Source organism: Vigna umbellata, chromosome 10 (genome assembly GCF_029865625.1).
Source record: "Vigna umbellata cultivar VRB3 chromosome 10, Vumbellata_1.0, whole genome shotgun sequence".
Lineage (NCBI taxonomy): Eukaryota > Viridiplantae > Streptophyta > Magnoliopsida > Fabales > Fabaceae > Vigna > Vigna umbellata.
Window position 1 is genome coordinate 23686541 of NC_142174.1, and position 72089 is coordinate 23758629.

Consider the following 72089-nt stretch of genomic DNA (forward strand, 5'->3'; position numbering starts at 1 on the left):
TAAAAAGTGATTAAAGCACCTAACTTTCAGTTCTAACTTGGCGATTGCAGTAATTAGGTGGTTAGTTTCTGCATTGAATTACCTCCAGTCTGAATATAGTTCACTGTCCATTGGATTCTGTTGCTGGATTTTGTTGGATTTATGTGTGCAGAGCTGATGTGAATGAAACCTTACGTGAGCAGAATATTACTGAAGAAACCAGAGGCAGAAACACTTCTTGTGGGAGTGTTGAACTGAAGGGAGTTATTTACTTTAATTGCTTCTGATTGTTTACATTACTTTGGTTTAAAATTGTTCATTATGGACTGCATGAACTGCTGATTTAGTGTGAATTTTCTGTGTAGTTTGGGAAAAGCAATATTGATGGTACTGTAGCATATTGTAAATTGTGAGCTGTTTCAGTGAAGACAGTAGCAACCATCTGAACTAAAGGGAGTTTCTTTTATCTCAAACTATTTTTGATATGCTTAAATTGTTTAGTATGGCCTGCAATTGTTAGGATTAAAATTGTTTAATTGTTGATTTGGTTGGAATTCAGTTTGTGCAGGAGTTTAATTGAATAGCAGTATAATTCTGAGCGGAAAGCTTGGGAAGCTTGTGCAGCCAAGAGAAAGGGAAGTTATTACTACCCTATATACTCTTTTGCAATCTGTTTTAACCCGTTGAATACTCATAGCAGTCTTGTGCATGTGTGATTGCAGGAGTGGACAAGCTAGTTTCTTGATTTAGGCCGAGAATTGAAAGGAATATTTGGCCTCTGGAAGATTTCGTGCAAGATGAAGAAGTGGCAATAGGAACCTTTCTCTGCATCAAGTGTACAAACCCAAGAAAGGGAAGGCTCATTTAAGTGTAACTCCCCTCTTCCAATATGTTCGTTAATTGTCTCTGATCCAGCTTTGTACATTTGTGATTGTAGAGTTGAACCCAAGAGATAGGAGACTCCAACGTTGTCAAGAAGCAAACTGTTTTGCAGGAGTGGTGAATCAGATTCAAGAGAGAAGATTCCAGAAGCACAAAGTGGAACAACAAAGCTGAATGAAGTGGACAGGACCGTGGCAGGGGACATGTTTTGTATTTCTTTTGTTCCATTTGATGTGTAATAGGTTGATAGGCTAGCTTTCTTTTAGTTTCATTTTTGTTGTAAAAGGGCCTTTTATAAAGTCCAAGTGTTTAGGAAGAGTCCTTGGTGCTCTTTCGAAATCTTGGCAACTTTACTTGCTTTAAATTTAGCATAGGTAGATAGATGAATGTGTGATTTGATTTGTGTTTCTCGTAGGGGTCATTAGAGTCCGCTGGATTCTTTAGTGTTTTTGTTTCTTTGATTTTTATGTTCACGTTTAGGGATGATTAGGCTAAAAGGGATTAAACTCTAAGCCTTTTCACATTAGAGTCCGAGAGTCTAGTCTTTTATTTGTGCTTAATTGTTGAGTTGTGTACTTTGTTTCTAAAGGTGATTTTAATTTAAGGGGTAATTAGTTAGTAGCCTAAGACATTTCTGGCAAGGCAAGACTTGGTACTTAAGCAGCTCTTTAGCTCACCTCTCTTACCTGGGAATTGTCTAAGTGAAAGTTTTGAACCCTTTAGATTAAGAAAACTTTTAAAAACAAAGATGTCTTCTTATGGTTCATATAGGTCTTCTAGGTTAGATAAAGTTGATGAAATGTTTAAACAAGCTAGGAATCTTCCATCATTTGGTAAAGACATAGGAGCATTAACATACCTAGCTTGGGAGAAAGAAATTGATAAAATAAATCCTTGGTTTTATGAAGAGAGTGAATATTATGTCCTTAGCATATATCTCTCTAAGTTAGAAGAAAATGCAAGAGAGTGGTGGAATGAAAGACAATATCATGTTAGGAAAGGTAGAAAGTCCTCCATACGTGATTGGCATGATTTAAAAGCTTGCATGAGAAGAAAGTTTGTGCCTTCAAGCATTAAAAGAAACCTAGAACTAATTAGGGATTGCATTAATGATGGAAAATTATTACTTGAGAGTTTAAACGATCATGGGTTTCTTCATAGAGAATTAGAATTTGGGGCAAGACTTAAGGAGATCAAGGATAAGAAAAGAGAACGAGAGATTGAGAGAAAAGAAAAGGAAGAAAAGAAAGAAGAAGAGAAGAGAGAGAGAGAACAAATAGAGAAAAGAGAAGAGAGAAGAAGAGAGGAATTAAGAAGAGAAGAAGAGAGAAAAGAAGAAAAGAGAGAAAGGCAAGAAAGATAGAAGAAAGAAAAGGAGAAATTGTTACTGGTGACAAATCCTATTCTTTCAAAGACTGTGGGACCTAAAAGGGAAGGTTTCCAAATCTTTACTTCTTTTCCAATAATTGATTACTTTTCAATTTTTGACCTCTCTTTCAAACCAATTGTCATGAAAACATTTTCAAAATATGACAATTCAAATCTTGAGTTATTGTTATCTTTAAGAAAACAATTAACTCAAGATAAAATTGAATTTGGACTTCTAAAATTTTCAAAGATTACAAATCAAAGTATTAGAAGTTCTTATTCTCTTGTTTTTAAAGAAAAATTCTTTCTTGGATTAATATTAATCGAAGATATATTTGATGTGTATTGCAGAGAGGAAGAAAACTAGATCTAAAAGAATAAGGCCACTCCAAGATGGCCATGCTCCCAAAGATTGTGTGGGGTTTCTTCATAAGGCGATTGCCAGATTTGAGGACAAATCTTTTCTTAAGAGGGAGGGCATGATGGAATCCTACTTGACTTAGTTTTCCTTTTGTATTTTTACTTTTCCTAGCTTAGCTCTTAAGGAGTATGGGTTACTATAAATACCCAACTCCTCTCTTGTATTAGCACTTTTGAGATTAATGAGAATTAAATTTTCTGAAATCAGAAATAATTCTCTCTTGAAAGTCAGGGTAGAGAGTCCAAAGACTCCCTCTAGCCACCTTCCAAGCACACTCTCATTCTTTCATTTCTCCAAAATTCTACGGTGCTTTCTCTCTCCTCCTCCACGCTATCTCTCCTTCACTGCCACTTCCCTTGCACGCGTCAGCGTCTCATTACGCCTCTCACGTCTTCAGACCGCGCCTTTCATTTCTCATTTTCCCTCTCGCGCATCCTCATTATTCACATTTCCACTTCGCAGAAACCTCCTCTGCTAGGGTTTCTCCCTCTTAAACGCATCATCATCATGGTAAGCCTCTACTCCATTTCTTTCTTCACAGATTCCATATCCTTTTCATCATTTCTTCAGTTTCTTTGAGTTTTGGCCGATTAAACACCTCTCCAACCTTTGTTCTTTCCTTTTCACCGTTTAAAACACCATTTCCACCGATTAATCGGTCAGTTTAGTGATTCCTCACCGTTCTAGGGTTTCCTTCGTGTTTATAAGGTTTTCCACCGATTAAACCTTAGATCTTAGGGTTTTCTTGAATCTGATCATAGTTTAGTAGTTTTCCTTCGAATCATTCTTCGATTTAGAGCTCCCTCTCCATTCCGCTGCGTCTTCACTCGTCGGAGAAGCTTCGAGGAGCCCGCGTCGTGCCTTTGGTCACTTCTCGGAACCACTCGTCCATCACATCGATTCTAACAATTGGCATCAGAGCTTGCTTTGATAGTCATTCAAATGGCAGGATCACATCAAACCTTTGCAGAGGGTGCATCAATCAATAGACCCCCACTATTCACAGGTGAGAACTATGCATTCTGGAAGGTAAGAATGCAAATATTTATTGAATCTATTGATTGTGAAATTTGGGATGTTATTGCGTCTGGCTCTTCTGTTCCTACTAACAATACACAGGAACCAAAGCCCCGTGGTCAATGGACCACTGAAGAAAAGAAAAGATTTCAGAATGACGTAAAAGCCCGGAATATCATTGCATCAACATTGACTGTTGATGAGTTCTACAGGGTCTCTGTCTGCAAAACTGCTCAAGAAATGTGGGACGTACTCAGAGTGACGCATGAAGGAACAGATGATGTAAAGAGGGCAAGGAAGAACTCCTTAATCCAAGAGTATGAAATGTTCCGGATGAAGCAAGGAGAAACAATTTCAGACGTTCAAAAATGCTTCACCAACATTGTCAATCATCTCATTGGACTGGGTAAGTCATTTGATACCAATGAAATTAACATTAAAATCTTGAAGTCTTTAGACAGGTCGTGGCAACCAAAGGTGACTGCAATCTCGGAGTCACAAAACCTCAACACCATGACTATGGAACATGAACTAGATCTTGGAAGACTTGATGAAGAAGAAGTAAAAGCCAAAAACAACAAGAAAAGTTTGGCATTAAAGTCGGAGGTTGAAAGAAGCAAAGGTAAATCGGAAGATGAAGACTCAAACGAAGAGGAAAATTTAAGTCTTGTGATCAAAAGATTAAAGAGGTTCATGAAGTCTAAAGGTAAAGGAAGATTTAGATACGAAAAGAAAGATAATCAAGTATTTTCCTCAAATTACAGATGCTACGGCTGTGGAGAAAAGGGGCATCTAAAAGCAGACTACCCAAATCAAAAGAAGAGTGAAGACAAAAAGGAGAAAAGATTCTTCAAGAAAAAGAAGGCCTACATTGCATGGGAAGACGACAATGAGACCATCTCAGATTCAAGCGACTCAGATGAAGAAGCAAACATCTGTTTGATGGCAGATGATGATAATGTCAGCCAAGTATTACAGAAATCAAGAAAAGTCATGTGGTGTCTCGATAGTGGTTGCTCAAAACACATGACAGGAGACAAGACGAAGTTCACAAATTTTAAAGAAAAGGAACAAGGCTTTGTTACCTATGGTGACAACAACAAAGGAAGAATTCTTGGAAAAGGGGATATAGGAAGCAAAGACACCTTGATGATCAAAGACGTGCTATATGTCGAAGGACTGAGGCATAACTTAATTAGCATAAGTCAACTGTGCGACAAAGGATTCAAGGTAACCTTTGAGAAGAATTCTTGCACTATTTTTAAGAATGATTCTTCTGAAATTGCATTAAAAGGAGTTAGACATAATAATATTTATTTAATTGATTTAGAAAATGCATCAAATAAAAATATTTCATGTTTAGTTGTAAAAGAGGAAAACCCATGGTTATGGCATAGGCGTGCTGCTCATATACATATGCAACAATTAAAAAAACTTATATCTAGAGATCTAGTAATTGGTTTACCTAAATTAAAGTTCGTAAAAGATAAATTGTGTGATGCATGTCAAAAGGGTAAACAAGTTAAAAATTCCTTTTATTCAAAAAATATTGTTTCTACTTTAAAACCTTTAGAACTTTTACATATGGATTTATTTGGTCCTTCAAGGATAAAAATTTTTGGTGGAAACTATTATGCTTTGGTTATTGTTGATGATTTTTCAAGATATACTTGGACTTTGTTTCTCACTCTTAAAAGTGAAGCTTTTAAAGAATTTAAAAAGTTTGCTGTTTTAATTCAAAATGAAAAGGATCTAAGAATAAAAGCTATTAGAAGTGACGATGGTGGTGAATTTCAAAATGAATTATTTGAAAATTTTTAGAACATGGTATTTCTCATAACTTTTCTTCACCTAGAACTCCCCAACAAAATGGAGTTGTGGAAAGAAATAATAGATCCTTAGAGGAACTTGCTCGTACTATGTTAAATGAAATAATGTTCCTAAACAATTTTGGGCTGATGTTGTGAGTACTGCTTGCTATGTTTTAAATAGAATGATAATTCGACCTATTTTAAAACGTACTCCTTACGAGCTTTTCAAAAATAGAAAACCAAATGTTTCCCATTTAAAAATTTTTGGATGCAAATGCTATGTTTTAAACAATGGAAAACAAAATTTGGGAAAATTTGATTCAAAAGCTGATGAAGGAATTTTTCTTGGATATTCTTTAACAAGCAAAGCATATAGAATTTTTAATAGGAAAACATTTGAAATAGAAGAATGTGTGCATGTTGTCTTTGATGAAATTGCAGACCTTGAGGCAAAACCTCTTGAGTCTGTTGAATTAGATGCAGGCAATGATGAAGATTTGTAGAAGACAACAAATGAAGCGAAGAATGATGACAATCCTCAAGATGAAGATCTAAACAAAATGTGGAAACAACCTAGAGGATCATCATTACGAAGTTGGAAGCATATCTAAAGGGCTCATATGCATACATGCTTTTATTAAGGGGGAGTATTATCTTAGGGGGAGAACATCAAACACACCTTTTTAATTATGATCAAAAAGGGGGAGAAAGTGTTTAAAGCTTATTTAAGCTTATTTGCTTATTTGTGTTTATTCTCTAATGCACTTTTTCTTCCATAAGTTGTGTTTTATCCAGATTATTACTAAAAGCTTTAAATCAGAAGAATTTTTGATCATCATCAAAAAGGGGGAGAATGTTAGCAAAAATCAAAGATGAAGTTTTGATGATGAACAGATTTGCACAAGTCAAGATCCATAAAGACAACTTGAAGATCTCTGTATTTTATAAAGCTTTTATAATAATCAAAGTTGATGTAATAGTGCTCAAATATGTATTAGGGTTGATTCTTGTAATTTATATTTGATTTATTTACTGTTGAGAATCATCCACAAGCTGTTTTAATCGATTAAACCCAGTTTTAATCGATTAAAACGAGGCTGGCACTGAAAACCCAATTGCCCATGTAATAATCGATTAAAGCTAATAATAATCGATTAGTTAATCGATTATTCCTGAGAATAATCCATTAACACTAGCCGTTGGGGGCTTCAGTTTTGAAAAACTAGCCGTTGGAGGTTTCAGATTTGAAAAACTAGCCGTTGTACTCATTATTAATCGATTAATATTTATGTTAATCGATTAAATGCGTTAAATGGCCCGTTTTCGAAGAATGGAAGGGTATTAGACTGAGTCTATAAAATGGCTCACTCTTTATCTCAAAAAGAACTCTTCCCTTGTGCAAAAGATCTCTGAACTCTTTGAGAACTCTGTGAGATTGTTGAAGCTAAGGAAACTCTTGTCTGCAAAGTCCTTAAGTGCTACTGCGGTGACAGAGGAATAGCTTGTTCATCCTTGGTGTATCCGAGGAAGTGCCTGGAAGAGAATCATCCTTCGTGAAGCATTCGAAGGAGGTGGTCATCCTTTGTGAAGATTCAAAGGAAGTGCAAGTTCGTGTCTTGTGGTTTCAAGAGAGGTGGTATTTCTAAACTCTTACAAATTGTTTTTCTTTGTGATTAATATTTGTAACTGTTTTGTGTTAGTGAAAAAGGTTTATCTTGTTTGAGATAAGCGACTGGACGTAGGATCCTAGTGATCTGAACCAGGATAAAATCACCTGTGTAATTTTTCTTGTTCCCTTACTCTGTCATTTATATTTAATCATTCGCCCAGTAAGAAAAATTAAAAGAAAAATAATAAAAGGCACAATAAAAATATATAACCAATTCACCCCCCCTCTTGGTTTGTTTCACGCTAATAATTCCGTTGCAGCGATTCTAACAAATCAAACCCCAAAAATCAAGACTTTGAAAATTTCCCAAAACTTGCCACCATGCACCACAAACTTAGCCTAGTTTCACCACCAAACTTGGCTAGCTTCAAAACCAACCATAATGAAAAATTTCTTGCACCAAGATTTTTACAGTGCCATTTTGGTGATAGAAAGAGGGCATGCCAACAATCAAAGCCCAAAAACCAAGACTTTGAAAAGTTCCCAAAACTTGCCACCATGCACCACAAACTTAGCTAAGTTTCACCACCAAACTTGGCTAGCTTCAAAACCAACCAAAATGAAAAATTTCTTGCACCAAGATTTTTACAGTAGCATTTTGGTGATATAAAGACAGCATTCCAAAAATCAAACTCCAAAAAACCAAGACTTTGAAAATTTTCCAAAACTTGCCACCAATCACCAACTTAGCCAACTTTAACCACCAAACTTGGCTAGGTGGAAAGCAAATCAAAATGAAATATTTCTTGCACCAAGATTTTTACAATAGCATTTTGGTAATATAGAGAGGGCATTCCAACTATTGTGTGATGTAACAAGCGCACGTTGTAGTGTCAAGCGTGAGGGACCGAAGGGAATTGCCTAAAGCTAGAACGTGCAACTTCAACAATGTACAAAGTTTCACCACCAAAACTTGGCTAGCTTCAAAACCAACCATAATGAAAAATTTCTTGCACCAAGATTTTTACAGTGCCATTTTGGTGATAGAAAGAGGGCATGCCAACAATCAAACCCCAAAAACCAAGAATTTGAAAATGTCCCAAAACATGCCACCATGCACCACAAACTTAGCCAAGTTTCGCCACAAAACTTGGTTAGCTTCAAAACAAACCAAAATGGAAAATTTCTTGCACCAAGATTTTTACAGTAGCATTTTGGTGATAGAAAGTGGGCATGCCAACAATCAAACCCCAGAAACCAAGACTTTGAAAATTTCCCAAAACTTGCCACCATTCACCACAAACTTACCCTAGTTTCACCACCAAACTTGGCTAGCTTCAAAACCAACCAAAATGAAAAATTTCTTGCACCAAGATTTTTACAGTGCCATTTTGGTGATAGAAAGAGGGCACGCCAACAATCAAAACCCCAAAAACCCAGAATTTGAAAATGTCCCAAAACATGCCACCATGCACCACAAAATAAGCCAAGTTTCGCCACAAAATTTGGTTAGCTTCAAAACAAACCAAAATGGAAAATTTCTTGCACCAAGATTTTTACAGTAGCATTTTGGTGATAGAAAGTGGGCATGCCAACAATCAAACCCCAAAAACCAAGACTTTGAAAATTTCACAAAACTTGCCACCATGCACCACAAACTTAGCCTAGTTTCACCACCAAACTTGGCTAGCTTCAAAACCAACCATAATGAAAAATTTCTTGCACCAAGATTTTTACAGTGCCATTTTGGTGATAGAAAGAGGGCATGCCAACAATCAAAGCCCAAAAACCAAGACTTTGAAAAGTTCCCAAAACTTGCCACCATGCACCACAAACTTAGCTAAGTTTCACCTCCAAACTTGGCTAGCTTCAAAACCAACCAAAATGAAAAATTTCTTGCACCAAGATTTTTACAGTAGCATTTTGGTGATATAAAGAAAGCATTCCAAAAATCAAACCCCAAAAAACCAAGACTTTGAAAATCTTCCAAAACTTGCCACCAATCACAAACTTAGCCAACTTTAACCACCAAACTTGGCTAGGTGGAAAGCAAATCAAAATGAAATATTTCTTGCACCAAGATTTTTACAATAGCATTTTGGTAATATAGAGAGGGCATTCCAACTATTGTGTGATGTAACAAGCAGACGTTGCAGTGTCAAGCGTGAGGGACCGAAGGGAATTGCCTAAAGCTAGCAACTTCAACAATGTACAAAGTTTCACCACCAAAACTTGGCTAGCTTCAAAACCAACCATAATGAAAATTTCTTGCACCAAGATTTTTACAGTGCCATTTTGTTGATAGAAAGAGGGCATGCCAAATATCAAACCCCAAAAACCAAGAATTTGAAAATGTCCCAAAACATGCCACCATGCACCACAAACTTAGCCAAGTTTCGCCACAAAACTTGGTTAGCTTCAAAACAAACCAAAATGAAAAATTTCTTGCACCAAGATTTTTACAGTAGCATTTTGGTGATAGAAAGTGAGCATGCCAACAATCAAACCCAAAAAATCAAGACTTTGAAAATTTCCCAAAACTTGCAACCATGCACCACAAACTTAGCCTAGTTTCACCACCAAACTTGGCTAGCTTCAAAACCAACCATAATGAAAAATTTCTTGCACCAAGATTTTTACAGTGCCATTTTGGTGATAGAAAGAGGGCATGCCAACAATCAAAGCCCAAAAACCAAGACTTTTAAAAGTTCCCAAAACTTGCCACCATGCACCACAAACTTAGCTAAGTTTCACCACCAAACTTGGCTAGCTTCAAAACCAACCAAAATGAAAAATTTCTTGCACCAAGATTTTTACAGTAGCATTTTGGTGATATAAAGACAGCATTCCAAAAATCAAACTCCAAAAAACCAAGACTTTGAAAATTTTCCAAAACTTGCCACCAATCACCAACTTAGCCAACTTTAACCACCAAACTTGGCTAGGTGGAAAGCAAATCAAAATGAAATATTTCTTGCACCAAGATTTTTACAATAGCATTTTGGTAATATAGAGAGGGCATTCCAACTATTGTGTGATGTAACAAGCGCACGTTGTAGTGTCAAGCGTGAGGGACCGAAGGGAATTGCCTAAAGCTAGAACGTGCAACTTCAACAATGTACAAAGTTTCACCACCAAAACTTGGCTAGCTTCAAAACCAACCATAATGAAAAATTTCTTGCACCAAGATTTTTACAGTGCCATTTTGGTGATAGAAAGAGGGCATGCCAACAATCAAACCCCAAAAACCAAGAATTTGAAAATGTCCCAAAACATGCCACCATGCACCACAAACTTAGCCAAGTTTCGCCACAAAACTTGGTTAGCTTCAAAACAAACCAAAATGGAAAATTTCTTGCACCAAGATTTTTACAGCAGCATTTTGGTGATAGAAAGTGGGCATGCCAACAATCAAACCCCAGAAACCAAGACTTTGAAAATTTCCCAAAACTTGCCACCATTCACCACAAACTTAGCCTAGTTTCACCACCAAACTTGGCTAGCTTCAAAACCAACCAAAATGAAAAATTTCTTGCACCAAGATTTTTACAGTGCCATTTTGGTGATAGAAAGAGGGCACGCCAACAATCAAAACCCCAAAAACCCAGAATTTGAAAATGTCCCAAAACATGCCACCATGCACCACAAAATAAGCCAAGTTTCGCCACAAAATTTGGTTAGCTTCAAAACAAACCAAAATGGAAAATTTCTTGCACCAAGATTTTTACAGTAGCATTTTGGTGATAGAAAGTGGGCATGCCAACAATCAAACCCCAAAAACCAAGACTTTGAAAATTTCACAAAACTTGCCACCATGCACCACAAACTTAGCCTAGTTTCACCACCAAACTTGGCTAGCTTCAAAACCAACCATAATGAAAAATTTCTTGCACCAAGATTTTTACAGTGCCATTTTGGTGATAGAAAGAGGGCATGCCAACAATCAAAGCCCAAAAACCAAGACTTTGAAAAGTTCCCAAAACTTGCCACCATGCACCACAAACTTAGCTAAGTTTCACCTCCAAACTTGGCTAGCTTCAAAACCAACCAAAATGAAAAATTTCTTGCACCAAGATTTTTACAGTATCATTTTGGTGATATAAAGAAAGCATTCCAAAAATCAAACCCCAAAAAACCAAGACTTTGAAAATCTTCCAAAACTTGCCACCAATCACAAACTTAGCCAACTTTAACCACCAAACTTGGCTAGGTGGAAAGCAAATCAAAATGAAATATTTCTTGCACCAAGATTTTTACAATAGCATTTTGGTAATATAGAGAGGGCATTCCAACTATTGTGTGATGTAACAAGCAGACGTTGCAGTGTCAAGCGTGAGGGACCGAAGGGAATTGCCTAAAGCTAGCAACTTCAACAATGTACAAAGTTTCACCACCAAAACTTGGCTAGCTTCAAAACCAACCATAATGAAAATTTCTTGCACCAAGATTTTTACAGTGCCATTTTGTTGATAGAAAGAGGGCATGCCAAATATCAAACCCCAAAAACTAAGAATTTGAAAATGTCCCAAAACATGCCACCATGCACCACAAACTTAGCCAAGTTTCGCCACAAAACTTGGTTAGCTTCAAAACAAACCAAAATGAAAAATTTCTTGCACCAAGATTTTTACAGTAGCATTTTGGTGATAGAAAGTGAGCATGCCAACAATCAAACCCCAAAAATCAAGACTTTGAAAATTTCCCAAAACTTGCAACCATGCACCACAAACTTAGCCTAGTTTCACCACCAAACTTGGCTAGCTTCAAAACCAACCATAATGAAAAATTTCTTGCACCAAGATTTTTACAGTGCCATTTTGGTGATAGAAAGAGGGCATGCCAACAATCAAAGCCCAAAAACCAAGACTTTGAAAAGTTCCCAAAACTTGCCACTATGCACCACAAACTTAGCTAAGTTTCACCACCAAACTTGGCTAGCTTCAAAACCAACCAAAATGAAAAATTTCTTGCACCAAGATTTTTACAGTAGCATTTTGGTGATATAAAGACAGCATTCCAAAAATCAAACTCCAAAAAACCAAGACTTTGAAAATTTTCCAAAACTTTCCACCAATCACCAACTTAGCCAACTTTAACCACCAAACTTGGCTAGGTGGAAAGCAAATCAAAATGAAATATTTCTTGCACCGAGATTTTTGCAATAGCATTTTGGTAATATAGAGAGGGCTTTCCAACTGTTGTGTGATGTAACAAGCACACGTTGCAGTGTCAAGCGTGAGGGACCGAAGGGAATTGCCTAAAGCTAGAACGTGCAACTTCAACAATGTACAAAGTTTCACCACCAAAACTTGGCTAGCTTCAAAACCAACCATAATGAAAAATTACTTGCACCAAGATTTTTACAGTGGCATTTTGGTGATATAAAGAGGGCATTCCAACCATCAAACCCCAAAAACCAAGACTTTGAAAATTTCCCAAAACTTGCCACCAAGCACGAATTTAGCCAACTTTCACCAGTAAGCTTGGCTAGCTTCAAAACCCAACAAAATGCAAAATTTCTTCCACCAACATTGTTACAGTAGCCTTTTTGTGATATAAAGAGGGCATTCTAATCATCAAACCCCAAAAACCAAGACTTCAAAATTTTTCCAAAACTTGCCACCAAGCACCAATTTAGCCAACTTTGACCACCAAACTTGCCTAGCTTCAAAACTAATCAAAATGAAAAATTTCTTGTACCAAGATTTTTATAGTAGCATTTTTGTGATATAAAGAGTGCATTCCAACCATCAAACCCCAAAAACCAAGACTTTTAAAATTTCCAAAACTTGGCACCATGCTCCACAAACTTAGCCAACTTTCACCACCAAACTTGGCCATTTTCAAAACCCACCAAAATGAAAAATTTCATGCACCAAGATTTTACAGTAGCCTTTTGGTGTTATAAAGAGTGCATTCGAACCATCAAACCTAAAAAACCAAGACTTTCAAAATTTTCCAAAACTTGCGACCAAGCACCAACTTAGCGAAGATTCTAAACCAAACTTGGCTAGCTTAAAAACAAACCAAAATGAAAAATTTCTTCACCAAGATTTTTACAGTAGCCTTTTGGTGATATAAAGAGGGCATTCCCACCATCAAACCCAAAATACCAAGACTTTGAAAATTTCCCTAATCTTGGCACCATGCACCACAAACTTGGCCAAGTTTCACCACCAAACTTGGCTAGCTTCAAAATCAACCAAAATGACAAATTTTTTGCACCAAGATTTTTACAGTAGCAATTTTGTGATATAAAGAGTGCATTCCAACAATCAAACCCCAAAAACCAAGACTATGAAAATTTCTCAAAACTTGCCACCAAGTACCAACTAAGCCAAGTTTCACCACCAAACCTGGCTAGCATCAAAATCAACCAAAATGAAAAATTTCAGGCACAAAGATTTTTACAATAGCCTTTTGGTGATATAAAGAGTGCATTCCAACCATCAAACCCCAAAAACCAAGACTTTGAAAATTTCCCAAAACTTGGCATCATGCACGAGAAACTTAGCCAAGTTTCATCATTCAAATAATCAAACCCAAAAAACCAAGACTTTGAAAATTTCCCAAAACTTGGCACCAAGCACCATCTAAGCGAACTTTCACCACCAACCTTGGCTAGCTTGAACACCAATCCAAATGAAAAATTTCTTGCACCAAGCATTTTTACAGTAGCAATTTTGTGATAAAAAGAGGTCATTCCAACCTTCAAACCCCAAAAACCAAGACTTTGAAAATTTCCCAAAACTTGGCACCATGCATCACAAACTTAGCCAAGTTTCACCACAAAACTTGGCCAGCTTCAAACCAACCATAACGAAAAATGTCTTAGCCATTTTTCACCACCAAACTTGGCTAGCTTTAAAACAAACCAAAATGAAAAAAATTCTTGCACCAAGATTTTTACAGTAGCGTTTTTTGTGATATAAAGAGGGCAGTCCCACCATCAAACCCCAAAAACAGGGACTTTGGAAATTTCCCAAAACATGGCACCATGTACGACAAACTTAGCCAACTTTCACCACCAAACTTCGCTAGCTTGAACACCAATGAAAATGAAAAATTTCCTGCACAAATCTTTTTACAGTAGCATTTTGGTGATATAAAGAGTGCATTCCAACCATCAAATCGCAAAAACCAAAACTTTGAAAATTTCCCAAAAATTGGCACCAGGTACCAACAAAGCCAACTTTCACCACCAAATTTGCTACCTTCAAAAACCCACCAAAATGAAAAATTTCAGGCACAAAAATTTTTACAATAGCCTTGTGGTGATATAAAGAGGGCAATCCAACCATCAAACCGATAAAACCAACACTTTGAAAATTTCCTAAAACTTGGCACCATGCACCACAAACTTAGTCAAGTTTCACCACCAAACTTGGCTAGCTTCAAAACCCACCAAAATTGAAAATTTATTGAACGAAGATTTTTACAGTAGCATTTTGGTGATATAAAGACGACATTCCAACTATCACAGCCGAAAAACAACACTTTGAAAATTTCCCAAAACTTCGCACCTTGCACCACAAACTTAGCCAAGTTTCACCACCAAACTTGGCTAGCTTCGCAACCCACCAAAATGAAAAATTTCTCGTACCGAGATTTTTACAGTAGAAATTTTGTGATATAAAGAGTGCATTCTGATGGGGAAGTGCATACCTAGAGAGAATATACTAAATGGCATTTAAGAGAATGGGAAAGAAATTAAAAATGGAAGAGATTAAAGAAAAGGAAACTTAGGAATTGAAGATGCGCCACTTGAACAAGCTTCCAAGATAAGCATCAAGAGGAGGACCGCCACTTGCTTGAACAAGATAAGGTCTGCCCAAATTTGGGACTTTAGAGACAAAATTCTATCTCAAAGAAGATTGCAAAAGTGCAAATCAACTCAAATTCATTAGTTAAGGAAGAGGTAGACTCATTAGTCATAATTATTCACCCTCAATGCATGTTGCCTTTTTGGTGGGGCAGGCAGAGGCTATATGACCATGTCCTAAACATTTAAAACATTTAATGTGACTTGGTCTAGAAGGAGATTTAGGTGGGGAAGAGGAATGGTTAGAAGAAGAATGAGGAAACGATTTGTTAGTGGGCTCCTTAGAAACATCCTTAGTTTTATCCTTTGATGATGAGGATTTGTAGAAAACATCTCTTGAAGATTTGGAAAATTTGTTGTGACAAGCTTCTTTTTTCAAGAGTTTCTTCTCTACTTTCATGGCTCTATGAACCACTACATCTAAAGTCTCATCATCATGGAATTCAATTATATCTTGAATGTTGCAATTAAGTCCACTAATAAATCTAACTACTTTTGCATGATCATTTTCTTTAAGGTTAGTATGATGTAGGAGTGATGGACAAATTTATGAACACCAAAATATGATGTCACAAACTTGTTTTTCAATCTGCAAGTATGACCGAATCGTTCAAGTAATAAACTTGGTAAGACCAAGTATCGTTCTTCCCAAAGGACTCACGGCCTAGTTTAGTTGTGTGGTTTCTTGATTAGCTAAGACTTAAAGACGAAATATTTGGATTTTATATGCAAAAGACGAAAATTAAATATGTATGCATGAAGTTTTGATCAATGGCAAAAAGCAAAAGATAAACACTTTCAATGAAATTTATGGATGAATATGTTGTTGGGGGTCAATTTCATCTTATCCACTCTCATATACTTTAGGAATTCAACATTCAAATCATCATTGTTAATGCCACTCTCTAAAGTACCTTTCAAGAAGGCTTCTCCCTAATCACGAGTTCATACAATTCCTAGCATTCCTAATGATCAGTTCATAAGTGCAGGAGCTTAACGACAACCAATATAATATTGGGAGAAATTCTCCGGATCTAGACTTCCCCGTACGCGCCCGTATCGACAAAACCAATAATCATGCATCGAATGAGTTAAACAATGCAAGCATTAAGCAAAGAGGAAAAACCCTAACTAATGATGAAAGAAAGCATAAGTCTTAATTAAAAGATGTAAAAACAGATTCCATATATGAGAGCTTCAAAAGATTACATTGATTCCCCAACAAACATACAGAGTTTAGTTCACCATATTCATGGTGAACCTAGATGAATTACAATGAAAGAAGGAAAGATAAAACCCTAAAAAGGTGAAGAGGAAGCCTCAGCATCCAAGATCCTCCTTCAAAGGGGTGGAAGAGAGAGTGTTTGCTTCGTTTCTGCCAAAGATACAAACCCTAGGAAACCCTAAAGCTTATATATTATTCGTAAATTACAGAAAATTAGGTCCAAGCCCATTAAAGTGCCGCTCAGCGGTAAGTGCGTGTCACGTTTCTTCCCCTCAGCGGCCATTTTGCCCCTCAGCGGTCCTCCCGTGAACTCCTGAGTGCCGCTCAGCGGTAAACTGCCGCTGAGCGGTGACTTCGGCTTCTCCTTTTGCACTTTTTGATGTCTTTTCTGATTCCATATCTCTTCTTCTTCACTTCTTTCACCAAATTCACCTTAAAACCTGCACAAAAACACTGAAATCAAGCATAAACCTGTCCAGCTCTCTTATTTCTGAAAATATGAAGAAAAACATGATTTCAAGCTAGTTTCTAAGTATAAAGGTTACTTTTAGTATCAATTTTAAGCATGAAAATAACAGTTTTTCAACTGTTATCAAGGAGCACTTCGAGCTCACGAGCATACTCCTCCACACTTCGTCTACCTTGAGTAAGCCGTTGGAGCTTAATCAAGAGGTCCCTATGGTAGTATGGAGGTACGAAACGTTGGTACAAAATGTCCCTGCAATGTTCCCATGTACTCCCGGGTGAGGCCATGGTTAAGTATCTCCTATTTAGCCATTGTTTGGCGTATCCCTCTAAAGCTAAACAAGCTAACTTTACACGCAAAGGTCCATTTACACTATATAAATAAAAAATTTGGTCTACTTTAGCTACCGAATCTAGAAAAATAGACGGCTCGACTTCCCCTTTGAAAGTAGGCAAGTTCAACTTTGGTAGTGTAAGGCCTTGGTCCATAGCTTTATCTTCTTGATGCTTCTTTGGCGAGGGAAGGTATACATTTACGGTTCTAGCTTCTTGCTTCTTCTTGTAGGAACCATGATCATGATCATGAGATTGCTTCTCTTTAACCTTTGTTTCCGAGTCTAACCGCTTGCTCATGGCATCAAGTTGATGTTGCATTTGTTGGAAGGCCTTCATCACATCAAACTTGCTAGAAGGACTTCCATGGGGGCTCTCTCCATGAAATGAAGCACAGCTGGAACCTGGAGACATGGTAAGGCAACAACCCAAAAAAAAAAAAAAAAAACTAACACCAAAAACAGGTTAGAACCACAGAAAATTCACGGCAATGCAGCAGCCCAAAACTGATCACGGTTTCACTCAAATAAAGCAATGAAATGGTTCAAAACTCACGGCAAGTGTCTCAAAAAAAAAACAAGGGAAGGGTAGCACCCTTCTTTTAAGATAGTAAAATGTCTCACAAGTCCACTTTGAGAGCACCAACTCAAGTCCAAAGCAAATGGAAAAATGTACAATCAACCATCAATGCAAAGAAGCCAAATCAAGACAGCACATGGTAGAAGCCAAAGAAAGAATGAAAAGTACAAGACAAATGATGAAAATGGAACCTAAAAAATCAAGAAACCTGGCACAAGAAAAGGAGGCAGCAATCTAATGATTTTATGAAGACAAAACAGCAAGAAAAATGGAGTCAAAACAGTGGTACAAAATGAACAACACAGCAAAGAAAATTAACACAACTAAGGAGCAAAATCACATCAACATGCTACGCATACATGAAGAGCAAGACCGAATTAATGCTGGAAATAATTTTGGCAAACCTCAAACCAAAATATTCTGTATTGGAAATGAAAAAGAGGCTCTAAATGAAGCAATCAAACACACCAATCAATGAGAAAACTCTCGGCCAAGCACACCAAACAGCAACCAATTTTTTTTTTTGTTGATTTTATTTTGATACAGCAAACAACACTTGGTAAAATGTCTCGGCCAAGCCACTTTAATGAAGAAAATGTGTTTGATTGGAAGCACAATTGTAATGGTTTATAGCCTCTATTTATACAGAACAAATAAGCAAGGTTCACACGCTTAAATCCAATGATGATCAAGCTCAATTCATCATACAAGCAAGGAGATGTAAAAATACTCTTAGCTATGCAATTTCAGAAAAATACTCTAGAAAACTCCTAAAGAGGAACAAACATATGACTCAATTCAAAGCTAATAAGCAAGAAAAGACACGTACAATCCAGCCAAGACAAGAAATTACAGCTGGAACAAAGAAACAAAAGGAAATAGGACACCTACTTGTTGAAGACCTCCAATAGCATTGTTGTTGTTTGATTAAAAGTCTACTTGCACAAGGCTCTGGACAGCCACGGTTTAGTCCCTCAAAGCATTGATTTGAAGTGTTGATTCCTTGCTTAAGAGTATTGAGAGGGTGTAGCAACGTCCAGGGAGCAATTCCAGCCACCAAAATGTCCAAACAGCCAACAACAAGCAAAACAGTGGAGTATTAATTCAACAGCAGAAAACTGGATGAACACAGTGGAGAAACAACTTTACTGGGAACAGTACAGAACGAATTTCAGAAAAGTAAAATATGTTCATGAAACTAGACATCCAGACGAAACTAGGAAAAAAAATTTCATGGAAAACGGACAAGAAATGAAGCTAAACTAAATCATACAAGTTCACTGTATTTTCACGCAGAGGCTGGGCGAGACAGAAAATGGCTCAGCGAAAATGAACATATCTAAGCTATTCTACTCTAGCATGCAATTCCTAAGAGATCAAAAACCTAAGGCTCATGATACCACATGATGGGGAAGTGCATACCTAGAGAGAATATACTAAATGACATTTAAGAGAATGGGAAAGAAATTAAAAATGGAAGAGATTAAAGAAAAGGAAACTTAGGAATTGAAGATGCGCCACTTGAACAAGCTTCCAAGATAAGCATCAAGAGGAGGACCGCCACTTGCTTGAACAAGATAAGGTCTGCCCAAATTTGGGACTTTAGAGACAGAATTCTATCTCAAAGAAGATTGCAAAAGTGCAAATCAACTCAAATTCATTGAATCAAGGTAAGGTGTGTACAAAAAGGGGACCCCTAAGCCTTCTTATATAACCTTTGGAGTGAGCTAAGATGCAAGATCTAGGAGATGTCGGACTTTTGAGGGTGTAGTCCGTCCAGCAGCTGCTGCAAGTCTTCTAGGGACTTTTGAGTCCCACATTGCTCAATTCTCTCCACTCCAAAGGGTTTATAAGGCAACTAGTTCTCCTATAGTTCAAAATATGAAAACTAGTTATGCTACTAACTCCTACACGCCTAGAATGCTCACTTTCTCTTCTCTTCTTTTTAAGATCAAGTCATGGATAGTCCCATATTGCTTGCTCTTAAAGAGAAAGAAGAGTTTATAAGCAATTATTCACAAGAACTAAGGGAAAGGAATCAAAAGGCAAATACACGCCCAAAGGAAATCTATTCTACTCTTTTTTATGCTTGTTGTCACTTTGAAAGCTCTTCATTGTTGCCCCATTTATGATCATATCACATTCCAACCATCAAACCCCAAAAACCAAGATTATGAAAATTTCCCAAAACTTGCCACCAAGCACCAACTTAATTAGCCAACTTTCACCACCAAACTTGGCTAGCTTGAACACCAATCAAAATGAAAAATTTCTTGCACCAAGATTTTTACAGTAGCATTATTGTGATATAAAGAGGGCATTCCAACCTTCACACCCCAAAAACCAAGACTTTGAAAATTTCCCAAAACTTGGCCCCATGCACCACAAACTTAGCCAAGATTCACCACCAAACTTGGCCAGGTTCAAAACCCTCCAAAATTGAAAATTTTTTGCACCAAGATTTTTAAAGTAGCATTTTGGTCATATAAAGAGGGCATTCAGACTACCACAGCCCAAAAACCAAGACTTTGAAAATTTCCCAAGACTTCTCATTTGCTTTGCGTTTGTTTGTTTTTTTTGGTTTGTTCTTGTTTGTGATTCATTTTTTTCTCTGATTCACGAAATGTTGATTCAAGTCTTCTGTTGAATCTGTGTCTGTGATATCTTGATTCTGAGTTTCTGTTTCGTGTTTCTGTTTCGCATCTCTGTTGCGTTTTTCTTCATTTACGTGGTGTTCATTCATCTTATTTTGTCTCGGTTTGCTTTTGATTCTGAGCAATTTGTGCTGTTCTTTTAATTTCTGATTTGTTCATCATTTTCTATTACTGTCTTGTGATCTGGTTTGTGTCTTCATTGAATCAATTCCAGGTGTTTTCTGGTTTGATGTTGAACTCATTTTCTGATTTTGTGTTTGTCTGTGCCTTGAGTCAATGTTTTTTTTTATCATTTTATTCGGTGAATCCAATTTGTTTGAGTCTTTTAATTTGAAAATCCATTTCTGTTTTGTCTATGTCATGTTGCTTTGTTTTAATTGTCAAATAAATCTGAGTTTAACTGCTTCAGTTGAGTTTTTGCTTTGAGTAAGATCTGTCCATCATCATAAGCAGTGACATTCAATTGAATGAGGTTGATGACAGACTTCAATAGCAGTTTTAATGTCATTTCATTTATCTGAAGCTGTCTTGAGTTTTTTTTTTTTGATGCTGATCATTATATGTAATTGTAATTGCACTTTTGAAATTCTGTGAGCTGAAAGTTGAACCTTCTTGTGGATAGCAAATGCACACCAATTAAGCTATGAAATGTTGCATTGAGCTTGGGTGCAAGATGCTTACAGCAGCATCAGCCTCTCTTTTGGCCAGCTACACCGAACTGGTTTTTCTTTGAAGTCTGTGTTAATGTTTTGAGTGTGTGTTTGTTCTGCTTGGTATTAGTTCATTACTAAGCTTCTAGTTCAATCATATTCAAGAGTCATTTGTGTTTGCTGTTTTGTTATTCAAGTTCAATTTCTACAGTTTTGGTTAAGAGTGAAATTTGATGCTAGAGTCAAAAGTTATCAATGAAACCAATTATGTGTTTTCTTTTTATTAAGTTGAACCATTAATCTGATGCAAGTAAAGTGCTGATTTGTAAACTGCATTGATATTAGTCTATTGTGGATTGTAGCAAGAGCTGTAAGTCAATAACATTTGAAGCAATTAAGGATTAATCCTACTGTTACAAGTTAAAAAAAAAAAAAAGAGTTGAAGGACTTAGTGCAATTCACAATAGCTGCCTCTAATTCAGAACATCAAATATGAAAAATAAAACAAGTTTCTCTGAGGCACAATGTCAAACAGTTTGGTATGCCAATTTATAAATCAAATCTGTTCAGTATTGGTTCAACTTAAGTCCCTTTTCTTGCTTTACTCATCTGTTCTAGTTCTATTCCTTAGGTTCTATTTGTTGTGCTTACTTTGATCAAAGCTTTGTTTCTTGTTTGTCTTAATTGAATTTCCTGGTTTTGTCTCAATGCATGTGAACTCTGATTTGCTGTTCTTAATTTGAAGCTTTTGTTGCTTTCATAATCTAATCTAGAGTCTGTCTACAGTGGTTATTGTATTGTGCTGTCAATTCCTTTGCTTTAGTGGCTGTCCTTTTCTGTTCTACCTGTCTGTCCATTACTTTGCCTTAGCATAGCCTTGTCTAAAATTGAGAAGTTTTTTACACTTTGGTTTATGGAGTTTGAAAGAGGTTTGTGTGCTTGGTAGCATCTTAGGTGGTGGTGGTCTGAAAGATTCTCCAGCTGTGTACTGCCAAGGGAGAATCTCCCTTCCAAACCTTTCCATTTTGAGTGCTTTAAGTTTTCAAAGTGAAGCCTGAGTGTAGTGAGTTTCGTGAGGCTAATTTGGCCTAATTCCTTGGCACTTTGAAATAGAGAATTCATTGTTAATCTAACTGTTGTAATTGTTCATTGTGCAGGGAAAAGGAGTTGAGTGAGTAAACTAGAGCAACTGTGATTTGTTGCAACTGGAACTGCAATCACTGTTGTTTTAATTGATTATTGATTTCCTGGAACTGTTATTTGTGCTTGTGAATCTTTAAACTGTCATTGCATTCATTTTAGTTAAAACATTGCTTGCTGAATTCATTGATTTGTTGAAAAGGCTGCTCTTGTCATAATCAATTGTGCATCAAACTTTTTTTTTTAATTGCCAATGCATCCTCCAGTTTTAAAAAGTGATTAAAGCACCTAACTTTCAGTTCTAACTTGGCGATTGCAGTAATTAGGTGGTTAGTTTCTGCATTGAATTACCTCCAGTCTGAATATAGTTCACTGTCCATTGGATTCTGTTGCTGGATTTTGTTGGATTTATGTGTGCAGAGCTGATGTGAATGAAACCTTACGTGAGCAGAATATTACTGAAGAAACCAGAGGCAGAAACACTTCTTGTGGGAGTGTTGAACTGAAGGGAGTTATTTACTTTAATTGCTTCTGATTGTTTACATTACTTTGGTTTAAAATTGTTCATTATGGACTGCATGAACTGCTGATTTAGTGTGAATTTTCTGTGTAGTTTGGGAAAAGCAATATTGATGGTACTGTAGCATATTGTAAATTGTGAGCTGTTTCAGTGAAGACAGTAGCAACCATCTGAACTAAAGGGAGTTTCTTTTATCTCAAACTATTTTTGATATGCTTAAATTGTTTAGTATGGCCTGCAATTGTTAGGATTAAAATTGTTTAATTGTTGATTTGGTTGGAATTCAGTTTGTGCAGGAGTTTAATTGAATAGCAGTATAATTCTGAGCGGAAAGCTTGGGAAGCTTGTGCAGCCAAGAGAAAGGGAAGTTAATACTACCCTATATACTCTTTTGCAATCTGTTTTAACCCGTTCAATACTCATAGCAGTCTTGTGCATGTGTGATTGCAGGAGTGGACAAGCTAGTTTCTTGATTTAGGCCGAGAATTGAAAGGAATATTTGGCCTCTGGAAGATTTCGTGCAAGATGAAGAAGTGGCAATAGGAACCTTTCTCTGCATCAAGTGTACAAACCCAAGAAAGGGAAGGCTCATTTAAGTGTAACTCCCCTCTTCCAATATGTTCGTTAATTGTCTCTGATCCAGCTTTGTACATTTGTGATTGTAGAGTTGAACCCAAGAGATAGGAGACTCCAACGTTGTCAAGAAGCAAACTGTTTTGCAGGAGTGGTGAATCAGATTCAAGAGAGAAGATTCCAGAAGCACAAAGTGGAACAACAAAGCTGAATGAAGTGGACAGGACCGTGGCAGGGGGCATGTTTTGTATTTCTTTTGTTCCATTTGATGTGTAATAGGTTGATAGGCTAGCTTTCTTTTAGTTTCATTTTTGTTGTAAAAGGGCCTTTTATAAAGTCCAAGTGTTTAGGAAGAGTCCTTGGTGCTCTTTCGAAATCTTGGCAACTTTACTTGCTTTAAATTTAGCATAGGTAGATAGATGAATGTGTGATTTGATTTGTGTTTCTCGTAGGGGTCATTAGAGTCCGCTGGATTCTTTAGTGTTTTTGTTTCTTTGATTTTTATGTTCACGTTTAGGGATGATTAGGCTAAAAGGGATTAAACTCTAAGCCTTTTCACATTAGAGTCCGAGAGTCTAGTCTTTTATTTGTGCTTAATTGTTGAGTTGTGTACTTTGTTTCTAAAGGTGATTTTAATTTAAGGGGTAATTAGTTAGTAGCCTAAGACATTTCTGGCAAGGCAAGACTTGGTACTTAAGCAGCTCTTTAGCTCACCTCTCTTACCTGGGAATTGTCTAAGTGAAAGTTTTGAACCCTTTAGATTAAGAAAACTTTTAAAAACAAAGATGTCTTCTTATGGTTCATATAGGTCTTCTAGGTTAGATAAAGTTGATGAAATGTTTAAACAAGCTAGGAATCTTCCATCATTTGGTAAAGACATAGGAGCATTAACATACCTAGCTTGGGAGAAAGAAATTGATAAAATAAATCCTTGGTTTTATGAAGAGAGTGAATATTATGTCCTTAGCATATATCTCTCTAAGTTAGAAGAAAATGCAAGAGAGTGGTGGAATGAAAGACAATTATCATGTTAGGAAAGGTAGAAAGTCCTCCATACGTGATTGGCATGATTTAAAAGCTTGCATGAGAAGAAAGTTTGTGCCTTCAAGCATTAAAAGAAACCTAGAACTAATTAGGGATTGCATTAATGATGGAAAATTATTACTTGAGAGTTTAAACGATCATGGGTTTCTTCATAGAGAATTAGAATTTGGGGCAAGACTTAAGGAGATCAAGGATAAGAAAAGAGAACGAGAGATTGAGAGAAAAGAAAAGGAAGAAAAGAAAGAAGAAGAGAAGAGAGAGAGAGAACAAATAGAGAAAAGAGAAGAGAGAAGAAGAGAGGAATTAAGAAGAGAAGAAGAGAGAAAAGAAGAAAAGAGAGAAAGGCAAGAAAGAGAGAAGAAAGAAAAGGAGAAATTGTTACTGGTGACAAATCCTATTCTTTCAAAGACTGTGGGACCTAAAAGGGAAGGTTTCCAAATCTTTACTTCTTTTCCAATAATTGATTACTTTTCAATTTTTGACCTCTCTTTCAAACCAATTGTCATGAAAACATTTTCAAAATATGACAATTCAAATCTTGAGTTATTGTTATCTTTAAGAAAACAATTAACTCAAGATAAAATTGAATTTGGACTTCTAAAATTTTCAAAGATTACAAATCAAAGTATTAGAAGTTCTTATTCTCTTGTTTTTAAAGAAAAATTCTTTCTTGGATTAATATTAATCGAAGATATATTTGATGTGTATTGCAGAGAGGAAGAAAACTAGATCTAAAAGAATAAGGCCACTCCAAGATGGCCATGCTCCCAAAGATTGTGTGGGGTTTCTTCATAAGGCGATTGCCAGATTTGAGGACAAATCTTTTCTTAAGAGGGAGGGCATGATGGAATCCTACTTGACTTAGTTTTCCTTTTGTATTTTTACTTTTCCTAGCTTAGCTCTTAAGGAGTATGGGTTACTATAAATACCCAACTCCTCTCTTGTATTAGCACTTTTGAGATTAATGAGAATTAAATTTTCTGAAATCAGAAATAATTCTCTCTTGAAAGTCAGGGTAGAGAGTCCAAAGACTCCCTCTAGCCACCTTCCAAGCACACTCTCATTCTTTCATTTCTCCAAAATTCTACGGTGCTTTCTCTCTCCTCCTCCACGCTATCTCTCCTTCACTGCCACTTCCCTTGCACGCGTCAGCGTCTCATTACGCCTCTCACGTCTTCAGACCGCGCCTTTCATTTCTCATTTTCCCTCTCGCGCATCCTCATTATTCACATTTCCACTTCGCAGAAACCTCCTCTGCTAGGGTTTCTCCCTCTTAAACGCATCATCATCATGGTAAGCCTCTACTCCATTTCTTTCTTCACAGATTCCATATCCTTTTCATCATTTCTTCAGTTTCTTTGAGTTTTGGCCGATTAAACACCTCTCCAACCTTTGTTCTTTCCTTTTCACCGTTTAAAACACCATTTCCACCGATTAATCGGTCAGTTTAGTGATTCCTCACCGTTCTAGGGTTTCCTTCGTGTTTATAAGGTTTTCCACCGATTAAACCTTAGATCTTAGGGTTTTCTTGAATCTGATCATAGTTTAGTAGTTTTCCTTCGAATCATTCTTCGATTTAGAGCTCCCTCTCCATTCCGCTGCGTCTTCACTCGTCGGAGAAGCTTCGAGGAGCCCGCGTCGTGCCTTTGGTCACTTCTCGGAACCACTCGTCCATCACATCGATTCTAACAATTGGCATCAGAGCTTGCTTTGATAGTCATTCAAATGGCAGGATCACATCAAACCTTTGCAGAGGGTGCATCAATCAATAGACCCCCACTATTCACAGGTGAGAACTATGCATTCTGGAAGGTAAGAATGCAAATATTTATTGAATCTATTGATTGTGAAATTTGGGATGTTATTGCGTCTGGCTCTTCTGTTCCTACTAACAATACACAGGAACCAAAGCCCCGTGGTCAATGGACCACTGAAGAAAAGAAAAGATTTCAGAATGACGTAAAAGCCCGGAATATCATTGCATCAACATTGACTGTTGATGAGTTCTACAGGGTCTCTGTCTGCAAAACTGCTCAAGAAATGTGGGACGTACTCAGAGTGACGCATGAAGGAACAGATGATGTAAAGAGGGCAAGGAAGAACTCCTTAATCCAAGAGTATGAAATGTTCCGGATGAAGCAAGGAGAAACAATTTCAGACGTTCAAAAACGCTTCACCAACATTGTCAATCATCTCATTGGACTGGGTAAGTCATTTGATACCGATGAACTTAACATTAAAATCTTGAAGTCTTTAGACAGGTCGTGGCAACCAAAGGTGACTGCAATCTCGGAGTCACAGAACCTCAACACCATGACTATGGCGGCACTCTTTGGAAAGTTGAGGGAACATGAACTAGATCTTGGAAGACTTGATGAAGAAGAAGTAAAAGCCAAAAACAACAAGAAAAGTTTGGCATTAAAGTCGGAGGTTGAAAGAAGCAAAGGTAAATCGGAAGATGAAGACTCAAACGAAGAGGAAAATTTAAGTCTTGTGATCAAAAGATTAAACAGGTTCATGAAGTCTAAAGGTAAAGGAAGATTTAGATACGAAAAGAAAGATAATCAAGTATTTTCCTCAAATTACAGATGCTACGGTTGTGGAGAAAAGGGGCATCTAAAAGCAGACTACCCAAATCAAAAGAAGAGTGAAGACTAAAAGGAGAAAAGATTCTTCAAGAAAAAGAAGGCCTACATTGCATGGGAAGACGACAATGAGACCATCTCAGATTCAAGCGACTCAGATGAAGAAGCAAACATCTGTTTGATGGCAGATGATGATAATGTCAGCCAAGTATTACAGAAATCAAGAAAAGTCATGTGGTGTCTCGATAGTGGTTGCTCAAAACACATGACAGGAGACAAGACGAAGTTCACAAATTTTAAAGAAAAGGAACAAGGCTTTGTTACCTATGGTGACAACAACAAAGGAAGAATTCTTGGAAAAGGGGATATAGGAAGCAAAGACACCTTGATGATCAAAGACGTGCTATATGTCGAAGGACTGAGGCATAACTTAATTAGCATAAGTCAACTGTGCGACAAAGGATTCAAGGTAACCTTTGAGAAGAATTCTTGCACTATTTTTAAGAATGATTCTTCTGAAATTGCATTAAAAGGAGTTAGACATAATAATATTTATTTAATTGATTTAGAAAATGCATCAAATAAAAATATTTCATGTTTAGTTGTAAAAGAGGAAAACCCATGGTTATGGCATAGGCGTGCAGCTCATATACATATGCAACAATTAAAAAAACTTATATCTAGAGATCTAGTAATTGGTTTACCTAAATTAAAGTTCGTAAAAGATAAATTGTGTGATGCATGTCAAAAGGGTAAACAAGTTAAAAATTCCTTTTATTCAAAAAATATTGTTTCTACTTTAAAACCTTTAGAACTTTTACATATGGATTTATTTGGTCCTTCAAGGATAAAAAGTTTTGGTGGAAACTATTATGCTTTGGTTATTGTTGATGATTTTTCAAGATATACTTGGACTTTGTTTCTCACTCTTAAAAGTGAAGCTTTTAAAGAATTTAAAAAGTTTGCTGTTTTAATTCAAAATGAAAAGGATCTAAGAATAAAAGCTATTAGAAGTGACGATGGTGGTGAATTTCAAAATGAATTATTTGAAAATTTTTAGAACATGGTATTTCTCATAACTTTTCTTCACCTAGAACTCCCCAACAAAATGGAGTTGTGGAAAGAAATAATAGATCCTTAGAGGAACTTGCTCGTACTATGTTAAATGAAATAATGTTCCTAAACAATTTTGGGCTGATGTTGTGAGTACTGCTTGCTATGTTTTAAATAGAATGATAATTCGACCTATTTTAAAACGTACTCCTTACGAGCTTTTCAAAAATAGAAAACCAAATGTTTCCCATTTAAAAATTTTTGGATGCAAATGCTATGTTTTAAACAATGGAAAACAAAATTTGGGAAAATTTGATTCAAAAGCTGATGAAGGAATTTTTCTTGGATATTCTTTAACAAGCAAAGCATATAGAATTTTTAATAGGAAAACATTTGAAATAGAAGAATGTGTGCATGTTGTCTTTGATGAAATTGCAGACCTTGAGGCAAAACCTCTTGAGTCTGTTGAATTAGATGCAGGCAATGATGAAGATTTGTAGAAGACAACAAATGAAGCGAAGAATGATGACAATCCTCAAGATGAAGATCTAAACAAAATGTGGAAACAACCTAGAGGATCATCATTACGAAGTTGGAAGCATATCTAAAGGGCTCATATGCATACATGCTTTTATTAAGGGGGAGTATTATCTTAGGGGGAGAACATCAAACACACCTTTTTAATTATGATCAAAAAGGGGGAGAAAGTGTTTAAAGCTTATTTAAGCTTATTTGCTTATTTGTGTTTATTCACTAATGCACTTTTTCTTCCATAAGTTGTGTTTTATCCAGATTATTACTAAAAGCTTTAAATCAGAAGAATTTTTGATCATCATCAAAAAGGGGGAGAATGTTAGCAAAAATCAAAGATGAAGTTTTGATGATGAACAGATTTGCACAAGTCAAGATCCATAAAGACAAATTGAAGATCTCTGTATTTTATAAAGCTTTTATAATAATCAAAGTTGATGTAATAGTGCTCAAATATGTATTAGGGTTGATTCTTGTAATTTATATTTGATTTATTTACTGTTGAGAATCATCCACAAGCTGTTTTAATCGATTAAACCCAGTTTTAATCGATTAAAACGAGGCTGGCACTGAAAACCCAATTGCCCATGTAATAATCGATTAAAGCTAATAATAATCGATTAGTTAATCGATTATTCCTGAGAATAATCAATTAACACTAGCCGTTGGGGGCTTCAGTTTTGAAAAACTAGCCGTTGGAGGTTTCAGATTTGAAAAACTAGCCGTTGTACTCATTATTAATCGATTAATATTTATGTTAATCGATTAAATGCGTTAAATGGCCCGTTTTCGAAGAATGGAAGGGTATTAGACTGAGTCTATAAAATGGCTCACTCTTTATCTCAAAAAGAACTCTTCCCTTGTGCAAAAGATCTCTGAACTCTTTGAGAACTCTGTGAGATTGTTGAAGCTAAGGAAACTCTTGTCTGCAAAGTCCTTAAGTGCTACTGCGGTGACAGAGGAATAGCTTGTTCATCCTTGGTGTATCCGAGGAAGTGCCTGGAAGAGAATCATCCTTCGTGAAGCATTCGAAGGAGGTGGTCATCCTTTGTGAAGATTCAAAGGAAGTGCAAGTTCGTCTCTTGTGGTTTCAAGAGAGGTGGTATTTCTAAACTCTTACAAATTGTTTTTCTTTGTGATTAATATTTGTAACTGTTTTGTGTTAGTGAAAAAGGTTTATCTTGTTTGAGATAAGCGACTGGACGTAGGATCCTAGTGATCTGAACCAGGATAAAATCACCTGTGTAATTTTTCTTGTTCCCTTACTCTGTCATTTATATTTAATCATTCGCCCAGTAAGAAAAATTAAAAGAAAAATAATAAAAGGCACAATAAAAGTATATAACCAATTCACCCCCCCTCTTGGTTTGTTCCACGCTAATAATTCCGTTGCAGCGATTCTAACAAATCAAACCCCAAAAATCAAGACTTTGAAAATTTCCCAAAACTTGCCACCATGCACCACAAACTTAGCCTAGTTTCACCACCAAACTTGGCTAGCTTCAAAACCAACCATAATGAAAAATTTCTTGCACCAAGATTTTTACAGTGCCATTTTGGTGATAGAAAGAGGGCATGCCAACAATCAAAGCCCAAAAACCAAGACTTTGAAAAGTTCCCAAAACTTGCCACCATGCACCACAAACTTAGCTAAGTTTCACCACCAAACTTGGCTAGCTTCAAAACCAACCAAAATGAAAAATTTCTTGCACCAAGATTTTTACAGTAGCATTTTGGTGATATAAAGACAGCATTCCAAAAATCAAACTCCAAAAAACCAAGACTTTGAAAATTTTCCAAAACTTGCCACCAATCACCAACTTAGCCAACTTTAACCACCAAACTTGGCTAGGTGGAAAGCAAATCAAAATGAAATATTTCTTGCACCAAGATTTTTACAATAGCATTTTGGTAATATAGAGAGGGCATTCCAACTATTGTGTGATGTAACAAGCGCACGTTGTAGTGTCAAGCGTGAGGGACCGAAGGGAATTGCCTAAAGCTAGAACGTGCAACTTCAACAATGTACAAAGTTTCACCACCAAAACTTGGCTAGCTTCAAAACCAACCATAATGAAAAATTTCTTGCACCAAGATTTTTACAGTGCCATTTTGGTGATAGAAAGAGGGCATGCCAACAATCAAACCCCAAAAACCAAGAATTTGAAAATGTCCCAAAACATGCCACCATGCACCACAAACTTAGCCAAGTTTCGCCACAAAACTTGGTTAGCTTCAAAACAAACCAAAATGGAAAATTTCTTGCACCAAGATTTTTACAGTAGCATTTTGGTGGTAGAAAGTGGGCATGCCAACAATCAAACCCCAGAAACCAAGACTTTGAAAATTTCCCAAAACTTGCCACCATTCACCACAAACTTAGCCTAGTTTCACCACCAAACTTGGCTAGCTTCAAAACCAACCAAAATGAAAAATTTCTTGCACCAAGATTTTTACAGTGCCATTTTGGTGATAGAAAGAGGGCACGCCAACAATCAAAACCCCAAAAACCCAGAATTTGAAAATGTCCCAAAACATGCCACCATGCACCACAAAATAAGCCAAGTTTCGCCACAAAATTTGGTTAGCTTCAAAACAAACCAAAATGGAAAATTTCTTGCACCAAGATTTTTACAGTAGCATTTTGGTGATAGAAAGTGGGCATGCCAACAATCAAACCCCAAAAACCAAGACTTTGAAAATTTCACAAAACTTGCCACCATGCACCACAAACTTAGCCTAGTTTCACCACCAAACTTGTCTAGCTTCAAAACCAACCATAATGAAAAATTTCTTGCACCAAGATTTTTACAGTGCCATTTTGGTGATAGAAAGAGGGCATGCCAACAATCAAAGCCCAAAAACCAAGACTTTGAAAAGTTCCCAAAACTTGCCACCATGCACCACAAACTTAGCTAAGTTTCACCTCCAAACTTGGCTAGCTTCAAAACCAACCAAAATGAAAAATTTCTTGCACCAAGATTTTTACAGTAGCATTTTGGTGATATAAAGAAAGCATTCCAAAAATCAAACCCCAAAAAACCAAGACTTTGAAAATCTTCCAAAACTTGCCACCAATCACAAACTTAGCCAACTTTAACCACCAAACTTGGCTAGGTGGAAAGCAAATCAAAATGAAATATTTCTTGCACCAAGATTTTTACAATAGCATTTTGGTAATATAGAGAGGGCATTCCAACTATTGTGTGATGTAACAAGCAGACGTTGCAGTGTCAAGCGTGAGGGACCGAAGGGAATTGCCTAAAGCTAGCAACTTCAACAATGTACAAAGTTTCACCACCAAAACTTGGCTAGCTTCAAAACCAACCATAATGAAAATTTCTTGCACCAAGATTTTTACAGTGCCATTTTGTTGATAGAAAGAGGGCATGCCAAATATCAAACCCCAAAAACCAAGAATTTGAAAATGTCCCAAAACATGCCACCATGCACCACAAACTTAGCCAAGTTTCGCCACAAAACTTGGTTAGCTTCAAAGCAAACCAAAATGAAAAATTTCTTGCACCAAGATTTTTACAGTAGCATTTTGGTGATAGAAAGTGAGCATGCCAACAATCAAACCCCAAAAATCAAGACTTTGAAAATTTCCCAAAACTTGCCACCATGCACCACAAACTTAGCCTAGTTTCACCACCAAACTTGGCTGGCTTCAAAACCAACCATAATGAAAAATTTCTTGCACCAAGATTTTTACAGTGCCATTTTGGTGATAGAAAGAGGGCATGCCAACAATCAAAGCCCAAAAACCAAGACTTTGAAAAGTTCCCAAAACTTGCCACTATGCACCACAAACTTAGCTAAGTTTCACCACCAAACTTGGCTAGCTTCAAAACCAACCAAAATGAAAAATTTCTTGCACCAAGATTTTTACAGTAGCATTTTGGTGATATAAAGACAGCATTCCAAAAATCAAACTCCAAAAAACCAAGACTTTGAAAATTTCCCAAAACTTTCCACCAATCACCAACTTAGCCAACTTTAACCACCAAACTTGGCTAGGTGGAAAGCAAATCAAAATGAAATATTTCTTGCACCGAGATTTTTACAATAGCATTTTGGTAATATAGAGAGGGCTTTCCAACTATTGTGTGATGTAACAAGCACACGTTGCAGTGTCAAGCGTGAGGGACCGAAGGGAATTGCCTAAAGCTAGAACGTGCAACTTCAACAATGTACAAAGTTTCACCACCAAAACTTGGCTAGCTTCAAAACCAACCATAATGAAAAATTACTTGCACCAAGATTTTTACAGTGGCATTTTGGTGATATAAAGAGGGCATTCCAACCATCAAACCCCAAAAACCAAGACTTTGAAAATTTCCCAAAACTTGCCACCAAGCACGAATTTAGCCAACTTTCACCAGTAAACTTGGCTAGCTTCAAAACCCAACAAAATGCAAAATTTCTTCCACCAACATTGTTACAGTAGCCTTTTTGTGATATAAAGAGGGCATTCTAATCATCAAACCCCAAAAACCAAGACTTCAAAATTTTTCCAAAACTTGCCACCAAGCACCAATTTAGCCAACTTTGACCACCAAACTTGCCTAGCTTCAAAACTAATCAAAATGAAAAATTTCTTGTACCAAGATTTTTATAGTAGCATTTTTGTGATATAAAGAGTGCATTCCAACCATCAAACCCCAAAAACCAAGACTTTTAAAATTTCCAAAACTTGGCACCATGCTCCACAAACTTAGCCAACTTTCACCACCAAACTTGGCCATTTTCAAAACCCACCAAAATGAAAAATTTCATGCACCAAGATTTTACAGTAGCCTTTTGGTGTTATAAAGAGTGCATTCGAACCATCAAACCTAAAAAACCAAGACTTTCAAAATTTTCCAAAACTTGCGACCAAGCACCAACTTAGCGAAGATTCTAAACCAAACTTGGCTAGCTTAAAAACAAACCAAAATGAAAAATTTCTTCACCAAGATTTTTACAGTAGCCTTTTGGTGATATAAAGAGGGCATTCCCACCATCAAACCCAAAATACCAAGACTTTGAAAATTTCCCTAATCTTGGCACCATGCACCACAAACTTGGCCAAGTTTCACCACCAAACTTGGCTAGCTTCAAAATCAACCAAAATGACAAATTTTTTGCACCAAGATTTTTACAGTAGCAATTTTGTGATATAAAGAGTGCATTCCAACAATCAAACCCCAAAAACCAAGACTATGAAAATTTCTCAAAACTTGCCACCAAGTACCAACTAAGCCAAGTTTCACCACCAAACCTGGCTAGCATCAAAATCAACCAAAATGAAAAATTTCAGGCACAAAGATTTTTACAATAGCCTTTTGGTGATATAAAGAGTGCATTCCAACCATCAAACCCCAAAAACCAAGACTTTGAAAATTTCCCAAAACTTGGCATCATGCACGAGAAACTTAGCCAAGTTTCATCATTCAAATAATCAAACCCAAAAAACCAAGACTTTGAAAATTTCCCAAAACTTGGCACCAAGCACCATCTAAGCAAACTTTCACCACCAACCTTGGCTAGCTTGAACACCAATCCAAATGAAAAATTTCTTGCACCAAGCATTTTTACAGTAGCAATTTTGTGATAAAAAGAGGTCATTCCAACCTTCAAACCCCAAAAACCAAGACTTTGAAAATTTCCCAAAACTTGGCACCATGCACCACAAACTTAGCCAAGTTTCACCACAAAACTTGGCCAGCTTCAAACCAACCATAACGAAAAATGTCTTAGCCATTTTTCACCACCAAACTTGGCTAGCTTTAAAACAAACCAAAATGAAAAAAATTCTTGCACCAAGATTTTTACAGTAGCGTTTTTTGTGATATAAAGAGGGCAGTCCCACCATCAAACCCCAAAAACAGGGACTTTGGAAATTTCCCAAAACATGGCACCATGTACGACAAACTTAGCCAACTTTCACCACCAAACTTCGCTAGCTTGAACACCAATGAAAATGAAAAATTTCCTGCACAAATCTTTTTACAGTAGCATTTTGGTGATATAAAGAGTGCATTCCAACCATCAAATCGCAAAAACCAAAACTTTGAAAATTTCCCAAAAATTGGCACCAGGTACCAACAAAGCCAACTTTCACCACCAAATTTGCTACCTTCAAAAACCCACCAAAATGAAAAATTTCAGGCACAAAAATTTTTACAATAGCCTTGTGGTGATATAAAGAGGGCAATCCAACCATCAAACCGATAAAACCAACACTTTGAAAATTTCCTAAAACTTGGCACCATGCACCACAAACTTAGTCAAGTTTCACCACCAAACTTGGCTAGCTTCAAAACCCACCAAAATTGAAAATTTATTGAACGAAGATTTTTACAGTAGCATTTTGGTGATATAAAGACGACATTCCAACTATCACAGCCGAAAAACAACACTTTGAAAATTTCCCAAAACTTCGCACCTTGCACCACAAACTTAGCCAAGTTTCACCACCAAACTTGGCTAGCTTCGCAACCCACCAAAATGAAAAATTTCTTGTACCGAGATTTTTACAGTAGAAATTTTGTGATATAAAGAGTGCATTCTGATGGGGAAGTGCATACCTAGAGAGAATATACTAAATGGCATTTAAGAGAATGGGAAAGAAATTAAAAATGGAAGAGATTAAAGAAAAGGAAACTTAGGAATTGAAGATGCGCCACTTGAACAAGCTTCCAAGATAAGCATCAAGAGGAGGACCGCCACTTGCTTGAACAAGATAAGGTCTGCCCAAATTTGGGACTTTAGAGACAAAATTCTATCTCAAAGAAGATTGCAAAAGTGCAAATCAACTCAAATTCATTAGTTAAGGAAGAGGTAGACTCATTAGTCATAATTATTCACCCTCAATGCATGTTGCCTTTTTGGTGGGGCAGGCAGAGGCTATATGACCATGTCCTAAACATTTAAAACATTTAATGTGACTTGGTCTAGAAGGAGATTTAGGTGGGGAAGAGGAATGGTTAGAAGAAGAATGAGGAAACGATTTGTTAGTGGGCTCCTTAGAAACATCCTTAGTTTTATCCTTTGATGATGAGGATTTGTAGAAAACATCTCTTGAAGATTTGGAAAATTTGTTGTGACAAGCTTCTTTTTTCAAGAGTTTCTTCTCTACTTTCATGGCTCTATGAACCACTACATCTAAAGTCTCATCATCATGGAATTCAATTATATCTTGAATGTTGCAATTAAGTCCACTAATAAATCTAACTACTTTTGCATGATCATTTTCTTTAAGGTTAGTATGATGTAGGAGTGATGGACAAATTTATGAACACCAAAATATGATGTCACAAACTTGTTTTTCAATCTGCAAGTATGACCGAATCGTTCAAGTAATAAACTTGGTAAGACCAAGTATCGTTCTTCCCAAAGGACTCACGGCCTAGTTTAGTTGTGTGGTTTCTTGATTAGCTAAGACTTAAAGACGAAATATTTGGATTTTATATGCAAAAGACGAAAATTAAATATGTATGCATGAAGTTTTGATCAATGGCAAAAAGCAAAAGATAAACACTTTCAATGAAATTTATGGATGAATATGTTGTTGGGGGTCAATTTCATCTTATCCATTCTCATATACTTTAGGAATTCAACATTCAAATCATCATTGTTAATGCCACTCTCTAAAGTACCTTTCAAGAAGGCTTCTCCCTAATCACGAGTTCATACAATTCCTAGCATTCCTAATGATCAGTTCATAAGTGCAGGAGCTTAACGACAACCAATATAATATTGGGAGAAATTCTCCGGATCTAGACTTCCCCGTACGCGCCCGTATCGACAAAACCAATAATCATGCATCGAATGAGTTAAACAATGCAAGCATTAAGCAAAGAGGAAAAACCCTAACTAATGATGAAAGAAAGCATAAGTCTTAATTAAAAGATGTAAAAACAGATTCCATATATGAGAGCTTCAAAAGATTACATTGATTCCCCAACAAACATACAGAGTTTAGTTCACCATATTCATGGTGAACCTAGATGAATTACAATGAAAGAAGGAAAGATAAAACCCTAAAAAGGTGAAGAGGAAGCCTCAGCATCCAAGATCCTCCTTCAAAGGGGTGGAAGAGAGAGTGTTTGCTTCGTTTCTGCCAAAGATACAAACCCTAGGAAACCCTAAAGCTTATATATTATTCGTAAATTACAGAAAATTAGGTCCAAGCCCATTAAAGTGCCGCTCAGCGGTAAGTGCGTGTCACGTTTCTTCCCCTCAGCGGTCCTCCCGTGAACTCCTGAGTGCCGCTCAGCGGTAAACTGCCGCTGAGCGGTGACTTCGGCTTCTCCTTTTGCACTTTTTGATGTCTTTTCTGATTCCATATCTCTCCTTCTTCACTTCTTTCACCAAATTCACCTTAAAACCTGCACAAAAACACTGAAATCAAGCATAAACCTGTCCAGCTCTCTTATTTCTGAAAATATGAAGAAAAACATGATTTCAAGCTAGTTTCTAAGTATAAAGGTTACTTTTAGTATCAATTTTAAGCATGAAAATAACAGTTTTTCAACTGTTATCAAGGAGCACTTCGAGCTCACGAGCATACTCCTCCACACTTCGTCTACCTTGAGTAAGCCGTTGGAGCTTAATCAAGAGGTCCCTATGGTAGTATGGAGGTACGAAACGTTGGTACAAAATGTCCCTGCAATGTTCCCATGTACTCCCGGGTGAGGCCATGGTTAAGTATCTCCTATTTAGCCATTGTTTGGCGTATCCCTCTAAAGCTAAACAAGCTAACTTTACACGCAAAGGTCCATTTACACTATATAAATAAAAAATTTGGTCTACTTTACCTATCGAATCTAGAAAAATAGACGGCTCGACTTCCCCTTTGAAAGTAGGCAAGTTCAACTTTGGTAGTGTAAGGCCTTGGTCCATAGCTTTATCTTCTTGATGCTTCTTTGGCGAGGGAAGGTATACATTTACGGTTCTAGCTTCTTGCTTCTTCTTGTAGGAACCATGATCATGATCATGAGATTGCTTCTCTTTAACCTTTGTTTCCGAGTCTAACCGCTTGCTCATGGCATCAAGTTGATGTTGCATTTGTTGGAAGGCCTTCATCACATCAAACTTGCTAGAAGGACTTCCATGGGGGCTCTCTCCATGAAATGAAGCACAGCTGGAACCTACAGACATGGTAAGGCAACAACCCAAAAAAAAAAAAAAAAAAAAAACTAACACCAAAAACAGGTTAGAACCACAGAAAATTCACGGCAATGCAGCAGCCCAAAACTGATCACGGTTTCACTCAAATAAAGCAATGAAATGGTTCAAAACTCACGGCAAGTGTCTCAAAAAAAAACAAGGGAAGGGTAGCACCCTTCTTTTAAGATAGTAAAATGTCTCACAAGTCCACTTTGAGAGCACCAACTCAAGTCCAAAGCAAATGGAAAAATGTACAATCAACCATCAATGCAAAGAAGCCAAATCAAGACAGCACATGGTAGAAGCCAAAGAAAGAATGAAAAGTACAAGACAAATGATGAAAATGGAACCTAAAAAATCAAGAAACCTGGCACAAGAAAAGGAGGCAGCAATCTAATGATTTTATGAAGACAAAACAGCAAGAAAAATGGAGTCAAAACAGTGGTACAAAATGAACAACACAGCAAAGAAAATTAACACAACTAAGGAGCAAAATCACATCAACATGCTACGCATACATGAAGAGCAAGACCGAATTAATGCTGGAAATAATTTTGGCAAACCTCAAACCAAAATATTCTGTATTGGAAATGAAAAAGAGGCTCTAAATGAAGCAATCAAACACACCAATCAATGAGAAAACTCTCGGCCAAGCACACCAAACAGCAACCAATTTTTTTTTTTGTTGATTTTATTTTGATACAGCAAACAGCACTTGGTAAAATGTCTCGGCCAAGCCACTTTAATGAAGAAAATGTGTTTGATTGGAAGCACAATTGTAATGGTTTATAGCCTCTATTTATACAGAACAAATAAGCAAGGTTCACACGCTTAAATCCAATGATGATCAAGCTCAATTCATCATACAAGCAAGGAGATGTAAAAATACTCTTAGCTATGCAATTTCAGAAAAATACTCTAGAAAACTCCTAAAGAGGAACAAACATATGACTCAATTCAAAGCTAATAAGCAAGAAAAGACACATACAATCCAGCCAAGACAAGAAATTACAGCTGGAACAAAGAAACAAAAGGAAATAGGACACCTACTTGTTGAAGACCTCCAATAGCATTGTTGCTGTTTGATTAAAAGTCTACTTGCACAAGGCTCTGGACAGCCACGGTTTAGTCCCTCAAAGCATTGATTTGAAGTGTTGATTCCTTGCTTAAGAGTATTGAGAGGGTGTAGCAACGTCCAGGGAGCAATTCCAGCCACCTAAATGTCCAAACAGCCAACAACAAGCAAAACAGTGGAGTATTAATTCAATAGCAGAAAACTGGATGAACACAGTGGAGAAAAAACTTTACTGGGAACAGTACAGAACGAATTTCAGAAAAGTAAAATATGTTCATGAAACTAGACATCCAGACGAAACTAGGAAAAAACATTTCATGGAAAACGGACAAGAAATGAAGCTAAACTAAATCATACAAGTTCACTGTATTTTCACGCAGAGGCTGGGCGAGACAGAAAATGGCTCAGCGAAAATGAACATATCTAAGCTATTCTACTCTAGCATGCAATTCCTAAGAGATCAAAAACCTAAGGCTCATGATACCACATGATGGGGAAGTGCATACCTAGAGAGAATATACTAAATGACATTTAAGAGAATGGGAAAGAAATTAAAAATGGAAGAGATTAAAGAAAAGGAAACTTAGGAATTGAAGATGCGCCACTTGAACAAGCTTCCAAGATAAGCATCAAGAGGAGGACCGCCACTTGCTTGAACAAGATAAGGTCTGCCCAAATTTGGGACTTTAGAGACAGAATTTTATCTCAAAGAAGATTGCAAAAGTGCAAATCAACTCAAATTCATTGAATCAAGGTAAGGTGTGTACAAAAAGGAGACCCCTAAGCCTTCTTATATAACCTTTGGAGTGAGCTAAGATGCAAGATCTAGGAGATGTCGGACTTTTGAGGGTGTAGTCCGTCCAGCAGCTGCTGCAAGTCTTCTAGGGACTTTTGAGTCCCACATTGCTCAATTCTCTCCACTCCAAAGGGTTTATAAGGCAACTAGTTCTCCTATAGTTCAAAATATGAAAACTAGTTATGCTACTAACTCCTACACGCCTAGAATGCTCACTTTCTCTTCTCTTCTTTTTAAGATCAAGTCATGGATAGTCCCATATTGCTTGCTCTTAAAGAGAAAGAAGAGTTTATAAGCAATTATTCACAAGAACTAAGAGAAAGGAATCAAAAGGCAAATACACGCCCAAAGGAAATCTATTCTACTCTTTTTTATGCTTGTTGTCACTTTGAAAGCTCTTCATTGTTGCCCCATTTATGATCATATCACATTCCAACCATCAAACCCCAAAAACCAAGATTATGAAAATTTCCCAAAACTTGCCACCAAGCACCAACTTAATTAGCCAACTTTCACCACCAAACTTGGCTAGCTTGAACACCAATCAAAATGAAAAATTTCTTGCACCAAGATTTTTACAGTAGCATTATTGTGATATAAAGAGGGCATTCCAATCTTTATCCCCAAAAACCAAGACTTTGAAAATTTCCCAAAACTTGGCCCCATGCACCACAAACTTAGCCAAGATTCACCACCAAACTTGGCCAGGTTCAAAACCCTCCAAAATTGAAAATTTTTTGCACCAAGATTTTTAAAGTAGCATTTTGGTCATATAAAGAGGGCATTCAGACTACCACAGCCCAAAAACCAAGACTTTGAAAATTTCCCAAAACTTGGCACTATGCACCACACACTTAGCCAAGTTTCACCACCAAACTTGGCTAGCTTCAAAACCAACCAAAATGAAAAATTTCATGCACCAAGATTTTAACAGTAGCATTTTGGTGATATAAAGAGGGCATTCCAACCTTCAAACCCCAAAAACCAAGACTTTGAAAATTTCCCAAAACTTGCCACCAAGCACTACCTTAACCAACTTTCACCACCAAACTTGGCTAGCTTGAACACCAATCAAAATGAAAAATTTCTTGCACCAAGATTTTTACAGTAGCATTTTGGGGATATAAAGAGGGCATTCCAGCCATCAAACCCCAAAAACAAAGACTTCGAAAATTTCCCAAAACTTGGCACCATGCACCACAAACTTACCCAAGTTTCACCACCAAATTTGGCTAGCTTCAAAACCCACCAAAATGAAAAATTTCAAGCACCATGAATTTAAGAGTAGCATTTTGGTTATATAAAGAGTGCCTTCCCACCATCAAACCCCAAAAACCAAGACTTTGAAAATTTTCCAAAACTTGGCATCATGCACGAGAAACTTAACCAAGTTTCACCACCAAACTTGGCTAGCTTCAATACCCACCAAAATGGAAAATTTCTTGCACCAAGATTTTTACAGTAGCATTTTTGTGATATAAAGAGTGCATTCCAACCATCAAAACCCAAAAACCAAGACTATGAAAACTTCCCAAAACTTGCCACCAAGCACTAACTTAGCCAACATTCATCACCAAACTTGGCGAGCTTGAACACCAATGAAAATGAAAAATTTTTTGCACCAAGATTTTTACAGTAGCATTTTGGTGATATAAAGAAGTCATTCCAGCCATCAAACCCAAAAACCAAGAGTTTGAAAATTTCCCAAAACATGGCACCATGCACCATAAACTTAGCCAAGTTTCACCACTAAACCTGGTTAGATTCAAAACCAAACAAAATGAAAAATTTGTTGCACCAAGATTTTTACAGTAGCATTTTTGTGATATAAAAAGTGCATTCCAACCATAAAACCCCAAAAACAAAGACTATGAAAACTTCCCAAAACTTGCCACCAAGCACCAACTTAACCAACTTTCACCACCAAACTTGGCTAGCTTGAACACCAATCAAAATGAAAAATTTCTTGCACCAAGATTTTTACAATAGCATTTTGGTGTTATAAAGAGGTCATTCCAGCCATCAAACCCCAAAAACCAAGAGTTTGAAAATTTCCCAAAACTTGGCTCCATACACCACAAACTTAGCCAAGTTTCACCATCAAACTTGGCTAGCTTCAAAACCCACCAAAATGAAAAATTTCAAGCACCATGAATTTAACAGTAGCATTTTGGTTATATAAAGAGTGCATTCCAACCATCAAACCCCAAAAACCAAGACTTTGAAAATTTCCCAAAACTTGGCATCATGCACGAGAAACTTAACCAAGTTTCACCACCAACCTTGGCTAGCTTCAATACCCAGCAAAATGAAAAATTTCTTGCACCAAGATTTTTACAGTAGCATTTTTGTGATATAAAGAGTGCATTCCAACCATCAATCCCCAAAAACCAAGACTATGAAAACTTCCCAAAACTTGCCACCAACACTAGTAGAAAAATGACATTTTATAACAAATCTATTATAACGGATAAAAGTTATCCATCATAATAGGGAGATATTATATCGTAGTTTTTTAAATCAGTTATAATATGAGACGCAGTGGCAAACTTGTAAATAAGTTCAAGACATATTATAACGTAGTTTTGAAAATCAGTTATAATATGAAACGCGGTACCAATCTTGTAAATAAGTTGAAAACCTATTATTAATCCTCTTCTTAGCTATATTCTAATTTACCAACAGAGTAACGCAAGAGTCATTCTCCTTCACTTTTCACCTCTTCTCAAAACCCTCGCGCCACTATTTTTTTCCTTTTTTTTTACCATTTTATGGACCTCTTCGCCGCCGATCACTTCCCCGTCCCCGACCACGTCGCTCCATTTCCCGATTCCGGCGACCTTCTATTCCCTGCCAACCTCCTCTCCCACCGCCACAACCCCCAGAAGCTCTGCCTCATCCGGTCCCTTCCCTCCGCTCTCAATGCCCACCCTCGTCCGCCCGATCTGATTGCCTCCGAGTCGGGTCACACCCCGAGCCAAGAATCTGAGTGAGTCCATTTCTCTTCTCCCATCTCCACCTCTGCTTTTCTCCTTTTTTTTTATCTAATCAATTATTAAAAGATCCCATTTTCTCTCTTCTGTTATTTTTAATTATTAATTCGATTTGCGTTTGTGTGTCTTTATCTTTTATTTTTATGCTTATATTATACCCTGTCTTTGCTGAATGGGGGCGGAACGTACAACCAATAAAGTGATTTCCTTTTCTATTATTTTAGTTAATTGAAAAAAGATTGTGATTGGCGGTGGTTGCAGAGTGTGTTGCTTTTTTGACGAGTGTTTGCGATGAGGTGTTAGGCACGAACTTGTTCTTAGAATATGTTGCATTACAGTGTTGTCCATTTGATGCTATGAGCTCTGTGTTGCGTCTTTACGAGAGAGAAAGAGAGTGAGCCCACAACTTGGTACTAGTATACATCATTCTTTTCTGATTCGAGAATGCTTTGGTTTGTAGCAGTGTGCTTTTGGTGGATGAAAAGAAATGCATTGTACGGTGTATTATTATTTTTATAGTTGGGTCAAGAGTTATGTTTTATCTGCACACAAGTATTTGTAGTATATAGAATGTTCTGTGTGGTAATTGAAAAACAAGGTCTTGTTGGAATGAAACCATTTTCCCAAATGATATAGCAACCCCAACTATTGATAATTTGTTTCCCTGCCAGGTGAGTCTGGTGAAAGGGTTAATCTCTTGTTACATGAAAAATCAAGGTTCAGAATTTTACCAAAAGAGGTGTGTTTCATTTAGTACCTGAGAGTGTTTCGAACAAGATTCACTCTGACACATGTGTGAAATCAAAACAGTCTTTCTTGACAGGTTTAAGATTGGTTTGGACTGCTCTTTTTGATTTGTTCTTCCTTGTTTCAGCTCGGCTTTGGATGCGGAGGATGAAGAGGAGAATGATGACAATTCATCAGCAAGCCCTGAAGGAAATGCGGAGGTTTAATTTTTCATGACTAGTTTAAAAGTTTCAACGATGTTACGGAGTGGACAAAATTGCATAATCTTTCTAATTAACAATGACAGATACTCTACAGAGATACAAATCCATGATGGACCTTACAATGTCATAAAAAACTGGGACTATGCTGGACTGGTGGAAAAAATAGACAATGGTGAAGGCAAGTGCTGGACTACTAAGGTGAGTGATATTCTTAAAAAAACACTAGGAATTTGGAAACTTGGATAAAACAACCTCAGCAGAAAAACACTTACTAATTTATAATGTCGTGAAATTATGAAGGTGCACTGTGAGGAGGAGCTAACAGAAGCAATAAAGATAGCAATGGAAAGAAAAAAGAGTTGCCTATGCTTCATTGAAGTGATAGTTGAGAGCGATGATGCAAGCAAGGAATTGATTGTGTTGGGAAGCAGGCTTGCGGCTTTTAGTGGTCGCCCACCTAAGGATAATTAAGATTTCGCAGATCTTATAACATATATTATACTATTGTTTAAAGTTTATTTATCATCATCCAAATATAATATTTTATCATTACAAATTGTCATTAGTCAATTATTTGAAAAAAAACATTATCAAACAAATACTTTTATACTAAGAACATAGTCTATGTAGGGCTAGGTTCATGTTTGCATGAGTTGTATTAAATAAATAGAAAAGAGGATTGCTTGATTTATTGCTGGTTTTACATGTATTTGTATTGGTTTATGTTAAGTACAAATAAATGATATTTAAGTGGTTTCTTCCTTTTGTAATACCAGATTTAATTTTTAATTCTACATGTTCAACAATTCAAGTTTCTTTTAATTAATATTATTCTAACTTGTAGGGGTCATTGGCAATTGCTAGTTATTGTTCTTGATCGTTCACTTATGTTCCTTGCATAAGAAAGCTAACACATTGTCCATCAAAAATATATTAGAGGCGTAAGTTTTCCTTTCTATTTTGATTCCTTCCTATATTATTATTATTATGATGTAATGGATGTCTAACTTTTGTATAGGTCTTTGGAAGCTCATTCAAGGTTGCGGGGTCTTCCATCTATTTCTAAGAAGATGCAAATAATCACACCTAATGTAAGAGAAGTTCACCTTCCTTTGTTTTGTGTTTTGTGATTGTTATTTTTATGAGGAATTGGCTGTGTTGTTGGTTTTGTGAAATTTAGTTTAGCAAAATATACAGATCTACATGGTGCAAAGGCTAGCTAGAGTATAATATGATATTTTGTGTCTTTGGTTTGAATGATTCTTCATTATTTGTATTTAATTTGCAGTGTCGACGTCAATTGTGTGGGTATTATGTAATGAAACACATGCATACCATTATTGTTTTAACTATTCATTACAATATTGTTTTAACTCTATTATTTTATTTGTAGATCTCTAATGATTCATCTCTCATGGAAGCCGCAGACATTGAAGACATTAGAAGGAACTGGGCTTCTTTTATTTTAAGTGTTAGTAGAAACTTGGCTACACTTAGATAGTGTATGTACATTAATGTAATATTTGGATTTAATATATAGTTTCATTTATAAATGATGTATTAAATATTAGACTATTTAATATTTGAAATGAATTCTATTTTGTTAGTTTCAATAAATTTATTTATTTAAAGCTATATTGATTATAAATGGATTGATGAGATGATAATCCAGGAATATTATTATAATTTCATTGGATGTCAAATCTAATAATCAATTTTTTTTTAAAAACAAACAGTTATTATAACGTACTAAGCAATGTATGTTATGGTACGTTGATCACATATTATAACGTACAATAATATATACGTAATAATATATAACATATTATAACGTACAAAATCTTCTACGTTATAATACATTCCACCTATTATAACAGACAAATGAAAATTTGTTATAATAAACTGCGCATATTATAACGTACTTCAGAAACTACGTTATAATATGTTGAACCTATTATAACGTAAATATTTTCTACGTTATAAAATGCGCAGACTTATTATATCGCCCAGAACTATATCCCCAGTACCTACGATATAAAAGATCATTTTTGTACGTTATAAAAAGTCATTTTTCCACTAGTGCAACCACCAACTTAGCCAACTTTCCCCACCAAACTTGGCGAGCTTGAACACCAATAAAAATGAAAAATTTCTGGCACCAAGATTTTTACAGTAGCATTTTGGTGATATAAAGAGGTCATTCCAGCCATCAAACCCCAAAAACCAAGACTTTGAAAATTTCCCAAAACTTGGCACCATGCACCACAAACTTAGCCAAGTTTCACCTCCAAACTTGGCTAGCTTCAAAAAAAACCAAAATGAAAAATTTCTTGCGCCAAGATTTTTACAATAGCATTTTGGTGATATAAAGAGGGCAATCCAACCATCAAACCGATAAAATCAACACTTTGAAAATTTCCTAAAACTTGGCATCATGCACCACAAACTTAGTCAAGTTTCACCACCAAACTTGGCTAGCTTCAAAACCCACCAAAATTGAAAATTTATTGCACGAAGATTTTTACAGTAGCATTTTGGTGATATAAAGACGACATTCCAACTATCACTGCCGAAAAACAACACTTTGAAAATTTCCCAAAACTTCGCACCATGCACCACAAACTTAGCCAAGTTTCACCACCAAACTTTGCTAGCTTCAAAACCAACCAAATTGATAAATTTCTTGCACCAAGATTTTTACAGTAGCATTTTGGTGATATAAAGAGTGCATTCCAACCATCAAACCCCAAAAACCAAGACTATGAAAACCAACTTAGCTAACTATCACCACCAAACTTGGCTAGCTTGAACACTAATCAAAATGAAAAATTACTTGCACCAAATTTTTTATACTAGCATTATTGTGATATAAAGAGGGCATTCCAACCTTCAAACCCCAAAAAACAAGACTTTGAAAATTTCCCAAAACTTGGCACCATGCACCACAAACATAGCCAAGTTTCACCACCAAACTTGGTAGCTTGAAAACGCACCAAAATTGAAAATTTCTTGCACCAAGATTTTTACAGTAACATTTTGGTGATATAAAGAAGGGATTCCAACTACCATAGTGTCGCAACCAGGATCGCGACGGGACGACGATCCAAAAAACACGGGTTTTGAAAAGAGATTTTGGAGTCGCCACTATAGTTTATTATGGAAAACTACGGAAAAACCATAAAATAATAAGACACGGTCTACGAAAACCATATTCTGGGTTCGGGAGTCGGTTACGCGTAGGGAAGGTGTTAGCACCCTACAACGCCTGCCCTAAGGCAGTACCTTTAACTAAAGCATGAATATGATGTGGTTTTCAAAATGTTTAACTATCCCCTAAAGTAAAATTCTAAATAAACAAAATATATTTTTTAGTTTTTTGGGCCCGACAAGGATTGACCTTGCTCCTACGTATTCTCATTCAAAATGAGAAATCAGGGTTACGTAGTTCTTTCGAAAACTATTTGGAAAGTTTGTTTAGAGAATTGTTTGAGAATTTTGTTTGGAAATGATTACGGATAATTTTTGATTTTTGGGAAGTGAACCTGACAAGGACTAGCCTTGCGCCTACGTATCTCCACTTTTGGTGGAGAATCAAGGATCACGCAGTTCTGGCTAAAAGATTGTTTGTTTGCTTGAAACTGTTGATGTTTTTGGCTTTTGAAGATTTTATATATATATTTTTTTTATATTTTTGAGAAAAAGAAGGTAATGAGTACTAGGCCGATGCGGACGGTCACACGAGTACTCATGCCTTTAGAATGATATTTAAATATTTTCAATTATTTTTTGAAAAGAGAAATAACGATATTAAGCACTAGGACGATGCGAACGATCACACGAGCACTCATACCGTTATCTACTTATTTAGGAAGACTTGAGAGTATTGAGTGCTAGGCTGATGCGGACGATCGCATGAGCACTCATACCATCATTTAATTTTTTAGATTGAAGATATTAAGTACTAGGCTGATGCGGACGATCGCACGAGTACTTATATCATTATTTAATTATTTAAATAAGAGAGAAAGGTATTGAACACTAGGACGATGCAGACGATCACACGAGTGTTCAACCTTTAAAACATATTTTGTTATTTTTATAAGAAAAAGAAAAGGTTTCTAGCACAAGAACGACGCGAGCGGTCACACGTGTGCTTAACCTTTAAAACACACTTTTGTTATTTTTTATAAGAAAGAGAAAAGGTTTCTAGCACAAGGACGACGCGAGCGGTCAGACGTGTGCTTAACCTTTAAAACATATTTTTTTGTAATTTTTATTTAAGAAAGAAGAAAAGGTTTTTAGCACAGGGACAACGCGAGCGGTCACACGTGTGCTTAACCTTTAAAACATATTTTTGTTATTATATTTTTTTATCTATTTTCTTCTCTCTTTTTTAGTGTTTAAAGTGCAACAAATAAACCAAGCCAATAAGTAAAAATAAAACACAAGATATAGGAGTGGGGGTTTGATGAGAGGATCGCACCTCCCACAAAAATTTGTGCATAAAAGAATGCAGTATAGACTAGGAAGTGACTCCTAGGTCGTCTCTCAAGGACCAAATGTGGTTCGAGTTTTAGGTCAAACACGTAAGGGGGGGGTTTGTGAAAACGTTGTGAATGCAATTGACGAAATTAAAGACGGGAATTAAATTGATTGGTCACTACTAACATTATAACTAAAATATCACAACCAAGCAAACTAGGCAACAATAAAATGAAAAGTGCTTGAACCAAATTAAGATGCAACATCGAATTAAAAAGTGAAAAGCTAAAGGCAAATCCATCTCATTTAATATAAAAATAGCTTAAGTTGAAGTGTGAAAACAAGGAAAGTAAAACCTATTGGATTTTATCTCTTATGGACGAAACCATGTGCTTCTAATTCTAAAGAAAGAAAATGAAATTGCAAAAACTTCTAAATCAATTCCGAGACCAGTGACATTCACTAAATGAAAATGTGCTTCCTAAAATTAAGTTGACACAAGTCTATTTCTCCAATTGAAACTAAAAATAAAACCTAGGTGGCGGCATACAACTACTTTGTCTAAAGGAGATTAATTAAAATAAAGAATGCCAACACCTCCTGAACACGGTAACAAAATAAATGAAACCAAACAAGTAAACTACCTTAATCTCAATGCATTCCCATACGTATAATATAAAAGATTTTTCAAGGCAAGACGAAGTAAGCAAAACTGAGATTCCTTTCCATGGATGTAACATTGCTGGAATAAAATAAAACATTAAAATATCTCTAAAAGGCAAATGAATCACACGTATGTTTCTCCATTCCAGGGCATCACCGTGAGCCTTCCAAGTGCAGATCAAGCAGCGTGCGTGGTGCTCCCTTGCTGTGACAGCACCTTCTTCCAGCCCCATTCTTTTCTTCAACCGTAGCCCTCCATCCCTGTGGCTGTCTCCTCTGCTCGTTGCCCTCCAAAAACACACAAGCCTCTAAACCAAAAGCCTGGACCGGGAGTTGCTGAGAGAGTGGCGGCTGATGCCTTTTATGAAGAATGAATGCCCTCTTTTTTTTCGTGCTGCTGGATCCAGGTCCGGACCGTGGACGTGTGTGTTTTCTCAAGAATTCCTTTGTCCATTGTGTACCGTGGCTTCACTCTCTGATGCTTGCTAAAATAAATTTTCCATGGGCCCAAGCCATGTGTAACCTGCTGCTGGTTGGCCGTGAGCTTTGACCCAAGTGGTGGCATCCTTTGATTGGTCTTGTGCTTTGTCCTTTTGCAAGATTCTTCTTTTGAAAGAATTGAGTTGCAGCTGGAATGTAATTGTCGTGACCCCTCCATTGAATATGTGATGCTTTTCAATTTGAGAATAATATTCCCTTGTGGCTCCCACTTTTGTCCATATGCTAAATGCTTCTACGTGAATGTGCTACCAAGTGGGGGCCATGACACCACTTTCCTCTTTCTCCACCAAAATGAAAGCTTTCACGTGGACTACTTGCAATGTGGTGGTCCCAACTTTTGTTCCATGTAATGCTAAGCCATTTAAAAAGCAAGAAATAATATTCCTTGGCTGGTTTGGTGTGCTTGCCGTAACATTTGAAATATTTGGCAACTGCACTTCATTTCTTCAATCTTTTGGATGTGCAATTTTGTTCAACTCAAAACAATTTTGACCTCCTTGCAACCAATTAAGAGTCTAGAACCACATTTAATTTCTTTTTGTGGCCATGAGATGCATTGTCCAGTGATAAATTCCAGCCACCACAAGTACCCAACAGCAAGCAAATGCAAACAGATTAGAAATCACTCAAACAGTAAGCATTGGACTGACATATGGGAGTAAAAAAAATACTGGGAACAGCACAGAACGAATTTGAACAAAGTAAAAACTATACGTGAAAATAGATATCCATACGAAACTATGAAAAAAAATTGCATGGAAAACGGGTAAGAATTGAACTCAAACGAAGACACACAAGTTGACACAACATTCACGCGGCAGCCAGCGAAAATAAAAATGGCTAAGATGCATTGGCTCAATTTCCATTTCTCATTTAGCTTTCTAATGTCCCAAAAAGTTATCCAAAATTTTCCCGTAATTAATAATGCAAAATAATAAGCTCAGATAATTCAAATTAGTTAAAATAAAAATTTCCGATCAAATTAAGCACAATTAGGAAAAACAGGAAAATACCGGACGTTTAAGCATAATTCCCTGACTAATTCTAGCACATTAAACTAAGTGAAGTGAGGAAAATATTGGTTCATCAGGGTTATCATACAAAGGGTTACATACAGTAAAAACTAATAACCAAACAAATAATGAGAATAGAGAAACAAAAGCCTAAAAATAAAGCAAGAGAAACAGCCCAACCAGAATAAGGGTGCAGAGATAAAAACCAGAGGTGTGACCCAATCAGCTTCAGTCCAGGTCCAGGTGACGATATGGGTGCAGCAGTGAGGTTTGGAGGTGTTAGAAACGAAATGGGCCCAATGCCCAAACTCCTTTTTGTTTGCAGAAGCGCAGTGGGGACGCGAATAGGAATTGCACGTCACTGGGAAGAGGAGCCAGCCCACCATCCAGGCCCAATTCCCCTTTTTTGTCTTTGTATCTGTCACGGGTGTAAAGATGAAAAATAGAGGTGTATTCCGAAATAGTGTGTTCAGGCCCAATTCCCTTTTTTAATTTTATTGACAGAAACAGAATGGGCTTAAGCCCAAATGGAAGGGGGTTTGGATGGAAATGCGTCTCAACATGAAGAAACAGGAAGCAAACCACATCAGGCCCAAGGCCACTTAAACCCAATCGAAAACCCTTTAGGGGTTTCCCCAACTTCATTTCATTTTTCAATTCAGAGACCTTTTCTTCCTCCGCATGGGACCAAAGGAGGCTGGGGTTTCTTCATCCTCCACGGCAGCTCCATAGCCAGCGCCGCCGCACATCTCTTTGGCCGGTCGGGAAAATTGTCGGCGACGTCGCCTGTGCTGGAAGCACTGCCACCCATCGCGGCATTCTTCCCTGTGTGCGCGTAAACTCTGCCACCGAGGAGCATAAATGGCGACACCGCTGCTCGCACCTCCGCCACTCTCTGCAGCCAGGGTCACCGTCGGTCGGTTGCCAAGTTCTCCTTTCCTGCTCCTCCTCACACGGGAGAGAGAAGTACTCTCGCCTTTCCGCGCCGTGCCTCTGCCGAGCCTGCCGCCGAGAGCCATCCCCACCTTGCATCCTCGCTGTTACGGCGACCTCCGTCAAACGCCGCCTGGGCGAGCTCAGCCGTCTCGAACCAGGACACCACCGGCGCCACAGACCCTGCCGGTTGTCGCCTCCAAACCGGACCAGCCACCGCGACGAACCCCTTCTCAATCCAAGGCGTCACCGGCGATCTACTCAGGATGGAGGACAGAACGAAAGGTGAATTGATATTGAGGGAGGTGTTTTTCTATCTGTGTGAAAAAATGAAAATGGCTTTGGGGTTTTTGACAGTTGAAAGATGAAGTTGAAGTTGGGTGGGAGTATGAGGTTCTGTTGAGTGAATGGAGAAATAGAAAGTTTGTGTGTGTGCCCGTGATGGCGAGTGGGAGTTGCAGCAGGGGATGGATGATGATGGGTGTTGGAGGCAATGGAGGATGAGGGAATGAGGATGAAGGTTGGGGGAATCGTGGTTTTTTTTTTTAACACTGAGGCATGGTGTCGGTAATGTTATTGGGGTGGTTACGGGTGTGTGAATGATGGTGGTGTTAGAAAATGTGGTGGAGACAGAGGTGTTTGGTCAGAGGTGAATGTTGGATGATGTTGGAGGTAATGGAGTTGGGAGTGAAAAAAGGAAAAGTGGTTGGGGTGGTTACCGGTCAGAGGAGCAGAGGAGTGGAGAGCTAAAAAAGGGAGCGTGTCAGTGTGCGTGAGGGAGGATCCGTTTCTCTTTTTCTTTTCGAGAATTGGGTGAGTGTACGTGATCTTGCTTTTTTTCTTTTTGCTTTCTTTTTTTTAAAATATTCATGAAAATCAAATCAAATAATAAAAAAACGAAATAAAAAAAATAATAATAAAAAGATGAATTAAAATCATAAAAAAACATAAAATAAAATAAAATAAAATAAGATAAAATAAAATACGATAAAATAAAACGAAAGACCTATATTATTTAGTTATCCGGACGAAATTGGGTGTTGACAGCTGCCCCTCTTTACTTAGATTTTAGGTTTAATCCTTTTCGACATCCCTATTTGTGTACGAATGTCTCAGATAGGTCCTCGTTTTCTAAAGTGTATCAAAATTGTCCTTAATTTTGAAAATTGAGATCAATTGAGTCCTTCCCGTTAAGTTGGGTGGACGGCGTTAAAAAAATTGATGAGTGGGATGCTGAGATGGCGAACGAACGCTCGTCCACCAGCGAACGAACGCTCGTCCACCAGCGAACGAACGCTCGGCGACCACCGAACGAACGGTCGTCCAGTGTGGAACGAACGGTCGTCCAGCGGTAAGAGGTCGCCGAGCGTTCGTTCGCTGGTGGACGAGCGTTCGTTCGTCATCTCAACATCCCACTCATCAATTTTTTTAACGCCGTCCAGCCAACCTAACGGAAAGGACTCAATTGATATAAATTTTCAAAATTAAGGACCATTTTGATACACTTTAGAAAACGAGGACCTATCTGAGACATTCGTACACAAATAGGGATGTCGAAAAGGATTAAACCTAGATTTTACTAGATAATATGAAAATTTGATATTTTCGTATTATCTGAGTAAAGGCTAAGTAAAGAAAGAAACACTAATTTTGTCTGGATTTCAAAAGAGAAAGAGGAAAAATAAAAACTGATTCAAATATATGTGATAACCAAATTCATGAAAAAGGTGAGATTGCAACAAAAGAAATCGACCATTGTGTAGCAGAGGGCTGACATTGCAGAACAACAAACTGGATTTGACCAATGCCTAGCAGAGGGCCAACAACACGAAAACCTGGATTCGACCATTGCCTAGCAGAGGGTCGATATCGCAGAACAAGAAATTGGAATTGACCATTGCAAATCAGAGGGCCAACAACACGAAACGAAAACCTGGATTCGACCATTGCATAGCATAGGACCGACATCGCAGAACAACAAACTAGAATTTGACCATTGCCTTGCAGAGGGGCAATATACCAAAAGAAAACTTGGATTCGACCATTGCCTAGCAGAGGGCCGTTATCGCAAAACAACAAACTGGATTTGACCATTACCTTGTAGAGGGCCAATATCGCAGAAGAAAACTTAAATTCGACCATTTCCAAGCAGAGGGCCGTTAGAAAAACTAAAATCTGAACTTGACCATTGCCTTATAGAGGGCCAATATTGTAGAAGAAAACTTAAATTCGACCATTGCATTGTAGAGGGTCGATATCCCAAAGAGAAACTAAAGGTGCCATACAAAAATTGAACTTAAGGGCTAGGTAAAACCGGGCTTTGTGGGCCAGTGTAAAAACTGGGCTTGGGGGCCAGTGTGGAAACTAGGCTTGGGGGGCAGTGTGGAAACTGGGCTTTGGGGCCAGTGTGGAAACTGGGCTTGGGGGCCAGTGTGGAAACCGGGCTTTGTGGCCAGTGTGGAAACTGGGCGTGGGGGCCAGTGTGGAAACTGGGCTTGGGGGCCAGTGTGGAAACTGGACTTTGGGGCCAGTGTGGAAACTGGGCTTTATGGGCCAGTGTAGAAACTGGGCTTTGAGGCCAGTGTGGAAAATGGGCTTTTTGGGCCAGTGTGGAAACTGGGCTTTGGGGGCCAGTGTGGAAATTGGGCTTTGGGGCCAGTGTGGAAACTGGGCTCTGTGGGCCAGTGTAGAAACTGGGCTTTGGGGCCAGTGTGGAAACTGGGCTTTGTGGGCCAATGTGGAAACTGGGCTTGGCGGCCGGTATGGAAAATAGGCTGGAGGGCCAATGTGGAAACTGGGCTTTGGGGGCCAGTGTGAAAACTGGGCTTGGGGGCTAGTATGGAAAACTGGGCTTTGCGGCCAGGCGAGCTGAGCTTGGGTTGCCAGTATGGAAACTGGGCTTTTTGGGGGCCAGGTAAAACTGGGCTTTCAAATTTTGAAATTCTAGTAATTTGTAATTTTGTGAAATGTTTTTTTTTTTAATTTTTGACAGAAATTTAATTTTTGAAAAGACATAAATGATTATTCCCAAAGAAAGGATCCTGATATGAGGATAAGAGAAACAAGGTGTAAAGACCATTATAGAATGCTGAAACCTAACTTAAAAGCGATGAACAATGTGTAAAATTGTGAGTGTCAAAACCTCACAATGACTGAAAAAAACTTGATCAACAAGAAACAATATGACTTGAAAGAGAAAACCATAATGTTATTTTTTTTGTATTTTTGAAGAAGGATTGGACAACCATTCATATGAATGAAGAGGGTTTCGATCTGAAAGAATTTCTTTTGATGGATGGATGCACACATATGGAAAACATTTGCTTTGTTTTGTGTTTCTTGTTTTTGTTTGCTTGAGTCATTCATCTTACTTGCAATCATCATCAAACTGATCTTTATTTTCAATGTTTTGTGAAAGTGAGGAATGTCATACATCTAAGGTCTGAAGTTTGAGATAATTACATTTTGACTTTTCTTTCGTGACATCAATGCACGCATGCTTGAATTCACTGGCAAGTGAGAAAAATGACAGATGCTTAGGATGGTTTGGAGAAGACTAGGACAACCACGTGGGCACATCATTGCCCATACACTCCTCGCCGGAGATGTGATATGTGAATGTCAAAGTGAAACGGGATATCCCGAAAGTTGCCCTAGTTTGGTGCTTGGGAAAATGAGCATGGGGTATGGATCTTTGAAAATTCGGGTAAAAAATTCAAGTGAGATTCACAAAGCTGCCCCAGTCTTGAAATTATGGGTTGATAAAAAACTCTTGTGAGACTCACAAAGCTGCCCCAGCTTTTTTCTTTATTTATTGTGGTACGGGTTGATGTTGTTTTTGGCATGGGGTTCTGTTTGGGAGAGGTAGTGGGCATGAAAGGATCGGCTAAAAGGATGGCACAAATTGGTTTGATTTTCTTTTGTACGCTTCTGACCAGTTGGTAGGGAGATCCCCTCTTCTTGAGACATTAGTTTTTTTTATTCATTTATTTTCAATTTTTTTCATTTTCAACTTTTTCTTTTCCTTTTTTGGACACATTAGAAGTCATTTCGTCTTATCGCAAAATTAAGCTTTATGAAAATGTGAGCAAACATTATCCAATCTGCGTGGACTTTATTAGGCTTGTAATGTGGCTAGGGCTAGAAGGTATCGAAAGAAAGGGTTAAAGGCCCAAATGAATGCTTGTCGGTTATTTTTTTGAAACAAGGGTTATCATCTGGCATTGTGTCAATAATTTGATCTTTTGAGCACTCTTCTTTTTTCTTGAACTTTGTTTTTCATTCACCTCGTTTATCACCACTTTGTGATTTTTCTTTTTGTTTTGTTTTTGTTCTTTTTTTTGTTTACCCTTTTGAAGGATTCTCTCGTTTGATCATTCAGTGATCTTCGTCTGCTTCTCGAGTTGACCCATACTGATGATAACCCTTACTTGGGAATAATTTTGAAAAAGAATTTATTTTTGGCTCAAACGGGGTAACAATGGTTATAGTTTTTGCTTTTTGGATAAAGAAAGATGGCCACACATCATTTCAAATTCTGATTGCTTTATTTTCAAAAGATTAATTCTACGACTAGACGACCTCAACATGAGTCATTTTTTCTTTTTCCTTCTTTCTAGACCACCCTTTCGGGTTTTCAATCTAGTGGACTTATTCTCTTTTTGAAAGTTCTTTTGTTTGTCTCAATGAATTCAGGGATCACCCAACTAGCACAAGCGAGAGTAATTTTGGTCAGGCCAATCTGCCCCAGTATAAAGGTATTTGTTGATGAGGGTAGTGTTATTGTTTGTTAGGGAAAATCCTTTATTTTGGAAGAGTGACGGGTGGAGGTTTTCAAGCAACATGCGCACAAACATCTAGAAAGGAAACGTCAAATTGTTAGTTTTGATTAGACATTTGACCTCAGAAAAACTTGACATCCCAATTTTCTTTTTGATTATTCATCATTTTTCCTTTTATCACCTTTTCGTTATCTTTGAAAAACAAGAGTTTAACGATTCACAAGAAAAACAAGTGACTCAAGAATGACTTCGTCTTATTTCTGTTTTTTCCTCTCTTTTTTTTTTGCAATACCCTTTTAGGACTCGATTTCCAGCACTACTTGGAGAAACTCTGTAGTGAATGTTCGCATTGAAAGTCATGGATGAAGACGTGATACCGATGAGCATACCTCCCCCAATAGAAGGACACTTCATAACATCAAATTCCCTTGTACAATGACTTATACTTTCTTATATGGTCCTCCTCATTTCCTCATGGCATTTGCATAGGCCTCCTCAAGCCTTGCCTCATTGCTGGGTTGACTTTCTTTAGACTTTAATCATCTTGAATCAATCAAAGATTGCTCTTTGTGCTTGAACACCCAACACTTTTTGGTGGAATGACCAATAACCCTTTTGTGGTAATCACCTTTTATATATGATGCATCACGAGTCTTGGGGAATTGAGGCTTTACAGGCTTCATGTAACAAGTAAAGACCAAGCCTTCTTGTGCACGAGACTTGGAAGAAACGTTGCATAAGTCATATGGATAGGAGTGAAACTCGTATGCCTTTCATCTTGATCAAACATTTTTCTGTCTGACAGCTTTTTAGGAAGTTGAGTTTGGGTCGAGTCTCCAATTTTGTCTAAGAACAGTTTCAAACGGTAGGCTAATGGTATTTGAGCAGTGGGATGTGATTGAGTTCTTTCTTCTCTCCTTATCCTAAGCTTAGACCAGACCTTTTCACATTTGCTGCCATGGTAGGACCTTGAGCGATCTTTTCAGTCTTCGCACAAATTTCAATTCTTTATATATTATCACAAAGTTTGCAAAGTTTAGGGAAACACTGCTCACCATGGTCTGACAGAAGGGTGATTGAAATTTTTCTGTCTGACAGCTTTTTAGGAAGTTGAGTTTGGGTCGAGTCTCCAATTTTATCTAAGAACAGTTTCAAACGGTAGGCTAATGGTATTTGAGCAGTGGGATGTGATTGAGTTCTTTCTTCTCTCCTTATCCTAAGCTTAGACCAGACCTTTTCACATTTGCTGCCATGGTAGGACCTTGAGCGATCTTTTCAGTCTTCGCACAAATTTCAATTCTTTATATATTATCACAAAGTTTGCAAAGTTTAGGGAAACACTGCTCACCATGGTCTGACAGAAGGGTGATTGTAGAGTATTTAGGAATGTGTCAACCATCTCGTTATCACTCATAAGAGACTTTCCTTGAGCAACAATCTCTTTCCACCTTTGGGCGTATCCTTTGTATAATTCATACTCCTTCTTCACCATGCTTTGTAGTTGTAACCAATGAGATGCCACATCCATGTTGTATTTGTACTACCTCAAGAGAGCATCCACCAAATCTTCCCAAGAACTGATGAATGAAGATTCAAGATAAGTGCCGCAGTTTGGTGCCATGCCAACCAAACTATCTCGGAAAAAAGGAATTAGGAACTTTTCATCACATGCATGAACAACCATTTTCTTCCCATATGTCATGAGATGGGTCTTAAGACAAGTGGTATGTCCTTGTCATCTATACTTTGGAAGGTATCACCACCTTTGGGACTAAGTATAGCCCTACAACATTTTCAAAGTTAAGGCTTCCTCCAACTTCTATGACTCTTGCACTTTTCCAGCATTTCAACTCGGGTTGCTTTGTCATTGTCTTGCTCACTACACTGGGCTGAATCATTTTTGTAGGGACCATGAAAGTGGTTGCCCTAAGCTTGTTTCCTCCTTCACTGTATTATTTTTTGTCCTTTGAATGTAAAGTTGTCCCGAGTCCACTCCCAACGGTGTAATGTAATTCTATGGGAGACCATAAGGAGGGAAAGTTTGTGCTCCTGGAACTCTCTGTTGCGCTCGTGATGCGCGCGAATCTACAAGGCTTTGTAAGACATTCAGAAGCTCTAGGATTCAGCTCATTTGTTCTTTCAATTGTTGGATATCAACTTTCATCCCTTCTTGAACTTCTCCTTGGTTCTCCAAGATTCTGTAACTAGTTCAAGTCCTTTAGGGTATCTTGGATGTTTGCCGTATTTTTAAGTTTTTTAAGTTTTTTTTATTAGATGAAACAAATTAAGAAAAAGAAAATGAAAATGAAAAGAAAAAGAAGAGACAATGTAGTTCAAATATTCTTGTCGGAAATTATAAAGCTGTGAAAGCATTGCCCCGGTATAGTTTGGAAATTAACATGAAACAGAGTCAATAGGGTGGCTCATCATTCAGAAGTTCCGAAAAAGTGAGTAATAGGAAGTCTTGGTCAACTGACTCGGGCCTTATCCATCAGATTCTTCATTTCTCCGATCCGTTTCTTGCAACAATTGAGGAAAGTTTCAATCCCCTTAGGCGGGTTAAAGATCGGCATTGCAGACTCAGCATCAGCTAATAACTTTAGAACACCTTCAATGGCTTCATTGGCGAGGGAAGCTAGTTATGAGAGACTTCTCTTTGAATTCTCCCTTGCTCAACAATATGCTTCTTCATCTGAATTATCAATTCTTTATGTCTCCTTTTTAGCTTGATGTCAACATTCCTTATTCAGTTTTGTCACTGCTGCTTTTATCCACTTCTCGTCATTTTGAAATTATTTTTCACAATTTGGGTAGGCGAAATTAACGTGAATTACAACTTGATTGTCTTAACCCTTTCTATGTTCCATTTCCTAAGGGAAACTTTCATTAATAATCCATAATCTTGAGCCTTCCTCCGAACATCCCCAAGCGTCTCTAACTTGATGAAGCAATTCAACAAAGGTTCCTTCCTCTTAAGATCTGCGATATGGCAAGAGATGTAGGCGTGCGCGTTACCCAGATTGCTTTTTTGCTAATACAGTATTGTGATTAGTACAACATCGAATACCTATTAGGGTACTTCCCGCAATGATATATGATATGCGGTCTTCGCTGCCAAGAAAACACATCATTTAAACCTTTCCTCCTCTAAGCCTGCACAGAGTTGCTCCCATTCATTTTCTCCTTTCATATCCGATTTACACTGCAACAACTCCTCCACGTGACATGTGGCATTCAAAATGGCCTTACTCATGCGAGAGATCTTCTTTCTACATGGCTCATAACCTTGACTAAGGGTCTTGGAAACTTCAGTTAGGACAATACTGACTGGATTCTTTCGAGCGAACTTTGTATCCCACAAATATATTCATGACGACGTAGCCGAAAAAATCCATGATATTAGAAAAGAGCATGACACCATAGATGATAAGAGCTAGTACATTCGTAATTGTTTCCCACCTTTCCTCCTTAGTCCAACGATACAGGTACCACTCTAGGTAACCCCGAGGAAGGCTCCTCGATTTACCCTTAAGCATGAACTCTCTCTCTCCAACTTCACATGGTGTATTTTTATAATTCTCGTTAGCTGCAAGACATGGGTAAACTGCCCAAGGTAATTGTATGGAGCTTTGCCCTCGAGAAGTAATTCTAAGATTTGCTCAAATTCTTCCATCGTAGGCACCAATTGGAAATCCCGAAAAGTGAAACATCTCAGTGGTGGATCATAAGACTAGGTTAAAACAGTAATGGCCGATGTTTGAACTTCCACCTCTAACAGGCTCAACAAATTCCCATACTCCTTCCTGAATGCATCCTTTTGGGTTGTCTTCATTTTCTTCAGCCGTTCTCTCAGGCCATCCATATTACCCTCCTTTACTTCAACGACTAACATTTCCTTTAAATGTCTAAACTTGAACCCCCCTTAACTTCAGATCTCATGTTAATTTCCATTTTATCTCAAAGGCTTAGTCACAAATTTATAATTTCCTGACTAGAACCAGTGACAAGACCATAAAAATGCATGAGAAAAAGAAAGAAAAGAAAGAAGAAAAAAAAAGGTATCAAAAGATATAGTGATATGTACAAGGTGTTGGATTTTATTAAGCAAAAATGAGGGTTATAAGACTGCACACATCTCCCTTTGTGCCCTAATGAAGGTTGAACACTTAAGATCCAAGGTTAAGTATATGGAATCTCACTTAAGATCCAGGCGGATATAAACATGGTTTCTACCCTGGGGTTCAACATACAACAATTTTTTCAAACAACAACCCAAACAACTCACATGCAATTATTATAAATATCAAACATAGATAAAGAAAAAGGAAAGGAAAACATAAAGAAAAACCACATTGAATTCGCATATCTAATTAAATGGCTTGACTCTCTAAATTGGTCCCCAGTGGGGTCGCCATCTGTCGCAACCGGGATCGCGACGGGACGACGATCCAAAAAACACGGGTTTTGAAAAGAGATTTTGGAGTCACCACCATAGTTTATTATGGAAAACTACGGAAAAACCATAAAATAATACGACACAGTCCACGAAAACCATATTCTGGGTTCGAGAGTCGGTTACTGATGACAAATTTATGAACACCGAAAAACGGCGCCACAAACTTGTTTAACAATCGACAAGTGTGACCGAATCGTATCAAGTAATAAAACAAGGTAAGACCAAGTATCGTTTTCCCAAAGGACTCACGGCCTAGTTAGCTATATGATTTGTTGATTATTTAAGACTTGTATAACAATTGATTGTAGGTTTAAATGCAAAAGACAGTAATTAAACATGTATGCATGAATTTTGATCAATGGAAAAGAGGAAAACAAACACTTTAATGAATTAAATGGATGAGTATGTTGTTGGGGTTATCAATTTCATCTTGTTCACTCTCATATACTTTAGGAATTCGTCATTCTTTTCATCAATTGCTAATGCCACTCTCTAAATCACCTTGCAAGAAGGCCTATTGATGAGAGGGTCGCACCTCTCACAAAAGTTGTGCATAAAGGAATGCAGTATAGACTAGGAAGTGACTCCTAGGTCGTCTCTGAAGGACCAAATGTGGTTCGAGTCTTAGGTCAAACACGTAAGGGGGGGGGTCTGTGAAAACGTTGTGAATGCAATTGACGAAATTAAAGACGGGAATTAAATTGATTGGTCACTACTAACATTATAACTAAAATATCACAACCAAGCAAACTAGGCAACAATAAAATGAAAAGTGCTTGAACCAAATTAAAATGCAACATCGAATTAAAAAGTGAAAAGCTAAAGGCAAATCCATCTCATTTAATATAAAAATAGCTTAAGTTGAAGTGTGAAAACAAGGAAAATAAAACCTATTGGATTTTATCTCTTATGGACGAAACCATGTGCTTCTAATTCTAAAGAAAGAAAATGAAATTGCAAAAACTTCTAAATCAATTCCGAGACCAGTGACATTCACTAAATGAAAATGTGCTTTGATAACGGTTGAAAAACCGTTATTTTTATGCTTAAATTTGATACGAAAAGCAACCTTTAAGACTTAAAAACTAGCTTGAACTCATATTTTTGCTTTAGTTTTGAGAATAAGAGAGTTGAAAGTGAATTTAATGGTTTTTTGCAAGATTCCCTTGATTTTGTAGGCTAATTGAATGATTTGAAAGAAGAATTGAAATACCGAATGATTGGAGTGCTGAAAAGTCAACCAGAAACAAGAAAAGTCAACCAGTCAACCAGAAAAGTCAACCAGTCAACCAGAATGCTGAAAAACCAACCAGAACGCAGAAAAAGCCTGACCGAGTGGCGCTGAGCGGAAAAATACCGCTGAGCGGCACTTTTTTGGGTGCCGAAATCACCGCTGAGGGGCAAAACAGCAGCTGGGGGCCAAAATGGTTCATGCGCTAGTACCGCTCAGCGGTAAAATACCGCTGAGCGCCATTCTAAGTGGGCTTGGACCGGTTTTCTTTTGTTTTTATGGGCTTGGACTTGTTTTATGTTATTTTTATGCCCTATTTAAGGACTTGCACGTCCTAGGGTTTGTATCTTTGGCTGGAACGAAGCAAACACTCTCTCTCTTTCACCCCTTGGGGTAGATTGGGAGATGGTGACAGCTCTCCTCTTCTCTTTCTCGGGTTTTTCTATCTCTTTCATTCTTTCATTGTTATTCATATAGGTTCACCATGAATATGGTGAACTAAACCTTGTATGTTTGTTGGGGAATCAATGTAATCTTTTGAAGCTCTCATATATGGAATTTTTTTTTACATCTTTTAATTAAGCTTATGCTTTCTTTCATCATTAGTTAGGGTTTTTCCTCTTTGCTTAATGCTTGCATTGTTTAACTCATTCGATGCATGATTATTGGTTTTGTCGATACGGGCACGTACGGGGAAGTCTAGATCCGGGGAATTTCTCCCAATATATTGGTTGTCGTTAAGCTCCTGCACTTATGAACTGATCATTAGGAATGCTAGGAATTGTATGAACTCGTGATTAGGGAGAAGCCTTCTGAAAGGTACTTTAGAGAGTGGCATTAACAATGATGATTTGAATGTTGAATTCCTAAAATATATGAGAGTGGATAAGATGAAATTGACCCCCAACAACATATTCATACATTAATATCATTGAAAGTGTTTATCTTTTGCTTTTTGCCATTGATCAAAACTTCATGCATACATGTTTATTTTCTGTCTTGCATATTAAACTCCAAATATTTTTCTGTAAGTCTTAGCTAATAAGAAATCACATAACTAAACTAGGCCGTGAGTCCTTTGGGAAGAACGATACTTGGTCTTACCAAGTTTATTACTTGAACGATTCGGTCATACTTGCCGATTGAAAAACAAGTTTGTGACATCATAATTTGGTGTTCATAAATTTGTCCATCAAGTTTTTGGCGCCGTTGCCGGGGACTCGTGGTTTAACTGGTTAATTTGTGTGATTATTGATTATCTTTGACTTATTTTTTTATTTTATTTTTAAATTTCGAATTTTTTTATTTTATTTTATTTTTCTGTTTTCTGTTTTTCTGTTTTCTGTTTTTATTCTGTTTTCTGTTTTTATTTATTTTATTTTTATTTGATTTCATTTTATTTGATTTGATTTGATTTGATTTTTTTATTTTATTTTATTTTATTTTATTTTCTGTTTTTATTTTTTGGTTATTATTTTTTTTTTATTTTCTATTTTTTTATTTTCTGTTTTTTTTGTTTTTTTTTTTTTGTTTTGTTATATTTTTTCGTTTTCTGTTTTTAATTTTTTCGTTTTCTGTTTTTATTTGTTTTTTTTTCTGTTTTCTGTTTTCATTTTTCTATTTTATGTTTTTATCTTCTATCTTGCTATCTTTTATCTTCTTATCATTTATTCTTTGTATCTTCTCTATCTTTTTGTGCTAACAAATATTTTCTAGAGTTTTGTGCCTAATGCTTGCAGGATGCAATTCGGACAAGAATTTAACTATATGGGCACTCAATTCTTCAAGGTCAACAAAGGAAAGCAAGATATTTCTTCATTCAGGCAGGGCATGGAAGAATCACTGGGTCATGCATGGGATAGATACAAAAGCTTGCTACGAAAAACACCCACGCATGGATTTGATGAAGTGGAAGTAGTCCTTACCTTCCTTGGAGGTCTTGGTTCACAAACCAAGATGATGCTTGATGCCTCAGCAGGAGGAAACATTAAATGGAAAACTCCAGAGGAAGCAACAGAAATTATTGAAAATATGGCTACTAGTGATAATGAGCTCAACAGTGAAAGAGGAGCTCCTATGCAACAGAAAGGAGTTCTACAGTTACAAACCAATGATGCCTTGCTTGCACAGAACAAGATACTAACTCAACAATTGGAGAATCTCACAAAGATACTTGCACAACTGCCAAAAGAGTTAAAGACTGTTGCACAGGTTCAACCACAGATGTGTGAATTATGTGGTGGTGACCATATAAATGGTCAATGCGCCTTTCTAGTGGAAGCTTTAGAGGATGTTAACTTCATGGCTAATCAATTTCCATACTGTCAGGGGAACTTCAATCAAGGGTGGAAACCACACCCAAGTATTGGTCAAGGACAAAGTAGGCAAGCTGGACAATCAGGGCCATTTCACAAGCAACAACAGCAACAACCAACCTTATGGCAACAAATGTCTACACTTAATGAAAGATCAGCAAGGTTGGAAGAAACTCTTCAGCAATTCATACAGAAAACTGAATCTTCTCAAAAGAGCACTGAAGCTGCTATCAAGAACTTGGAGATTCAAATGGGTCAGATTACTAAGCATTGGAAGAAAGGCCTGACAAAATTATGGGGCTAATACTGAGGTTAACCCCGGGGAAGAGTGTGAATGCTAGTGAGTGTAAATGTTGAAAAAGTTGAGTTGGAAAAAGAAGAAGAGAGAAGAGAGAAAAGAGAGAGAAGAGAAAGAAGAAGAGAAAATTTGTGTGAAGATTGAGAAAGTGAGTAGAAAAAGAAAAGAAAAAAGAAAGTGAGAAAAGAAAAAGAGGACGAGAGAAAAAAAGAAAGAATCATATGAAAAACCTCTTCCTCATCCAAAGAAGTATCATAGGAAGGAAAAGAAATTTAAGGTTCATGGAAATCTTCAAGAAATTGGAGATTAAAGTTCCTATGATTGAGACACTACAACAGGTTCCTGGTTTGATCAAATTTCTGAAGAAGTTCAGTAGAAAGAAGAAAAAGAAGATGGAACATGAGCTTTATTGGGTCAAGCTAGTGACGTTAAAAGAGCGCTTGCTGGGAGGCAACCCAGTGATTTAAGAACTTTTAATTTTTGGTTTGGTGATGTAATTTTGAACTTTTGGGTATTTTTGTTTTTGTTATAAGTTTGTTACAGGGTTTACATCTACTGATGGATGTTAGGCGGAAGAGTATCTACTGAAGGATACTATGTTTGTATACACCTACTGATGGGTGTTGGTAAGAAAGATTTGCATCTACTGAAGGGTGCTGGAGGATTTTGGGTCAGGCTCGTGACGTTAAACAAGCGCTACCTGGGAGGCAACCCAGTTGATTGATTTTATCTGTATTGTTTGTTTTGATTCTGCTTTAGTTGCATGATAGGGTTTGAATGTTTGAGTGATTTGAGAAATTAATTGCAGGGAGCAAGTGAGGGGCATGAGTAGAAGGCACCTAGGGTAAGCTAGGAAGAAGAAAAGCACAACACGAAAGTGCCGCTGAGCAGTGGTATCGAAAAAGGGGCTTAGGTTGCCCCTTAGCGGAACCTGAGCCCATTAGGGTATTTTATACCCTAAGTCACGCTTTGGCCTCTATTTTTAGATTCTTCTCTGCACACACTCCTAAACATTTTTCCAAAAGTTCTCTACATTTTTCCTTTCATTCCTCTTTAGAAAATGTCCCTTCCACTCACTTTCTCACTAGTTTTCCATCTAAGTTTGGGGTTGGGAGAGAGCATCATTGATGGGTCTGAGTTTTTCAAAGCACTAGAGTAGGATTTGTTTTATCAATCACTTTTGTTTTAGAATAGGATTTGATGTACTCAATTGGAAACTTTGTCTGTTATGATGGTTTGCTTATGATTATTGTTTGATAAGTAATGCCTGATGATGCTTTGATATTGATTGATGTTGAGAATGTGCACATTATATGCTTATACAGGTGGTTCACAAGCATTGTGAACAAATGCAAGATGTTATGATTGTGATTATGATTCTAAGCAGGATGTTATATGTGGAATGTGAATGAGCTTATATGTGAGGTTTTGAGCTCCAGAGTTGTTATTGTTGAATACTATTACTGTGAAAGCATGAATGACTTTGCCCAGGTTTTCTATGATTGAATTACTTGCTTGTTTGCATCATATGATCAAGGCCATTTGTTGATAACCCTTCTATTAGCAAATTCATAAATTGAGCCCACTAAAAGAGAACACTATGTGTTATATCCTTTGAACTCTAGCCTTGAACATAAATTGAAAAACCTTGTTGAAAAGCTTTACCTTGAGTTAAGTAGAAAATTTTGTGGTATTGAAATGTTCAAGTTTGGGGTTGTTGGAAAATAGAAAGGAAAGGAAAGCATTGAGCTAAAGCTAAAATAAGAATGTGAAAAGAAAAGAAAAGAGAAAGAAAAGAAAGAAAGCAAAGCTCAATGCAAAGCAAGTTGGGAAAATAAGAATCATTGTGTTTATATGTTTCTCTTAACTCAAGGGTTTTGTGATCTAGAAAAACCAATTTTCTTGTTAGCCCAGCCACGTTATAAGCCATAGAAAAGTCCTTGTGATGATGCTTGCTGGTAAGTGTTTTTGATTGTGGTTAAATGAAAGGCAAAGTTGATTCATGTGACATTGTAATAGTAGAGTGAATGAGTGAATATCTCCTATACACTTGTGTGTTTGAGTGAAACACTTTATCTAGTGAGGATAGATTCCATGAACACATAAGAACATCTTTGCTTAGTTAATTGATCATTCATGAAAATAGCATTTGTTGGATAGTATGTGTTTGAGTGATCACTAAAAGCATGTGCACATCTTGATTGAAGTCTTGATGATGAGCTAAATTGAGTATTTACTTGTCTTGAAAGAAGGATTTTTGAATGTGGTGAACCATTATATGGATTGATGGAAGATTGAGTTACATCTTGTTTGCTTGAGGACAAGCAAAGTTTTAAGTTTGGGGTTGTGATAACGGTTGAAAAACCGTTATTTTTATGCTTAAATTTGATACGAAAAGCAACCTTTAAGACTTAAAAACTAGCTTGAACTCATATTTTTGCTTTAGTTTTGAGAATAAGAGAGTTGAAAGTGAATTTAATGGTTTTTTGCAAGATTCCCTTGATTTTGTAGGCTAATTGAATGATTTGAAAGAAGAATTGAAATACCGAATGATTGGAGTGCTGAAAAGTCAACCAGAAAAGTCAACCAGTCAACCAGAAAAGTCAACCAGTCAACCAGAATGCTGAAAAACCAACCAGAACGCAGAAAAAGCCTGACCGAGTGGCGCTGAGCGGAAAAATACCGCTGAGCGGCACTTTTTGGGTGCCGAAATCATCGCTGAGGGGCAAAACAGCAGCTGGGGGGCAAAATGGTTCATGCGCTAGTACCGCTCAGCGGTAAAATACCGCTGAGCGCCATTCTAAGTGGGCTTGGACCGGTTTTCTTTTGTTTTTATGGGCTTGGACTTGTTTTATGTTATTTTTATGCCCTATTTAAGGACTTGCACGTCCTAGGGTTTGTATCTTTGGCTGGAACGAAGCAAACACTCTCTCTTTCACCCCTTGGGGTAGATTGGGAGATGGTGACAGCTCTCCTCTTCTCTTTCTCGGGTTTTTCTATCTCTTTCATTCTTTCATTGTTATTCATATAGGTTCACCATGAATATGGTGAACTAAACCTTGTATGTTTGTTGGGGAATCAATGTAATCTTTTGAAGCTCTCATATATGGAATTTGTTTTTACATCTTTTAATTAAGACTTATGCTTTCTTTTCATCATTAGTTAGGGTTTTTCCTCTTTGCTTAATGCTTGCATTGTTTAACTCATTCGATGCATGATTATTGGTTTTGTCGATACGGGCACGTACGGGGAAGTCTAGATCCGGGGAATTTCTCCCAATATGATATTGGTTGTCGTTAAGCTCCTGCACTTATGAACTGATCATTAGGAATGCTAGGAATTGTATGAACTCGTGATTAGGGAGAAGCCTTCTAGAAAGGTACTTTAGAGAGTGGCATTAACAATGATGATTTGAATGTTGAATTCCTAAAATATATGAGAGTGGATAAGATGAAATTGACCCCCAACAACATATTCATACATTAATATCATTGAAAGTGTTTATCTTTTGCTTTTTGCCATTGATCAAAACTTCATGCATACATGTTTATTTTCTGTCTTGCATATTAAACTCCAAATATTTTATCTGTAAGTCTTAGCTAATTAAGAAATCACATAACTAAACTAGGCCGTGAGTCCTTTGGGAAGAACGATACTTGGTCTTACCAAGTTTATTACTTGAACGATTCGGTCATACTTGCCGATTGAAAAACAAGTTTGTGACATCATAAATTGGTGTTCATAAATTTGTCCATCATGCTTCCTAAAATTAAGTTGACACACGTCTATTTCTCCAATTGAAACTAAAAATAAAACCTAGGTGGCGGCATACAACTACTTTGTCTAAAGGAGATTAAATAAAATAAAGAATGCCAACACCTCCTGAACACGGTAACAAAATAAATGAAACTAAACAAGTAAACTACCTTAATCTCAATGCATTCCCATACGTATAATATAAAAGATTTTTCAAGGCAAGACGAAGTAAGCAAAGCTGAGATTCCTTTCCATGGATGTAACATTGCTGGAATAAAATAAAACATTAAAATATCTCTAAAAGGCGAATGAATCACACGTATGTTTCTCCATTCCAGGGCATCACCGTGAGCCTTCCAAGTGCAGATCAAGCAGCGTGTGTGGTGCTCCCTTGTTGTGACAGCACCTTCTTCGCCATCCAGCTCAACCATTCTCCATCCCGTGACCTTTTCTTTCTCCAGTTCTTCCCCTCTCCTTCTTGGACGCAATGTGTTGCTGCCCTTCCATTCAGCTTGCTTCACTTCTCCTCAATCCATCCCCGCGCTCCAATCACCGTAACAGCATGCTACTCCTACAAAAAGTGAATGAAATCCTCTCCTCTCTTTCGGTGGCTCTCTTCTTCAAGCAAAAAGTAGCGGCTGCAGCGTGCCCTTCCAGCAAAGATAAATGTGCTTCCTTTAAAGTGAAAGAAGATTAAATCCTACTGGACATCACCGTCCATCTTTCCTCCCAAAATCAACTCTCAGCTGATGCCTCCTTCTCACCGTTTTTCTCAAGCTCCTGGACCTTGAGCTTCTCGTGCACTATATTTCTCTCAGCCCCCAAAACAAAGAAGTAACCCCCTGCCAAAAGCTAAAAACCGAGAGAGTAAAAAAAAATGGGCAAAATGCAAGTGGCGGCCCTCTCTCTAAGGCCGTGTGTCCTCCCTTTAATAAGGGTGGGGTCCACACAATAAAACCCTAGGTCCAAGTCACTAACTTCTAATTTTTGGGTCTAATCTAGTTTACCAAAAATTGACCCAAAATGTAAGAGTTGATACAGAAATTCTAAACTACTGAATTACAATTTAATTAATTCTAAAATGTCTGTGTGGAGAGTCTTGAATTTATTTGGCATTCTTCCTGATGTCCCAAAATGTATTTCCAAAATTTTCCTGCACTTCAAAAATGCACTTAATCAGCTCAGAAAACCCAATTTAGCACAATTACAAATTTCCGACCAAATTAAGCAGAATTCGGAAAACGGGGAAATAACAGACAATTAAACACAATTCCCTGGTTTATTTAAGTGCAATAAACTAAATATAATTCAAGAAATAACGACTCATCAAAATAGACCACACTTAGTCTTTTGCACTCCTGGGCAAAACCAAAACGAAAACTAGGGAACTACTTAAACATCAGGGAGCTGACCCAAACTCGACAGACAGACAACAAAGACTCCAAAACAGAAACACAATTGCACAATTCTCACAAAATCTGGACGGTAAAAGGTATAGGCATCTTCCCACATAGAGTCAATGAAAGTAAATACTCAAAGAATAATCCAAACAGTACAGTACAAGGAAAACATTCAATCAGTTCAAGAGATGAATCAAAAGTAACAAAACCTCACAGATGCACTATCAGTGTTTCTCTCAAGTGTTTAGGGTAAATCAATGTCACTCAATGCACTCAAGAAAGCAAGCGACAACAGACTTGGCAAGCCTCTAATATCAACACTCAAACACATGCATGTTCAAATCAAAAGGTCTTTTATGGGTGTAATGGGGCCAAGGACAAGGGAGGATAAATATGGATGAGAAGTTACAAACCAAAAGAAATAGAGGAGGAATGGGGAACAAGTGTAAACACAGTCAACTCACACCCAAAACCTCTAATTCAATCCTCTTCTTGACTCCATTATTCACAAATTTTTTTATTTTTCTCATTTTTCTCTATTTTTTTTTTCATCCTGTCTCTTTTCTTTTCCCTCTTTTCAAAACAAAATTGTAAAAGACAAGATACACATATATTTACAAAAACAAAACAAGAAGAGGAACCAACTAGCCAACTCATCAGAATCCCCAAGGAGACTACACTTGTTCCCAAAACACTTCCAAAGCTCCAAAATTCCCTAAGGTTAAGGTAATCATGGTTTTTCACTTAGGGCTAGTGTATGAGCTTCAAAACAAAGAAATGAGGGAAGTATAGGCTCAAAAGGGGTTATCAAAGGATCAGAACAAGGTAAGCTTATTTGGCTAGAGAGGCTCAACAACAAAACTGCCTTTATCACTTCCAAACATGCATATCAATCAAGAGTTATCAACAAGAGTCAAGCCAAGGCATATGCGCAAGCAATCAAGAGACATATCACACACAAGAAAGAACATAAAGTGGCTCAAATTCTCACACAAGGCATTTGTGTCACAATCAATTCAACTCTCAAACATCATGATCATCTTCCAAGCAAAGAAAAGCAAGGAATCCAACATCTCAGAGTATCAATGAAGTGAAAGATACATCTACAACCTAAACAAAGTCCAGAATCAAGAGAACACATGTAAAACTGTACACAAGACACGACAAAAATAACCTAGAAAAGAAAAAATTTAACCAAGAAAACAAAAACTAACAAAGAAAAATAAAAATCTCCCCAATAGACCACACTTAAACTACACAATGTCCTCAATGTGTCATAAGCATAAGATCATAAATCATAACAGTCAACAGATCATGGACAAGTGCAATAAAAGTAGGGAAAGGGGAGAAGAGAGAAAGAAAACTCCCCTGATCATGGTGGCAGTTGCCAATTTTGGACTATCAGGGAGATGTCTTCCACCACATGGATCCAGCAAGGAAGTTTTGAGGAAGAACTTGCTTCATCCTCCATATTGAATCGAGCAGGGAAATGTCATCCACAGCTGGATCTAAGAAGCAAGGATTGTTGATGAGCGGGTTCAGCCGGGTGCCTATTGATGCTTGAAACTAGTTGTGTATGTAAGCACCTTTTCTTCCACTGTGGTGCGTTTGTTGGTTAAATATATGTGTACCTCCTGTAACATGGTTAGTGCAATGTGGTTCCAAAGAAATAACATGCAGGGGTATAACACCCAATCTCAATGTATCAGGCTGAACCTCAGATACATCCTCAGAACATGAATCAATTTCAAGATCTAGAAACGAATATCAACTAACAGGCTCACGATTCATGTTCAAGTGCATGGAGAATAAACTATTCAGATGTGGTAAGCAAAAAGTGGTTCTCATCATGCACAGAGGGAGAATTAAAAACATGCTCATCAACAGTATAATTATCAACATACCCCTCAACAGCATAATCATCAACAGAATAATCAAATTGAGGTATGCTTACCTCCACTTCTCTAAAGCTTGGAAAAGTGGTGAAAGATGAAAATGGTCTACTTGGCTCACAAATGTTGCTCATATATGCCTGGTCCTCAAAATCTTTCTCGGTCTCCTCAGGTGCAAGAGTGGGACCATCTGAAGGTGGGAAAGTATGTGGCGCAGTAGTAAGCTCATGACTCTTCTCCCCATCTTCTATGTTGATGCCACTATCATCATCATCATCTGGAATCTGAACAGTCTGAAATGGTAACTCTGAATCTTGAGACTGTTCCTCAGTGAGTTGAGTGGCCATCTGCCCTATCTGATCAGTCATACTCTGAATGGCAGCTCTTATTTCTTGTTGGAACTGCATGTTCTCTTGCTGAAACTGAAGGTTCTGCATGGTCATCTGCTCCAACAACTCCTGCAATGTAGGCTCAGAAGTAGAAGGCTGAGGAGCTATTTGGGCAGGAGCATCATATTGCTGACTCTGATATTGCTGGACTGGTGGAGGCATGAAAGTACTCTGGAATGGTGGTTCTTGATATTGATGCTGTGGAGCATTATACCATCCCAAAGTAGGGTCATTCTATCCAAGACCGTTGCTGTAAGCATATTGCACAAGGGAAAATTTGCTCAGAAACTGATGCTCAAGATATCCCCAATCGGTAACGGATCTCAGAGGAAGAGAGTCTTTCCAATCCTTAGCTGCTCCTTGTAATGAATGCGGAAATGCGCTCAAGAAAATGTAATCAAGAGGGACATCTGGAGGCTTCATTGAAGAGCACATGATGTGGAGCTCCTCCAAATGTCTGTGTGGGCATTCTCCTGCAAAACCATGAAACTTAGGCAGCAAATGTACCAGTCCAGGGGTGAGATCGCAATGAAGATCATCCTCCTTAAGTGAAACCGGCTCACAAAGAGCACTCTCAGAAATTAGAGGATGAGTCGTATTGTTCTCTACATAGAAATCAGCAGAATATGAATTACAATCAGAGTAACATGCAGAAGGAGAATCATAATTAGAGGCACTAGCAAAACAAGCAGTGTTCACGAAATCAAAATAGGTAGACATGGAAAAAGAAGAATACTAAAAATCACGA

The 72089-nt window shown here is 37.3% G+C and overlaps 1 protein-coding gene and 2 pseudogenes across 2 annotated transcripts; 1 reads left to right on the forward strand and 2 right to left on the reverse strand.

Annotated features, from left to right (window-relative positions):
* Nucleotides 1-16799: 16799 nt before the first annotated feature.
* LOC148192207 (uncharacterized) lies at nucleotides 16800-17466 on the reverse strand (annotated as a pseudogene).
* Nucleotides 17467-36861: 19395 nt separating this feature from the next.
* Nucleotides 36862-37532, reverse strand: LOC148192208 (uncharacterized; annotated as a pseudogene).
* Nucleotides 37533-41904: 4372 nt separating this feature from the next.
* On the forward strand, nucleotides 41905-44829 carry LOC148192209 (pyruvate decarboxylase 2-like). 2 transcript variants are annotated; one of them, XM_088101100.1, is made up of 7 exons: nucleotides 41905-42277; nucleotides 42953-43020; nucleotides 43156-43228; nucleotides 43315-43429; nucleotides 43532-44172; nucleotides 44250-44322; nucleotides 44625-44829. In XM_088101100.1, exons 3-5 carry the CDS (start codon nucleotides 43167-43169, stop codon nucleotides 43700-43702), a joined length of 348 nt encoding a protein of 115 aa, XP_087957226.1. In that variant the 5' UTR covers nucleotides 41905-42277; nucleotides 42953-43020; nucleotides 43156-43166; the 3' UTR covers nucleotides 43703-44172; nucleotides 44250-44322; nucleotides 44625-44829. The 2 variants fall into 2 exon arrangements, with proteins under 2 accessions (XP_087957226.1, XP_087957227.1); XM_088101101.1 differs by lacking the exon at nucleotides 42953-43020.
* Nucleotides 44830-72089: the final 27260 nt, after the last annotated feature.

Bases quoted from the DNA above. Each gene is read 5' to 3' on its own strand.
- LOC148192209 (XM_088101100.1), top strand. From the start codon at position 43,167: ATGCGGAGGATGAAGAGGAGAATGATGACAATTCATCAGCAAGCCCTG. The intron at 43,229-43,314 runs GTTTAATTTTTC...TAACAATGACAG, and splicing joins GCCCTGAAGGAAATGCGGAG to ATACTCTACAGAGATACAAA. The intron at 43,430-43,531 runs GTGAGTGATATT...GAAATTATGAAG, and splicing joins GCAAGTGCTGGACTACTAAG to GTGCACTGTGAGGAGGAGCT.